The 50,902-nt window shown below is 50.8% G+C and overlaps 1 protein-coding gene and 1 long non-coding RNA gene across 3 annotated transcripts; one reads left to right on the top strand and one right to left on the bottom strand.

The window, feature by feature from the left end:
• On the bottom strand, positions 11,635–17,423 carry LOC110260210. Its single transcript, XR_002343053.1, has 2 exons — positions 17,268–17,423; positions 11,635–14,098 (listed from the first exon to the last, which is right to left on the bottom strand). It is a non-coding gene; the product is annotated as an uncharacterized LOC110260210 (long non-coding RNA).
• CHRAC1 (chromatin accessibility complex 1) lies at positions 35,516–50,153 on the top strand. Of its 2 annotated transcripts, none has more exons than XM_021088860.1 (3): positions 35,516–35,764; positions 37,045–37,171; positions 37,740–50,153. In XM_021088860.1, the coding sequence occupies exons 1-3, from the start codon at positions 35,618–35,620 to the stop codon at positions 37,856–37,858; spliced, it is 393 nt and encodes a 130-aa protein (XP_020944519.1). In that variant the 5' UTR covers positions 35,516–35,617; the 3' UTR covers positions 37,859–50,153. The 2 variants fall into 2 exon arrangements, 1 of the variants encoding a protein (XP_020944519.1); XR_002343052.1 differs by lacking the exon at positions 35,516–35,764 and adding an exon at positions 36,103–36,255.

The following is a 50,902-nucleotide window of genomic DNA, read 5'->3' as shown; positions in this document are numbered from 1 at the left end:
CAGCCAGGGAAAAACCGAGCCATCACTTCTGCTTTACCCCAGCAAGAATTTATTGACCCTCTGTTCTGTGGCCAGGCTGTTTTATGACTTATTATTTACGCTTTCCTTATAAAATCATAACAAGCTATCCCTCATCCCCGCCCAGGGTCAGTGGAAAACTATTGGAGTTTTTATTCTTGTCCAAGGAGTAGGAATGAGTTAGAAACAGAACACATCTTCAGGGCAAAGCAAGTGGGGGAGATTTCCAGCAGGTCAGACAGCCAAGAAGGGTTTTTCAACAGAGTCTCCCAGAGGCCGAGAGAGAATGCTTCCAGGACCCCAAAAAAGCTGCCCAAGGTGGCTTCTCCATGGCACTAAGGGTGCAGGGTGACAGTTATAGAACAAGGAAAACAGACCCTAAGAGAGGCCACCCTTTATGGAGGTCTGTGTGCCAGGAATAGAGCACCATGTTTAGCTCAGGGTGTCTGTGTAAGATCCATGCAAGGTAGCTATTCTTAGCGCTGAGACCCAGAAAGAAGCTGCTCCTTGGCTGAGGTCACTGGGCAAGTGGCTGGTGCTATTTAGGAGGCTGTCTGACTCTGTCGCCTGTGCTCATTCCGTGGTCCTTCTCTGTTCTTATTCTCTCTATAAATGGCTAAGAGAAGCAATTTGGAAAGCAAAATTGAATGCTGGCAAAAGGAAACATTGCTATTTTTAATACAATGTTTCTGTTTATGATGTACTCACATTAATTTATTTGATTGTCCCAGCAAATCTGTGGGGGAGGGAGGCTGCTGCATTTTTACCAAGGAGAAAACTGGAGCTCAGAGAACCTAAGAGCTTGCCACAGCTTCCCCCCGCCCCTGCCACCAGCCATCGAATGGGGTGTCCAGACCGGTGCAGGGGCTATCTCCCTTCTGGGGTTGTGCTCCTTCTGTAGTTTTAGCATGTCCTGAGCATCACCTCTTAATGCTGAGAATTCAAAAATTATACCAAACTTGCTCCCAAGGAGTTTGAGACTCAAAGTTGGAACAGGAGGAATATCTAAAAGCATCAAGTCACAGAGTTCACTGGTGACTTAGTTGGTTAAGGATCCTGTGTGCTCACTACCGTGGCTCGGGTTTGATCCCTGGCCTGGGAATTTCTGTGTGCCTCGTGTGTGGCCAAAAACATAAAATCACCAAGTCCAATCTCACATCCACAGCAGATCCCCTACACAAGTCCTAACTGAGGTGGAACGTTTGATGTTACAACGTTAGGAAGGTCTCGCGTATGGTGGAACCTGCTTCCCTGAACCATCCAACCATGAGGTCTCCAAGATGAAGACCAATCCCCAAAGAGGCTCAATGGAGTGACCACTGAAACATGAGCCGAAAGTGCAGGTCAGAGCACCAGCTCCATCACTCACTACATCACTTCAATGTCCTCACCCATAAAATGGGATATCACTTCATAGGGTCACTCAGGACTAATAAAATGAGAAAGCACGGGGAGACAGTGGGCTAGATCCAAGTTCCATCTGTCATGTGCTACTTGTATGGCGCTGGCACACACGGACCATATATCCCGACTGGCCCAGGACCCTCCCAGTGCATGCCTGTTGTCCTGGTACGAGTGTTCTAGCTGGTGATACCATCACTGCTCAGGATTTCTGATCCCCCAACAGTTATCCTAAAGGGTTCCTACTCCTTTGGGTGCAGGGCTCTCTTTACATGCAGTGCACTCGGCTGCTTGTCCACCATGCCGCCTCACCCAGCTTTCTAGCTCCCAAGCAGAGGGGGAGGAAGCTCATCTATTTAACTACTTAGCACCACTAAGAACCAGCCACTTGAGCAGGGCTTTCACATCCACTCACTCAGAGTAACACAGTCATGGCAGCCACCACTTAACCTGGCCAGAAATGTGCAATGTGCTTGGTACAAATTTCTTGCATATTCTCACAATGACCCTAAAAGGGAGGTTGCTCTACTGTGGGGGACCAAGTATCTAAGACTCTTTTTTTTCTCTGAGTGTAGATCAATTGAGAAATAAGACAAAAGAATCAGATAACGGATATTTGCAAGTCAATTTTGATCTGGACCCAATTTTGGTTTCGGTTTGCTATATCTTTTATTTAGAATTAGTCAGACTTGAGTGTCAGCCAGTGCTGAACAGAAGTCTCCCCACAATGGCCCAGAGCCACACAAGCCAATCAGGGGCAAAGATGGGATTCAACCCCAAGACAAGAAGCAAAGCTCATTTTAAAGCTCACGGCGCCTCCGAAAATAACCATACTCGGCTTTCAGAGGTGAATGGAAAGTGAAGTGACTCAGTAAGTGAACGGCTAACTAGGTCTCCAGACCTTAAAGGGTTCAGCGGCTGCTTTCAGAGACGGAAGCCTTTCAGGGAAGGTCCCTGGAGTAAGAGAGGCCGGGTGTCCCCTCCCTGCGCAAGAACCGTATCACACCAGCCTTGAGAAGAGAAGCGATACGGTTGCACAGGAAGAAAGGAGGGGACACAGCAGAATGTCAACCAAATCGTGGGCTCCCGGAGTCCGACTCATCTCCGAGCCCCCAGCGCCCAGCACAGGCTCGGACTCAGCGTACTCTCGGTGGAGGCTGAGTGAATCAGCCCATTCAGCAGGGAGAGAATGAATGAAACGCCCAAGCGCGCCCCAGGGCTCCAGCGGACTCCGCAGCGAGCTCCAAGCGGCCAATCAACGCCTTCGCTCGCTCGCCCGCCCCGCCCCCAGCGCCCCGCCCCCCCGGTTCCTCCCGGCTGCCCGGAAACCCCGGAACGCTGAATCCCGGAAACCGCCTCGGTGGGAGTGCGCATGCTCCAGCTCGGGGACGCTGCGAGACGTCGCTTTCCCGCGGCGCTCGGGGGGCGCCTTTGAAAGCGAGTGGTTGGGGGTCGGCGGCTAAGCTCCACCTGCCTCTCTCCCAGCTCCTGCCGCGGAACCGAAGACTTGTTTTGGCTCACACAACCACCCCCGGCACCACGCCCCAACTAGAAGGAGGGAGACAGTCCCGATCGGAACCTCTCCGCAGGTTGGCGGGGACTGGCGGCCAGCGGCCGGAAGTGACGCACGAGTGCGAGCGTAGGATCCGGGCCGGGCTCTTGTTGCCCTGGAGACGGAGCACCTCGCCAGCGTCCCGAGTGCGTCAGCATCCCTGAGCGGCGGCTGGGGGCTGGCGGGTGGATGGCGTCGTCGCTGAGCTGACGCTACCGCGCAGAAGGGTTCCGAGGGCCTCCCTCGTGTGCACCGCTTGGTTCAGCCCCGAGCTGTGGATCAGAGCCCAGCCGAGCGCCAGGCACTGTGGACACTTGCGCGGGGGAGGACTCGGCCAGCGCCGACATCCCCCTCCCAGGAAGTCCTAACGCACCTACTCTTCCAGTGAGCTTTCCAGCCCCAGCTTCCCGACCTCGAAGCAGACTCACTGGTCTCTTCTCATTTTCCCCTAAGCCATTCCTTTCCGCACGCTTCCTAGTCTTTTCCATATTGTTCCTTCAGTCCAGAACGCCTTCCACCCGGCACATCCCTGCACCATGACAGCACTCCTTTCGGGCGATCTTCCAGGCAGCCTTGATCTGATAAATGTATGAGTGATTCTTTTTCTCCTTTTTACTTTTCTATTTTTCCCTTTAGAAAGCATAGGTACATAACACCTGAAACTAAAACAACATTGTAAATCAACTCTATTTCAATAAAAAGTTTAAACATACATACATACATTGATCTCAAAACAATCATTTTTAAAGAGATCATCAAAGATCTTGCTACTACTTTTGGAAACACTTTTTGGATTAACATATAAATTCATACACAGAAAACTGGCACGAATTGTAACAACTCATAACCTTTTTTCCGTGTTCACTAATTATTTACATTTTTGCCTCACTTATCATTCTCTAGGTAGATAGATCCCAATTGTGTGCTTCATAGCTGTTTTTCCCCTGTCCAGGATGACAAGTTGCAATTGGTTGGCATAACTTTTTTTAGTTTCCTTTTATCTGGATCAGTTTCTCAGTCTTTGTCTTTTATAACTTTAAGGTGTTGGAAGAATACGGTCCATTTATTTTGTGGAACAGGTTCTTCTGAATTTGTCTAATGCTTTCTAATGATGAGATTCAGGTTATGTTTTTTGGCAAAACAGACCACAGAAGTGATTCAATCCTTGGTGCATCACCTCAGGAGATACATGAGATTGGTTTGTCCTGTCTGTGACCTTAACTTTGATCACTTGGCTAAGGTGCAATCTACCAACTGTAAAGTTACTATTTTTCCCATTGTAATTAATAAGTAACTTGTGGATCTTCTGAAGATACTTTGAGACTACATAAATAAACTAGCCTTCACCAGACTTTCACTTTCATCATCCTCAGATATCTCAAGAATGATTTCCTAAGAGCCTAGTAATGATTGTAATTGACTGCTTACTACATTTCAAACATGCACATGCACTGTGACATATTCTGGGAAGTAACGTATGTGTACCTAGCAGATAACAGGTGATCACTAAATATCATTTATAATATTAGGTTTCCTTCCTTTATAGTTTAACAAAGAGGTTTCCTGTTTTATGGAGTATCATCAGAAGCACTTGGTTAATTTGCCATGGGAATTATTCTTTTTCCTGGTGGCATCTATCTTAGTGCCTGCTATATATTAGCAATAAATTTTAGAATTAACAAAAGTATCCCAAACACACACACACACCAAGAAACTGTATCAAAGTCTGAAAAATTATAAATGTGAGCAGCCGATATTTTAAGAGTTCTTAAAGGCATGGTGACCACCTGTAGAGCCAGAAAACTTGCAAGGATGAGGTATAGTATATCCAACCTAAGAAAACTGGATTTTACATTTCAGAAGAAAAAAAAAAAAAAAAAAAGGAAAAAAAATCCTGAGAAGGGTAACCAATGAGTAGCTGCAATCCCAAGTATGACCACCAGATGGCGGAAGACGCTAAGTAGCTACTGGGGGGGCGGCGTCCGATTAAAATCTAACAGCCTCTCGGATACCTTGCCTCCAAGACTGGGTATTTTGTCACTTTTTCAGGTGAGCCTGGTCAGTCCTGGGCAAATTCAGACTAGACTGAAGTCAGGAAGGAATTCGCAAGAGAAATTTAACTGAATCGGCAGTGACAGTTCTTTAGAATTCAACTTTTTTCATATTACATTATATATCATATATTACATATAAACAATAGTAACCCAATTGGATATGTTATATATAACATACCAAGTTTTCATACTTCGAGTTATGTCATTTTTATGCCTTTTTGTGTGTCAAATGCTACAGCATTAAAGCTGAATTTTTTTTAATGACCGAGACTAAATCACTGCTATCTACCAACTCAACACAGCATTTATCTGAATTGTTCAAACAACACAGATCAAATTATTTAAATAACATTGATTAAGTGGAAGGTTTTTTTTCCACCTGAATTATCCATACTTTGGCCATTCCTTTCCTTCTTTCTCTGAAGCCGGGAGAGGGGATTCAGATCACCCAAAGAAACAAACTAGAATGGTGGTTACCGGGGGCTAGCAGGTGGGAGAAACGCAACCCACAGAATGCCTGATGGAGCTGTGCTTGCTCAGCACAAGGTCTGCCACCTGTTGCCTTTTCTGTCTGGACCCACCACTGTTCCAGCTTCCCCTAAACTTTCTATACCCACACAATCCCCCCAAAGCCCCGGGGAGGTTGCCTTCAGTAGGACCTTACACTGGCTTCCAAAATTGCTCCCTATTCACAGACGTGGCGCGGATCACGTGTTGCTGTGGTGTAGGCTGGCAGCTGTAGCTCCGATTTGACCCCTAGCCTGGGAACTTCCATATGCCTCTGGTGTGGCCCTAAAAAAAACAAAAACAGAAAAAAATTGCTCCCTGTGGTTGCATGCAACTCTGAACTTACTAAAAGCCAATGCGTTGTACTCCTCAAATGTGTAAATTGTGTGCTGTGTGACTTATAGCTCAATAAAGTTGTCTTAAAAAATTATTCCCTTGGCGTTCCTGTCATGGCTCTGTGGAAAAGAATCCGACTGGCATCCATGAGAACGCAGGTACAATCCCTGGCCTCACTCAGTGGGTTAAGGATCCAGCGTTGCCGTGAGCTGTGGTCTGTGGGTCACAGACGCGGTTAGGATGTGGCGTTGCTGTGGCTGTGGTGTAGGCCAGAGGTTACAGCTCTGATTTTGACCCCTAGCCTGGAACCTCCATATGCTGTGGGTGTGGCCCTTAAAAAAAAAAAAAAATTGCTGAAGTTCCCATCATGACTCAGTGGTTAATGAACCCAACTAGCATCCATGAGGACACGGGTTCGATCCCTGGCCTCGCTCAGTGGGTTAAGGGTCCAGCGTTGACGTGAGCTCTGGTGTAGGTCGCAGACGTGGTTCAGATCCCTAGTTGCTGTGGGGTAGACCGGTGGCTACAGCTCTGATTCGACCCCTAGCCTGGGAACCTCCATATGCCACGAGTGCAGCCCCAGAAAAGAAAAAAAAAAATTGCTCCCAGCCCCACTCCCTGCCATGCCACCCTCTTGCCGAGGTTCAGCCTGGCTGAACTGCTACTGTTTCTTTTTTTTTTAAGGGTCGCACCCGTGGCAGACGGCGTTTCCTGGGCTAGGAGTCAAATCAGAGCTACAGCTGCCAGCCTATCCAACGGGCATCTGGCCCCCTCACAGGTCTATGAGCTTCCTCTCCAGCACAGGAACCAGGATGGGGTCGGACGTCAGTGGAAGGCTGTTATGAGTCCAAAGAGAAGTGACCAGGAGCTGCGGGCTCTAGCTCAGGAAAGCAGGCTTAGATCAGATCCCCTGACTCGACTGGGATAAAGAAACATCCCAGGGGCCTCACGCAGCCAAGTAGCTTTGCTACAAAGAGGCAGCTTGAACGTGGCCCTTGCTCCCTTTATTATGTTGCACTAATAATAGCTACCATTTATGGAGCATTTAAAGTATGACAGACATGGAGTTCCCATTGTGGCACAGTGGAAACAAATCCAACTAGGAACCATGAAGTTTCGAGTTCGATCCCTGGCCTCGCTCAGTGGGTTAAGGATCCGGCATTGCTGTGAGTTGTGGTGTAGGTCACAGACACAGCTTGGATCCTGTACCTCTCTGGCTGTGGTGTAGGCTGGCAGATGTAGCTCTGATTAGAACCCCCAACCTGAGAACCTCCATATGCCACAGGTGTGGCCCTAAAAAGTAAAATATATATGTGTGTGTGTCTATGTATATATATGACAGACACTTTTCTAAGAACGAGAGGTGCTGTCTGTTTTAAGGGCTTCAGTTTCCCCCTGAAAATCCCAGTGTCCACATGCGGTCCTTCCTAAAATTGATCCACCTTAGGCTCCACGTGCAGTGAAGCACAGACTCTCCTTTCCCACCTAAGGGAGAGTCTTAAGAGCCAAGAGAGAAAGTGCAGGTAAAACCCAAAGGAAAGCTTATTTCACCCACACAACAAATGTCATGGCAAAGCCCCACGCCTTGGCTGTGCACCTCCGTCCAAATTACGTAAAAGTCCAATTTTCAAAAGGCGGCAAACAAATGTAGGGCGACTCACAGCAGCCAGACTGACCCTCCCACTGGAAACAACTAGAAAACTGGGAGGAAAAAGAGAATGGCTCTCAGACATTGCACAGCAGCCAGCTCAGGCCTGCGCCCCGACAGAAGACCAGCAGGTGAGCTGTGAGCCCCGACCGCCCGCCTTTCTGCCTGGACTCCGGCTGACCCGGGGCACCGAGCGAGGTCCCCGGAGACCAGCACTTGCACCGAGTTGACGAGACAGGCATCGGAAGGGAGAGGGGGTGTGGGCTCTGAAGGTAAGTGTGAGCCTGGGCTCAGCACCCACGTGTGCACATGGGCTGGGGGGCGGGGGGCGTCCTCCTGTCCCCACACTGGGCTCTCCGACTGGAACCCTCTATGCTGGACCAACAAAAGCCAGGGGGACAAGGGCGACACTGCTCCAGGGAATGTCATGGCATAAACGCTTTGCCATGAGGTCTGGAGGTTTCCGCTCCACACGTGCACACAAACCATAGGACCCAGCCCTTCCCCTCGTGGGAAGACGGACAGAAACCTACTCCGCAAGTGTTCACAGCAGTTCATTCGTAATCATCACAAATGGGAAGTGATCCCACGCCCATCAGCGGGGAAATGGGAATTCCACGTAGATAAACAGGAAGCAGCTGCGACACGAGCTACGAGGCGGGGGCTCGCCTGGCTGTGCTGGTGAGAGAAAGTCTGACGCCGGAGAGTAAATGACTTCATGTGTGTGAGAAGCTAGAACAGGCCAGCCTGCTCAAGTGTCGCCTGGGTCCAGATGGGCCCAGCTGGGAAGGGGCAGAGGGACTCTGGGTTGATGGTGGTCGGGGGGGATACTTGGACGGTGGCAGTGGTGGCCCAGGTGTGTACCTTCATCAAACCTCACTGAATCCCGTGCTTACAGTGGGTGCAGGCTATTACGTGCAGCGATGTAGCCAATCCAATCGATAACAAGGATATAATATGAAACGGCACCAACCTGAATTCCTCAATGAAGGAAACAGCAGGCTAAAAAAGCTGTGTCCAAAAAAGGGTATAAGAGAGAGAAGCAAATATATATTCCTTGAAAGAAAGAATACAGGAAGAAGACGGCAAAATGAACACAAAATAAAACTCTTAAGTCTTGGGTTGTAATCTGCTCATTTGCATCTCCATGAGACAATATGTATTTGCTTTGCTATAGCTCAAGAATCTTGCATCATAATCAGTTTTCTAGAATTTAACACCCACCCTTACAGCTTTTTAAAAGCCCCAAATGACACCACCAGATTAACACTGCAAGATATGTAGCAGGATGCTCTCTGCCTCATTTCTAAATTTTGGACCATTTTTCCTTACAATTAGAACTATTGACATGTGCAAAAAGCATGCTGGGAAAGCCAACCTTCCATCAGGCCTTTTCTCAGCAATGAGGAAGTCTCAGTATTTTCACTTTCCTGCAGCTCAGTCTGTAACTCAGTTACATATTTTATATGAATTCAATAAGAAATCAAAAGTACCGTTTTGCGAAAAGAAAAAAAGTTTCATTTTGCTTTTGACAGATTAATGTTCCTCTTTTTTTTTTTGGCTGCACTTGAGGCATGTGGGCTTTTCTGGGCAAGGGATCAAACCCACGCCACAGCAGTGACAACGCCTGATCCTTAGCCTGCTGAGCCACCAGGGAAGTCCAATAAAATTTGTTTTTATTTTTTTGTCTTTTTAGGGCCGCACCACCCGAGGCATATGGAGGTTTCCAGGCTCAGGGTCCAATGGGAGCTACAGCTGCCAGCCTGCACCACAGCCACAGCAACGCCAGATCCGAGCCATGTCTGCAACCCACACCCCAGCTCATGGCAACACTGGATCCCTGGATCCCTAACCCACTGAGCGAGGCCAGGGATTGAACCCACAACCTCATGGTTACTAGTCGGATTCATTTCTGCTGCGCCACGACAGAACCTCCGGAAGCCCAATAAAATTTTAATTTACATAGCTGTGTTCTTTGAAGGGACATATGTCAGGTGCTCAGTAAAAAGATAAAAGGTGGTGGGAGAGGAGGATGGAAACAGTGAAGCAGAACAGGACCCGCCTTTTGTCTAGAATATTCTAAGCTGAAGGGAGCTCCCCTTGTGGCTCAGTGGTTAAGAACCTGACATAGTGTCCATGAGGATGCAGGTTCGATCCCTTGCCTCTCTCAGTGGGTTAAGGATCCAGGGTTGCCGTGGCTGCTGTAGGTCTCAGCAGCAGCTCCAATTCCGTGACTGGCCCAGGAATGTCCGCACGTAGCAAATGTGGCCATAAAACAGGAAGAAAAGAAAAAAAGAGAAAAGTTGAATCAGAGACATGAGAAAATGCAGAAAAAAGGAAAACAGTCCAATGAGACCAAAGGATAATAGTTTAGTCATTAAACAAAAGCAAGGACTTTTAGTTCCTCCTCAAGGGCTACAGATAATACGCTGAGCCACATTCTGTGAGCTGTCCTGCAGACACTAAAATCCCCACCTCAGAACCTAACATGTTGCCCAGACAGCAGCCATGACACAAGCCGGCACAATTCCGAGAACTGGCCTCAGAGGAATGGGAACAACCTGCCCCTGAGCTGAGGATGAATTGTGCTGAAAAGCATCAAGATGACGCTGGTCAGACCCCGCATGACCAATTTTACCACGACTGTCAGCACGGACTGTGCTGTTTCTGCACATAGCCCCTTTCCAGCTACAGAAGATTTTGCCAACCACTGCCCGTGGGGGGAGTGGGCCTGGGGACATAAGTTGGCCCTCCCCCCCCCACTGGGCTTCCTGGAATCCCAACTAAAGCAACTTTCCTTTCCACCGAGACTGCCTCTTCATTGGCTTTAGGAAGAGTGTGTACGCGAAGGTTTTCAAGAGATTAACATGGAATTTAGATTCTGCTTGGACGTATTTTAAGATGAACATTTTTTCTGTTAAAATTTCAGTATTTAGAAGTGCTGGGATTTACATCCTTTTCAACGACTTCGGTTGAAAACATTTTGGTATCAACATAAGATCCATTTGCAGCTATATGTCGTTTTTGAGAATTCTTCAAAAAATGTGTTTGGTTTTTGGCCACAGCATGCAGCAGCTTAACGGGGGATCCGAGTTCCCAGACCAGGGATTGAACATAGGTTCCAGCAGTGAAAGCACCACGTCTTAACCACTAGACCACCAGGGAACTCCCCCCTAAAACACTTCAAGTCACTGGTATAGTAACAGACAGCTCCTCAGGGAATAGAATTCCAGTCTGGGTGGAGGGTGACTCTAAGTTCCCATGTGCTCTCTGTTCCAAATCACAGCGATGGCGGAGAAACTATAAAAGAGGGAAACTTACGGTATATATAATGGTGCACAAAAAGCAAGATAAACAGGAGTTCCCGTCGTAGCTCAGTGGTTAATGAACCCGACTAGGAACCATGAGGTCGTGGGTTCAATCTCTGGCCTTGCTTAGCAGGTTAAAGATCTGGCATTGCCGTGAGCTGTGGTGTAGGTTGCAGATGCGGCTCGGATCCTGCGTTGCTCTGGCTCTGGTGTAGGCCGGCAGCTGCAGCTCCAATTAGACCCCTAATCTGGGAACCTCCATATGCTGCGGGAGCAACCCTAGAAAAGGCAAAAAGACAAAAAAAAAAAAAAAAAGCAAGATAATTCTCTTGACCAGAAACAGAAGGCACAAGGCTGAAGCTGGAAGGAGGACATGGGGTCCTGAACGTCGCAGAGGAGGAGGAGACTTGAACCCAGGAGGGAACAGCATTAGCTGGTCACCATGTCAGGCCTTGGGGACATGGAACCAGGCCATGGGGTTCGGACTCGCAGTAGGACCCTCCCACTTGTAAAAGGGGACAGAGAAAAGGTGCCCCGGCAAATGCACAGACCGCGTGCATCAGGAAACCTGCCAACAACCTTCAAAGCATACATGACCATCCCTGTGGGAGCAACACTGCCCTCAGAGATGCCAGGACGTATTCATGGAGTTGGTGAGCATGTGACCTTACCTGGCCAAGGGAACTCTGCACATGCACTTCAATTAAGGATCTCGGGATGGGAGACGATGCTGGCTTACCCGGCCTGGGCCTGGTGTCATCACAAAGGTCCTTATAAGGGAGCCAGGAGGGCCAGAATCAGAGAAGAAGGTGCGGTGATGAAAGAGAGAGCCGAAAGCCCCAAGTGCTGCCTGTGAACTCGGAGGAAGGGGCCACGAGCTGGGGAATGCAGGCAGCCCTGGACGCTGGAAAAAGCTAGGCGTGTGTCCTCCCTTAGGACTTCCGGGGGGACACAGCCCTGCCAACGCTCTGATTCCAGGACTTCTGTCCCCCAGAACTTCAAGAGAAAAAAAAATAAAGTGTTGTTTAAACAACCAAGTTGGTGACGAGCACAGGTGGGTAGCTGAGGCTCTCTGTCAGGTTAGTGAAAGGAGCGCCAGCATAAGCGGAGGTCGGCCACCTCCAGTCTACGCCTCTGACCCCACCTGCTGCATCTCTGTAAGTGTTGGTGCCAGCCTCGGAGAGGGGACCAGCAGAGCCACCCTCAACAGAACCCAGGCACGGAACTCAGAGACTTGTGGCCACTGGGGAGGCAAGGGCAGTCACCCCTGCCGTAAGCCAGGCTGCTGCTACTTTGTGGCCTGCCAGGATATGCTCAGGATGGCTGGAGTGCCAGGGACCAAATGCCACAAGCATTTCTCTTAGCTGGAGATTCTAACTCAGGGCAAACTCCATCACCAGGCTGATGCAGTTTTTAATAAATGCCAGCTTTTTGCAGAACTTCTGCTCCATTATCAGATTGGCCGCTGGCTCCTGAGAGCTCTCATAAGTACTTTTCCTTCTGACTGAGGTGGGTGATGTCAGCCCTGGGAACAGCATGTACTGGAAATAAATTTCCTTCTAGAGGGACAAGTCTGAGCCGGAGCAGTCTGGGCAAAGTGGGTCAGCACTTGGCTTCTTTTTATTTCATTTATTTATTTATTTGTTTTAGGTCCACACCCACGGTATATGGAAGTTCCCGAGGTGGGAGTCTAATTGGATTGGAGCCGTAGTAGCCAGCTTATACCCCAGTCACAGCCACGCTAGATCTAAGCCGTATCTGCGACCTATACCACGGCTCATGGCAACGCCAGATCCTTAAACCTCTGAGTGAGGCCGGGGATCGAACCCTTGTTCTCATGGATACTAGTCAGGTCTGTCACCAGTGAGCCACAATGGGAACTCCCTTGGCTTCTCTTCAAAACAAGTACACTTACATCCAGAGCTTTATTTGGCCACAAAGCCAAGTGACCCTGGCCTTTGCAGGGCTCCACCGTCCTGCCCGCGTTCCAGCCAGCGGAAAGTGATCCTGCGTGTTGATTCAGGAGAGCAGGGCTGGGAGCCCCACTGGTGGATCCACCCAAGGCTGAGGGGAGGACGGACCCTCATTCCCTGCAGAGGGGGGTTTGAGGAGAGTATCATTTTCTATTGCTGCCATACCAGCTGCCACAATCCTCGAGGCTTAAAACCACACAGACTGATGACCTCTCAGCTCCCAGGAGCTGGAAGTCCAGTAGGTTCCGGAGAAGAATCTGTCTGTTTTCCTGGTTCGTTGAGTCATAGGCTGAATTCAGTTCCTTGTGGTTGCAGGACTGAGGCCCCGTTTCCTCGCTGGCTGTCGGCGGGGACCCAGGCTGCCTTCCTCCGGCCGCAGAGCCAGCAGCGCCTGGTTGAGTCCCCCTGACCCACCCTTCTGCCTCCCGCCTCCGCTCCCCCTGTTAAGGGCTCCGTGCGATTGAGATGAGCCCGCCTGGAGAATCCTGGCGACTCTCCCCGACGCAGGTGACTGTATCCCGGCTGGGCTGCAAAGCCCCTTTTGTCATGTGAAGTAGCACATTCACAGGCTCTGGCATTGGGGACCAGTGTCCTTTGGGGGCCATGGTTCAGCCCACCCCAGAGAAGAGTAGACCCCAGGCCTGAGGGAGGAAAGGGCCCAGGGACAAGCAGAGCGCCATCCGCTGTAGGGAGCGCACTGGGGGCGGTTACCCCCGCACCCTCAGACCGCCCTGTGCACCTTATCACCCCCACTGACCCCCAGGCGACAGCCCTCAGACAGGACACGATGGGCTTACGTTTGGGTCTCAGAGCTGGTTCAAGGCAGAACCCGGGTCAGTGGGATTTCAGAGACCAGAGGGGTCACGTCAGCCGACGGTTAGTTAACAGCGAAGTCAACTCAGGGCACCCCAGAGCCCGCAGTGCGTCCATCACCATCCCAGCTGCCTGGTGACCAGAGCCCCCTCAGGCTCCAAACGTGCCAGGTCCTGAGCTCGAGTCAGGACCCTTCCGGTGCGGAGAGCAGGGATGCTGAAGCCTCCACCAGCCTCTGGGGTGGGGCTCCGTCACCTACCAGCTGGGTGACTTCTGATCCTCTTGAGTCCTCAGTTTCCAGGTCTATACAACAGAGCAGAGAACACCACCATCTTACAGAGCTGCCGGGAGTGTAGACGAGGTGGCCAGTAGCCACGATTCCCTGAATCAGCAAGAACTGCGGCTGAAGCCCAGCCTGCCCACGAGCAGCCTTTGTGACCTTGGGCGCATGAGTTCAAGTTCACCGTCTGAGCCTCCCTGCTTCATCCCTAAAATGGAGACAGTAACGCTTACCTCAGGGCAGCTGTGAAGACTAAATGCTTAGGGCCTGAAAAGAGCCCCTGTGGGGCAAATAGCAGGTGATTCTCACCTGCCAACAAGGCTGATTTTATCTCCTCATGGGCACTTGACCAAGTCCTGCCCACCTCCGTGATCTACTCAATAAGCAATTCCTGGGGACCTACTAAGTGCCAGGGTCTGGGTTGGGCTCTGCAAGGAAGCCTAAAAAATCAGGAAGCAGCTAGAGCGACAGTCAGCTGGCTCCCTGGGGCCAATACTGCAGGAAGGGGCTAAACAGAGGTTCATGGAGAGCCAGAAAGCACAAGCAATGAGGCAGTACTGGCCCCGAGGTGGGTGAGGGGTGCAGCTGGGACAGGAGCCGAGCAAGGAGAGCATGTCGCTTCCCCCTGCCACTGAGAATGAGACCTCTCCTCTGATCCAGAGGTCCCTGGACAGTGTCTGGTGTGCTCAGGATTTTATGGAAGGATGCTCTCGGCTGTAAGGAGCAGAAAAGCCCACTGATGGGCTTCAAGAGTCATGACCTCAGCGACATCACATTACAAGAGTCACGTGTAGGCCAGTTTTTTCAGGGGGCTCCCATCTTTGCATTTGGCTTCCCTCTGGGTGACTAGGGTCCCTCATGGCTGCAAGATGGTTGCCGCAGCTCCAGGCATCACACCCTTATATATCAAACCCAGAGGCAGGGTTTGTTCTGTCTCATATCTGTTTTTATCAGTTGAGCTATAATTCATGAAAATAAAATTGAGCGTTTTAAGGTGTAAAGTTCAGTAGTTGCTGGTATGTGACCCTGTTCTAAATGTACGATTCACAGCATTAAGTCTATTCACATCCTTGTGCAGCCATCACCACTATCCACCTCCAGAACGCCTTTCATCTTGCAAAACGCAAACTCTATACTCATTACACAGTAACTCCCCTTCCCCCTCCCCCTCAGTCCCTGTCGCTGGCATCCTGAAGACAGGTGCGTCTTGTTTTATTGTGCTTCTCCTTATTATGCTTTTCAGATGTTGTGTTTTTTAGAAATTGAAGGTTTGTGGCAACCCTGCATCAAGCAAGAGTCTATCAGCCCCATTTTTCCAACAGCCCTTGTTCAGTTGGTGTTTCTGTGTCCTGCTTTGGTGATTCTCGAAACCCTTCACTTTGTTTTTCCTTTCTACAGCCACACCTGCTGTGTATGGAAATTCCAGGGTCAGGGGCTGAAGCAGAGCTGCCGCTGCTGGCCTACACCACAGCCACGGCAACACCAGATCTGAGCTGCCTCTGTCACCTACGCTGCAGTCTGCGGCAACAGCGGTTCCTTAACCCACTGAGCAAGGCCAGGGATCGAACCCATAACCTCACGGACATTATGTCAGGTTCTTAACCCGCTGAGCCACAATGGGAACTCTGAAATATTTCAGACTTTGCCAGTATTATTATATTCCTTGTGGTTCATCTGTAGTGTTACTATGGTAACTGGGGGCATCGGAGACCACTCCCACAGAAGATGGCCAACTTAACCGGCCATTTGTTGATACGACAACAAACGGAGTTCCCGTTGTGGCTCAGTGGCAACAAATCTGACTAGGAGTCATGAGCACGCGGGTTCGATCCCAGCCTTGCTCAGTGGGCTAAGGATCTGGCATTGCTGCAAGCTGTGGTGTAGGCCGGCAGCTGTAGCTCCGATTTGACCCCTAGCCTGGGAACCTCCACACGCCTAGGGTGCGGCCCTAAAAAAAAAAAACAAAAAAAGGAAGAAAGGACAAGAAAGAATTCAGAATGTGATATAAACAATATTGACAACACAGCAGCAGGTTTTGAGAGGGCCAACTCAATTTTGAAAGTTCTACCGGGGGTAAGATGCGATCAGAGAGCATTGCCCATTAGAAATCATTTGTGAAAGGAAGAGAGTCGATTGATGTGACAAACTTTTTTTTAACTAAAAAACATATTTTTTGGCTGTACCTGCAGATGCCTAGGTTCCCAGGCCAGGGATTGAGTCCTTGCCACAGCAACGACCCGAGCCAGCAGTGACACCGCCAGCTACTTAACAGGCTGAGCTACCAGGGAACTCCAGGTGGTAGTTTTTAAGTCACTGCTAACACTGAATTAGCAAATTCTGGGCCTCTCGTCCTCAGGAACACACACGCCTGGGCTCCTTTGAGCCCCGGTCACAACAGTTTCATCGCCACCATACGTAACGCTGTCTTATGTGTGTTCCTGTTTAAAGACATTTTATTTCATATATACTGTTGATTCCTTGATATTGAACTCATGCAGAAGCTTGGGATACTTATGGGAAACCCTTTCCCCAAAGTTAGTTCTACCTCGAGGGTCCAGTTAGCATGGTTATAATCGGTGTGCGGTCATCACAACCTGCCCTGCGGAACAAAAATCTTTACGTTTTTATCCTGACATAAGACCTCCATTCTCTCCCTGCTCACCCCCCTACAAAGAACAAACAGCCAGACTAATGACAAGAGGTAGTGGGGGGGCAGGCAGCAGATGTGCCTCGTTTTCTGCGTGTGCGTCTCATTTCAGCAGCCACACCTGATCCCCTCAGGGCTCCGCCACAGTGCGCTGAACCACATTCAGCAGGTCAGTGCGGGGTCTGCACCTGCGGTGCGCGTCTGCGAGCCCCTCCCCACCCGCTGCGGCGCGCCCGGCCTCATCAATCAATCGCTTCAAAAGTGGCCCCACGAGACTGGGACCAGCAGGAGCTCCCGCAGGGGGACCACGTGGAGGAGACCGACTCCAGACTGAAGGTGTGTGGCATTTCACGGCATTTGAATCCTCGGCCCTGGGGCTCGAGCCTCCTTCAGCTGGGGAGACCCGATGACACCAGGGCTCCAGACACGGACCGGTGGCCCTCCCGACTCTAAGGGGTGACAGCGCCTTCTCTGCCCCTGGCTGGCTTTTCCCAAATGCACTCAGTGTCGGCGGGAGTTCCCTAAGCGGCTGCCTGTTGCTTGAAATTAAGGCAGAGTCCCAAGAGAGATTTGCTTCCAAAAGAAAGAAAGGAAAAGAAAAATTACTGCTCAAAGGACAAAAGATCTCTTTTAAAACAAAGCAAGACACAAGGCTAACATCTTGTCATATAAGAAGCGTAAACTTGGCTGGTGAGCATTCCAGGCAAACCAGTCTAGCCCTGAGACATACCTGGAATCCATCTCTCCCTTGTGGGATGCGGTTCACTCCCAGTTTTTAAAATGACACAAGAGTTTCCGTTGTGGCGCAGCGGAAATGAATCTGACTAGGAACCATGAGGTTTCGGGTTCAATTCCTGGCTTCCCTCAGTGGGTTAAGGATCTGGTGTTGCCGTGAGCTGTGGTGTAGGTTGCAGACGTGCCTCGGATCCGGCGTTGCTGTGGCTCTGGCTGGCAGCTACAGCTCCGATTAGACCCCTGGCCTGGGAACCTCCATATGCCATGAGTGCGGCCCTAAAAAGACAAAATAAATAAATGAAGTAAAATAAAATGACACAAAACAAATGCTCCCAAGGTTCCTTTCTCCCTCCTGGGTGAGAAAGGATGGAGGTAGTTGGTTTGTGCTGCAGTAACAATAGCATTTGTCACCCTAGTTAGGACACTTTTGAGAGTGAAAAGGGGGTGGTAACTGCTACTCTGGCTCTAAAGACGGAAACCTGGGCCTTCCATGCAAATCAGGACATATGCAAACACTCCGCTGCTTAATCACAGGGCAAAAGGCCCGAAGGGATGGCTCTGTGCCAGGAAGGGGAGCGCCCTTCCTTGACGGCTCACTGGTTCCTCCCACCGGCCGCCACCAGGTGCTGTTCCGTCACGGCTGCCTGCCGAAGCGGGTGGGCAGGGAGCCAAGGCAGTTTGCCTGGTGCCACACAGACCAGCCGCTGCCCCCTCCATCCCTTGTAAATAATGAAGCAGAGTCACCTACGTGAGCAGCAGGACAAAAAGTGCCTGGAGGTCACTGGCGGGGTCAGCGAAGGCAGGGCCGGACAAGGCCTGGTGTGGAGAGGCCTGCAGACCAGGGGCGGGCGGCTGGGTCTGAGGGTGAGGCCCTGGCGGACCCCTCCTCTTGAGCCGAGCCCAGACGGAAGGTTCACCGTGGAGGCGGATCTGTGTGTGGTGTGAAAAATGGGATGTGACTCTCACTGAAGGAGTCACGCCCCGGCTCTCGGCGGGACAGACTCCAGGCCTCCTGCCCCGCAGGGCACACCCACAAAGCGAGCCAGCGGATGCTGGTTAGAATCGCAAAAAGATGAGAGTGACACTGGAGAAAGTTAGCAGCCCCGCGGGAGAGGAATCAGGCCACCTGGCCAACACACACGGGGCCAGGGATTCCGAGCCTGCTTGCTGATGGACGGCTGGAAGAGTTTTGTGGTGTGTGACTCGAGAGCCTGAGGGCGTGGAGCCAGGAGGATAACGGCAAGAGGTTCACAGCAAAGCTGGCCCAGAGCCCCTTCCCTCTCCGCCCCATCCCCGACCATTAGGAAGTTGGGTCTGGCCGCTGATGCTGCTTCAGCTTCGGGAGCCTGATTCCCGGCTGATCCTCTGCCCGGAGTTCGCTGTGCATGCCCGCCCCTCGCGTGGGCTGATCCTCCCGGCCACAGCGCTGTTCCCTCTGCCCGGCTGGACTCCTCCCCACGGGTCCGCCGGGGCCCAGCTCCAGGGCGGCGGCTCTACGCAGGGGGTCTCTCCTCGTCATCCTTCTGCCCCCCTTTTCCTTCTTCAGCCGCTCCTGCGGCATGTTCCTCGGCCAGGATCGAGTTCGAGCCAGAGCCGCGACCCACGCCGCAGCCGCAGGAACTCGGGATCCTCAGCCCACAGCGCCGGGCCGGGGTCAAGGACAAGCCGGATCGTTAATCCACCAGGCCTCGGCTTCCTTTCACGAGGCTGTTTCTGTTATTTTTTTTTTCTTTTTTTTTTTTTTTTTTGCTATTCTTTGGGACGCTCCTGCGGTATATGGAGGTTCCCGGGTTAGGAGTCGAATCGGAGCCACAGCCACTGGCCTACACCAGAGCCACAGCAACTCGGGATCCGAGCCGCGTCTGCAACCTACACCACAGCTCACGGCAGCGCCAGATCGTTAACCCACTGAGCAAGGGCAGGGACCGAACCCGCAACCTCATGGTTCCTAGTCGGATTCGTTAACCACTGCGCCACGACGGGAACTCCCTCTTTTATTTTTTTCTATGCTCAAGAAGGGTTGCTTTGAGTTCCGTCGTGGCAGTGGTTAAAATCGATAGAACATGAGGTTGGGTTGATCCTGCCTTGCTCAGTGGTTGAGGATCCGGTGCGTGAGCTGTGGTGGACAGATGCGGTCGATCCTGCGTTGCTGTGGCCTGGGTAGCGGCGGCTACAGCTCGATTCAACCTAGCTGGAATCATATGCGCGGAGCCCAAAAATAGCAAAAAAAAAAAAAAAAAAAAAAAAAAAAAAAAAAAAAAAAAAAGGTGTTGAAAATGAAAACAATTACTTGTAATGACTGCTGGGGACTCTGCCCCGGATCGTCCGTGTCGGAAAATGAGACATGAGCACGGGGAGGCCTTGGCAAGGCGCTCTCCTTCTGCACGAGGGCGCGGGGGCTCAAAAATCGCGCGCCCCGAACAAAGGACCCTCCCCGTTTCTCCGTAAGGCGGGGATGGGCCCGTCCCCTTCCCACGGGTCGGGTCAGGGCGCACTTTCTTCCCGGGGGGCTCGTTTGAAACAAACTGTTCCTGGGAGAAGAGGGAAAGAGGAAGGGGTCGCAGGAGGGCGTTTCGGCTGAAGCCGGAGCACAACGGAGTCCCCAAGGCTTCCTGTGACAGAGAAGATGCGGTGTCCTCTCCACATGGTGACGCTGAGGACACCGAGTCCTGGGTCGGAGTCATCGCTACTGCGAAGCTCACCTCGTCGTCCCCCCCCCCCCCCACCCCCAGGGCGCCCCGGCCTCGTCTCTCGGGGCTCCATCTGCCAGGGGCCTGCTGAGCCCCTGTGCACTTTCTTCAGGACACTTCATCCTGGTCTGTGGCCCTGCGTGCGGTGCTGCCACTACTGGAATGACAACTCTCACCCCCACTGGCTCCACGAGAGCAAGGACCGTGTCTTTTCTTCTGTAAAACATCCATTTCATCATGAAGTAAATCCATCATGATAAAAAGGCATCCAGTTAAAGTGTCGTTGAATGAGTCTGGGCAGATGCACACACCCTGGAACCCCACCCACCCTCGCAATCAAGATCCAGCATCTCCACCTCGCCCCTGCAGCGACCCCGGTCAGGCACAGTCAACCAAGGCTCTGTTTTCTGCTGCTATACATTCATTTTGCCTGACCCAGAGCTTCACATAAACGAAGCCCTGCAGGATCTGGCTTCTCTTCCTTAGCATAATGCTTTTGGGGTGGATTCTCCAACTGCTGTGTGCTCAGTGGTCCTTTGTTTACTGCCCCTCATACGGAGGTGCCTCCACTGGCAACACTCCATCTGTTCGTGGGCATCTGGGTTGGTTCCATTTTTAGTCACATGAATAAAGCTGACATGGGCATTCAGGGACAATCAGCTGTGTGGGCATAGCCACTTGTTCTGTGGGTAAATACTGGGACTGGACATGCTGGGTCACATATAATAACATGCTTACCTCTTAAGAACTGCCTACCTGTTTTCTAAAGCGTCTGTGCCCTGTAACCTCGGCGGCAGCAGCGCGTGGAGCGGCAGTTGCGGCCTGCTACCCCCACACTGGCTCCCACTTGACTCTGCCTCCTCTGGCAGAGTGCACGCCCTCAGCTCCGGGCGCGGGGCTGCCCACCAAGGAGACCCAACCCATCAGGGAAGGCAGGGAAGGCATTCTTCTGTTATCATTTCCAAACCAATGTTTATTCAACTTCTACTTCTGTGGGTTTTTTAATTACTCAATGAATTTATTACATTTACAGTTGTACAGTGATCATCACAATCCAGTTTGATAGGATCTCCATCCCACCCCCCGACGGCATCCCCCCCCCAAACTGTCTCCTTTGGAAACCATACGTTTTTCAAAGTCTGTGAGTCAGCATCTGTTCTGCAAAGGAGTTCATTGTGTCCTTTTTTCAGGTTCCACATGTCAGTGAAAGCATTCAATGTTGGTGTCTCATTGTCTGACTGACTTCACTTAGCATGGTAATTTCTAGGTCCGTCCATGTTGCTAAAAATCCCGGTATTTCGTTCCTTTGAATGGCTGAGTAATATTCCACTGTGTGCATGTACCATATCTTTATCCACTCTTCTGCTGATGGACATTTAGGTTGTTTCCATGTCTTGGCTCTTGCAGATAGTGCTGCAATGAACATTGGAGTACATGTGTCTTTGCGAGTCATGGTTTTCTCTGGATGGATGCCCAGGAGTGGGATTGCTGGATCAAATGGTAGTTCTATGTTTAGTTTTCTGAGGAATCTCCAGACTGCTTTCCACAGTGGTTGCACCAATTTACAATCCCCCCAGCAGTGTACTAGGGTTCCTTTTCTCCACACCCTCTCCAGCACTTATTGTTTGCAGACTTTTGGATGATGGCCATTCTGGCTGGTGTAAGGTGGTGCCTCATCGTGGTTTTGATTTGCATCTCTCTAATAATGAGTGATGTTGAACATCTTTTCATGTGTTTTTTGGCCATTGTATGACTTCTTTGGAGAATTGCCTGTTTAGATCTTCTGCCCACTTTTTGATGGGGTTGTTTGTTTGTTTTTTTTTTTGGTATTGAGCTGCAGAAGGTGTTTATAAATTTTGGAGATTAATCCCTTGTCACCTCTGCGTGTTGTTTGGTTTGGGTTTTGGTGGTTTTTGTTTGTTTGTTTTTTGGCCACGCCCATGGCATGCAGAAGTTCCTGGGCCAGAGACTGAACCCATATCATAGCAGAGACCCAAGCCACAGTAGTGAAAATGCCAGATTCTTAACCTACCGCATCACCAGGGAACTCCGGTCTTTTTTTACTTTTAATAATCACACAGATAATACATGGCAGGGGTATAGAAATTAGAACATTAATGAAAAAGTAATTTAAACTACCCCTTAATCCATCCAGAGATCCAGGTTCAAGCTCCACATTGGGCGGTAGGGAAACAAAGCCGAGTAAATGCGCTGGCATCTGCAAGGGCTGCCCGGGGCTGGCTGTGGAGGGGGAGGCAACCCGGGGAGGCAGTGGGGAAAGCTTTCGCGGGGAGGGGAGGCATGAAGAAGGGACACGCAAGGGGCCTCGTGGAGAGCGATGGGCTGGAAGTGGGCTGCGCAGGCAGGCGGGCTGTGAGCTCCCAACCAGGAGGCTGAGGAGAGGCTGCCACAGTCCCGCTGCGCTGCCACCTCCCTGCAGCGCTGCTGGCCCGGTGCAGACTCACCGAGGAGCCCGGCTCCTGGGGTTGCCGAGACCCACGCGTGGGCCCAGTCTCCCCAGAGCTTTATGAACCCCTCCTCCGGGTCCCAGGCCCAGAGGAGCCCGGTGGGCTGGCTCCTGGGACCTCCCTCCTCTAGCTACTCTCTTCCTTTAGTCGCCCAGCCAGGGCTGACACCCCCGTCTCCCTCCCCAGCCCTGCAGCCTCCCTGCACCCCACGCCTGGGTGTCCACGGAGTAGCTGCCTTTCTTCCCATCTGGCTTCTCCCCATCTGTGCTGGCGAAGGAGCTCCTGAGAGCCCTGGTCCCCAAACCTGTTCCTTGTCCATTCTGTCCATCCCAGAGAGGGACACCACTGTTTGCTCGAACCCACAACCAAGGAAGCATTCCTGTTTTTCTTTTTTACAACCACACCTGTAGCATGTGGACGTTCCCCCGCCAGGGGCCTATGCCTCAGCTGCGGCCACACTGCATCCGAGCTGCATTTGCAGCCTAGCTGCAGCTTTGGGCAATGACGGATCCTTAACCCACTGAGCAAGGCCAGGGATTGAACTTGTATCCTCGCAGAGATGTCAGGTTCTTAACTTGCTGAGCCACAACGGGAACTCCCAAGGAATCATTCTTGATCTCTTTTTGCCTCCTCACCCACAGCTTATCAATCATTAAATCCTATTGATAGCCCCATCTAACGCATCCCAAATGCCTCCAGTTTTCTGTAGATCCAAAGCTATCCACGCTGTTCAGAAACACCAGCAATTCTTGTCTGAAGTGCCTCTTAAGTGCTTCCATGAGTACCACACCCCTAAGTTAAAAATTAGGTATCAGCCAATGACATTTTTTTTTCAGAAACAGAAAAATTCATCCTACAGTTCACATGGAATCTCAAGCAACTCTGAATAGCTAAAACAATCTTAAAAGAGAACAAAGTTGGAAGCCTCACACATCTTCATTTCAAAACATACAACAAAGCTGTTGTAATCAAAACAGTGTGGCACTGGCATAAAGACAGACATACTGACCAACAGACCAGAATAGAGAGCCCGAGAATAAACCCTGTATATATGGTCAAGTGATTTTCAACAAGAGTAACAAGACCACTCAGTGGTGAAAGAACAGTATTTTCAGCAACGATGTTGGGAAAACTGAACATCCACCTGCAAAGGAGCAAAGCTGGACTCAGCTTCTACTACGCACACAAATTAACTCAAAATGGACCTAAAAATCCAAGCTTAAGCACTAAAACTATAAAACTCTTAGAGGAAACACAGGGAAAATTTCACCCCTGAATACAGATGCAAACGAGTTAAAAGCAGAAAGACAAATACCACATGATATCACTTCTATCTGGAATCTAATACATGGCACAAATGAACTTTTCCACAGAAAAGAAACTCATGGACTTGGAGAACAGACTTGTGGTTGCCAAGGGGAGGGGAAGGGAGTGGGGAGGACAGGGAATCTGGAATAGATGCAGACTAGTGCCCTTGGAATGGATAAGCAATGCGATCCTGCTGTGTAGCACTGGGAACTATATCTAGTCACTTACGATGGAGCATGATAATGTGAGAAAAAAGAATGTATGTGTGACTGGGTCACCTTGCTGTACAGTGGAAAACTGACATAAAACTGTAGACCAGCTATAATGGGGAAAAAAAATCATTAAATTAAAAAAAAAAGTTCAGGAGTTCCCATCATGGCACACTGGAAACAAATCCGACTAGGAACCATGAGGTTGCGCGTTCGATCCCTGGCTTCGCTCAGTGGATTAAGGATCTGGCATTGCCGTGAGCTGTGGTGTAGATTGCAGATGAGGCTCGGATCCTGAGTTGCTGTGGCTCTGGCGTAGGCTGGCAGCTACAGCTCCAATTAGACCCCTAGCCTGGGAACCTCCACATGCTGCAGGTGCGGCCCTGAAAAGACAAAAAGACAAAAAGACAAAAAAGAAAAAAAAAAAAAAGAGTTAAAAGCAGAGCCTGGAGCAGTTATTTGCACACCCTTGTTCATAGCAGCATTATTCACTAGAGTCAAAAGGGAAAAGCAACCCAAGCACTCATGGATGGACAGATGAAGTGTGGTCCACCTACACAATGGAAAATTACTCAGCCTTGAAAAGGAAGTTCTGACACCTGCTACACGGTGAACCTCAGGTCACTGTGCTGAGGGAGATAAGCCAGTCACAGGACAAATGCTATACGATCCCAGGTGTGTGAGGAGCCGGAGTAACAGTCAGAGAGACAGAAAGTAGGATGGTGGGGGCCGGAGGCTCGGGGAGGGGAGTTAGTATTTAACGGGGGCAGAAGTTCAGTTTGGGAAGATGAAAATCTCTGGAAATGGACGGTGCCGATGGTTGCACAACAATGTGAATGTACTTCATGTCCCTGACCTGTACTCTCGAAAGTGGTTTACGAGGTAAATTTCACGTTACATGTGTTCGCCATAATAAAAAAAAATGATCCCCAACAAACATGTATCAGCACTTGTCACTTTCCTGCTGAAAACCCTCCAACGACTTTCCTCTGCTCATCTTGGACCATGGGGCTCCCACCAAACCCTCCCCTTGGCCCGGACTGCTCCCCATCCCTGCTGCCCAGGTGCCAGTCCCTCCCTTCCGCTCCCCACATGTAAGCCGCCTGCCCGCTGGCAGCCACCACCACGATGGGCCCCGGTGGGCCCACATTATCCCTGTACTCACACCATTATCCATAATGACAGCCTGGCATAATTCTACATTTACGATTTGTATAATTACCTTCTACGGAGCTAAATGATCAGTATTATCAGCATTAAATGTTTATTAAGTACTTCTAGCCATACAGCCATACAGGCTAGTAAGATGCAGCCTCAGCTCTTAAAAACAAATCTTCCTTCCTGGGAGTTCCCCTTGTGGCTCAGGGGGTTACAAACACAACTAGTATCCACGAAGATGTGGGTTCCATCCCCGGCCTCGCTCAGTGGTTTAAGGCTATGGCATTGCCGTGAGCTGCGGGGTAGGTCACAGATGAGACTCGGATCCCATGTTGCTGCGGCTGTGGTGCAGGCCGGCAGCTGCAGCTCTGACTCGACCCCTAGCCTGGGAACTTCCATACGCCACGGGTGCATTCTTAAAAAGCAAAAACAAAACCCTCAAATCTTCCTAATTCCACCTAGAATTCACTGTACCTAGGTTCTTCCTCCTTCCCGGAGAAGAAACTGGGGGCTTCTACGCTTTTTGCCTGGGCTGCGTGTGTACATGAGGTCATACAAGCTTCTCCGGGATGCGGGAGAGACGACACCCCCCATCTTACAGATAAGGAATCAGGCTGGGGGCAGGTAGGAAGTAGCCGAGGCCTTTCTGAAGGCAAAGCCCTCATGCCCTCTTATGCGGGGTGACAGCGTGGCTTACTAGGCAGGGGGACTTGTTTTCTATCTTATTTACATCTTGGACGCCACATGCTGTGCCAGCCCCACGGGAGAAACACTTGAGCAAACAGACTGCTCTGAATCAACTACTTCCTAAGTCGGGGTCACAAAACCACAGGCTCATGGGTGAAGCCGGCAGGTGTGCGGTAGAGCGGCAGGGCCTGTGGCAAACACGTGACTCATCTAAAGACCACAGCCGACTTTGCCGGGAGGCAATGTGGGGTTCCCGTCGTCTCACCTCCCCGCTCTTCGAGTTAGATTTCTTTTTTTTTTCCTTTTTAGGTCCGCACCCGCAGCATGTGGGGGTTCCCAGGCTAGGGGTCGAATCGGAGCTACAGCCACCGGCCTTCACTACAGCCACAGCCAACCTACGTTGGGTCTGCGACCTACACCACAGCTCAGGGCAACGCCAGATCCTTAACCCACTGAGCAAGGCCAGGGATCGAACCTGCAACCTCATGGCTCCTAGTCAGATTTGTTAACCACGACGCCACGACGGGAACTCCTTGAGTTGAATTTCTAAGTGCAATCTCTAGATTTGTAAATGTTGGCTACACAGGCAGATACCGGTTCCTGTCTAACCTACAGCCCATCCCTGCCTCAAGCCTCACTTCCGGCCCCCCTCAATTTTTGTCGGTTGGGATCAGAGAGCCCTTGATCTCAGGAAGCGAGCCCCAGAGGATGTGCCTTAATTGCTATCCAGCACCCTTAGCAGTCTCATTTCCTTCAGCTAGTCATTGCTCTCAGGCTGAGCTAGTGACCTACTTCTGACAAATGAGACGTAAGGGAGAGGCTGCTAAGGAGGTCCTCCCTTCCTCGGTACAAAGGCAAAGCCTTGACACCTAACGGGAAAGAGCCTTTGGCCTCTGGCCCCTCCTCCTGTTTCTGTGGATGCAGTGGTGAAGTCTGGAACAGCAGTAGTCGTTTTGGAACCACGAGGCAGGAAGCACAAGGCCTAAAACTGACCTGCCAAAAATGACGGAGCAGAAGGTTGCAAAGACCCAGGGTTTTTGATGACCTCCTTGGTGTCTCAGCTCGAGATGCGGCTGTGGCCGCTGTACCCAGTCCCAGTGGAACAAGCCCTGGGCAGCACCGGAAGGTGGCTGGAGAGAGGCCACCTGACACGTCTAAGGGCGGCTGCGGCCCCTTGTTTAGCAGAGGCCTTTGTTTAGCAGGAGCCCTTCGGCAAGCATCCCACAGGCGCCCCACCCCCCACCCTCTCCCCCTTCTGAGACGTTCATCCACAACCCCCGGCCCGGACCGCTTCCTTCTTACACCTCAAATCTTGTTCTTTCCAAGTTCCTGGACTATCGGTCAGTTTGTTAGCTGCTGCCCCTGAGCAGGTGTAGACCCTGGGCCTCTGGGGGACGCCCCTTCACCTCTACTCTCACACCCTGGGGGCGAAGCCGTTATGTGCAGGGTTCCCCTTCTGCCTGCTGCCAGGGTATTTACAAAGCCATCTATTAACTGGGTCTGCCTTTTCCTGCTTCACTCTCTGCCCAGAGAATCCCCGGAGGCCACTGTTGTGGAGAGTGGGCGAGGAGGGGGTGGAGGAGGTGCCCTGGGAGTCCCAGCCGCCTGTTGGCACGACTTGTGCTCCTGAGACCTGCTCAAGGCTGACATCATCAGACACATCGACTTCCCCTTGGCACCCAGCTCAGGTACCATACTGGGGTCTCATGATCTGGCATTTGGTCCCTACCTGTGACCAGCAGCAAATCTGGAGCTGCTCAAATGGAGAAGAGTTATTTGCAGAAGACGTGTCTTTGCTCCAACCCCGCTGGAGTCTGCGCTACGACTCTGCCATGAGGACCTGCCACAGACGCCTACCCCACCTCTGCAGGGTTATCTGGCGCATAGGTCAGAGCAGCACCTTCAGAGGAGGTTCAAGCTGTCTTTAAAAGTCAGAGCCACCAGCTCAGGACGCTCCGAGCCGCACTCCGCCAGCTTAGCTAAGCAAACTGTTCAGGCCCCCGTTGGCTGTTGGAGTGAACACACATTGCATCTCTGGCGCATCAGCTCTTGATAAATTCCGCCCAACCCTACATCACGCTCTACCCACCTGGACCGACATCCGCAGGATCCCTCCCTCAGGAACTCCGCAGGTCTCTGCTGGTAAGTGCAGAATATCCTGCAATTCCTTCTCTGTGTGAACATCTCCTAGCTTGGGCTTGGCCATTGCTTCCCTGGGGCATGCTGGGCTCTGACTCCAGTTATGGCCTGGAGTTAATGAGGGGCGAGTCTTGAGAAGCCTCAGCACCTGTTGCCAGGTAAGCAGCTCACGCGAGCACACGAATAGGATTTCAAGCAGGCAAAGACTAATCTCAGCCAGGCAGGGGGCTTTTCCACCGACAAAGCGGCTCAGAAGGATGGGGGTGGTTTAAAATGTTTGCTTGCACCCTCCCAACTCTCCTTCTTCTAATTCTCAGGAGCCCACTCTTCCCAATCAACAGCCTAATTTCACCAAAAAGCCCAGGGGATTCAACTTCTGCTGTAATTATGCCTCAGGTGGGCTCAAAGGCAGGTGAGACCATGACAGGAGCTGGTTCTCTGATTCTGCTTTACCCGAGAGCTTCCATTTTCTTTCTGAAATCTCTCTGGGGTCGGAAGCCCAGCCCACAAGGCTCCACTCCCACCGACACAGCCACATGCAGCAGCCTTGCCTCCAGGGAGTCGTCCACTTCAGCAAGAAGGGCTAGACCTGAATGGGAATATGCAGCCAGTGGGGTCACCATGGCACCAGCATCATCCATTCTGGTTTTTTTTTTGTCTTTTTGCCATTTCTTGGGCCGCTCCTGAGGCATATGGAGGTTCCTGGGCTAGGGGTCAAATCGGAGCTGTAGCTGCCAGCCTACGCCAGAGCCATATCAACACAGGATCCGAGCCGCATCTGCGACCTACACCACAGCTCACGGCAACGCCGGAACCTTGACCCACTGAGCAAGGGCAGGGATCGAACCCGCAACCTCATGGTTCCTAGTCGGATTCGTTAACCACTGCGCCACGACGGGAACTCCTGCATCATCCATTCTGATACCAGCCCCAGATCCCCAATTTTGTGGGTCTGTTTCCTGGGACCAAGTACATCTGTTTCAACATTCAATCAGCAAAGCAAAAGCTTCTTTGGATATTTCAAAGGAGAGGAACTTAAGATGAAGGGATGCCATGGGTGAGGAAGAGCTGCCGGAGCAGGGCGCTGCTGCTGGGGTGCTGCTCAGAGACCAGGAAGCTGGCACCACTCCCCACGAGACCCCAGGGGTGCTGCTGCTGAGCGGAACCCACCGATGTGGGTGACTCACCTGCTGCCCGCGCCTTCACACAACTGTAAGCGAGGCCGGCTTCTTCCTTCCTCCGCGCTGCACTCTCACCTGGGCTCTCATTGGCGGAACTGAACCAGAGCCAGCGGGCACAGACACGGCTGGCAGCAAGGCGGGCACAAGTAATGGCACACCTCCTGGGGTGCTGTGAGGGTGAGTGGGCTGATGGACAACATCGGTAACAGAGTGGATTCATCGTGTCCGGCGTTCCCGCGGTAACAAACCCTACCAGCCTCCAAGAGGGCGCAGGTTCCATCCCTGGCCTCGCTCAGTGGGTTCAGGATCTGGCATAGCCGGGAACTGTGGCATGGGTCGCAGACGCAGCTCGGATCTGGCGTGGCTGTGGCTGTGGCGTAGGTCGGCGGCTACAGCGCCTATTGGACCCCTAGCCTGGGAACCTCCATGAAACACACAGGCGGCTCTTAAAAAAAAGTTCTCGGGAGTTCCCGTCCTGGCACAGTGGTTAACGAATCCGACTAGGAACCATGAGGTTGCGGGTTCGATCCCTGCCCTTGCTCAGTGAGCGTTGCCGTGAACTGTGGTGTAGGTCGCAGACACGGCTCGGATCCTGCGTTGCTGTGGCTCTGGCGTAGGCTGGCGGCTACAGGTCCGATTCGACCCCTAGCCTGGGAACCCCCATATGCCGCAGGAGGGGCCCAAGAAATAGCAAAAAGACAAAACAAAAAAAAAAGTTCTCGTGCTTTGTCTAGCGCAGGGAGGTCTGCAAGGGCCGTGGACGCTCGCTCCCCCACTATCTTAGGTTTGAAGCGTGTTTCTTTCCCCAGTGGGGAGTACTTCTCCCCTCTTCTGCATGTTCTCTTTGCCCCTCTCCTTACTTCTCAAAAGGATTCACGATGGCAACACGCCCTGCTGATTCCACAAGCTGAGCTTCTCCGCCGCCTCTTCCCCTGGAATTCTTCGGGCTTTTCACTCTCCAGATGCCTTCCTCTTCCTTCCTCTTCCCTAAATCTGAACCCATCCTGCTCTCAAACATGCCGAAAGAGAATGACAAACCTGATTAAAAAACAAACAAAGGGACAAACAAAAAGCTAATAACCTACGAGGGAAACAAACATCTAAAACCTTAAAAATGTTAGTAAAACAGCTTGCTTCTTGTGTGGACCAAAGGACCCTCTCGTGTAGCTGGTTTCCGGAGGAAAGGAACTCTCTTGCCTGGGAGCTAAGTCCTGAAGGAGCCCCTTCCGTCTCTGCTCTGCCCACAGCCTGGTGCCAGTGTCATCACTGGGCAACTGGAATGAGTTTTTTTGTTTGTTTGATTGTTTTTTTAATTTTTATGGCTGCAACTGTGGTGTATAGAACCTGAGCCACAGTTGTGAACTATGCCACAGCTGCAGCAATGCTGGATCCTTAACCCACTGTGCCAGGATGGCAATTGAACCCATGCCTCCAGAGTGACCCGAGACGCTGCAGAGGCAACTCTTGATCCTTCATGCCACAGCAGGAACTCCTGGGATGAAATTTTAAGTCAGGTCTGTTCCCTACTTCAAGACTTTTGCATTTTCTTTTTTTTTTTTTTCTCCTTTTGCTTTTTAGGGCCACACTTGTGACATATGGAGGTTCCCAGGCTAGGGGTCTAATCCGAGCAACAGCCACTGGCCTACGCCAGAGCCACAGCAACGAGGGATCTGAGCAGCATCTTCGACCTACACCACAGCTCATGGCAACGCCAGATCCTTAACCCACTGAGAGACCAGGGATTGAACCCGCAACCTCATGGTTCCTAGTCGGATTTGTTTCCGCTGCACCATGACAGGAACTCTGCATTTTTTCTTCTTTTTTTTCATGGTTTCCTTTACTGTGCAGAAGCTTTTTAGGTTTAATTGGGTCTCATTTGCTCATTTTAGTTTTTATTTTCATTACTCTAGGAGGTTGATCAAAAAAGATATTGCTCTGATTTATATCAGAGTGGTCTGCCTATGTTTTCCTTTGGGGTTTTATAGTATCCCACCTTGATTTAAGGCTCTAGTCCATTTTGAGTTTATTTTTGTGTATGGTGTGAGAGAATATTCTAACTACATTCTTTTGCATGTGGCTGTCCAGTTTTCCCAGCACCACTTATTGAAGAGGCTTTTTTCTATTGTATATTCTTATCTCCTTTGTCAGGTTAGTTGACCATAAAAAACAAAAACAAAAAGACAACCCACAAAATGGAAGAAAATCTTTGCAAACAAAGCAACCAACAAGGGATCTCCAAAATATATAACGACTCACACAGCTTTATTTTTTATTTTTATTTTTATTTTTTTTGCCATTTCTTGGGCCACTCCCGCAGCATATGGAGGTTCCCAGGTTAGGGGTCTAATCGGAGCTGTAGCTGCCAGCCTTCGCCAGAGCCACAGCAACATGGGACCTGAGCTGTGTCTGCGACCTACACCACAGCTCACGGAAACATTAGATCCTTAACCCACTGAGCGAGGCCAGGGATCAAACCCGCAACCTCATGGTGCCTAGTCGGATTCGTTAACCACTGAGCCACGACGGGAACTCCTCACACAGCTTTAGATCAAAAAACCAAACAACCCATTGAAAAAGTGGTCTGAAGATCTAAATAGACATTTCTCCAAAGACAGACAGATGGCCAAAAAGCACTCGAAAAGATGCTCAACATCACTAATTAGAGAAAATGCACGTCAAACCACAATGAGACATCACCCCACCTCAGTCAGAATGGCCACCATCAGAAAGTCTACAAACAATAAATGCTGGAGAAAACAGGACCCTCCTACACCATGGGTGGGCATGTACACTGGTGCAACCACCATGAAAAACAGCATGGCGTTTCCTTGAAAACCATGAAATTGAAATACAGAGCTACCGCATGACCCAGCAATCCCACTCCTGGGCATACATCCAGAGAAAACCATGAGATACATGCGCCCCAGGGTTCACTGCAGCACTATTTACAACAGCCAAGACATGGAAGCCACCTACATGTCCCCCGACAAAGGGATGGATAAAGAAGATGAAGCGCGCGCGCACACACACACACACACACACACACACACACACACACACACATGGTATCGGCCATAAGAAAGAACAAAACAATGCCATCTGCAATGATGTGGACGGAACCAGAGGTGATAACACTAAGCAAAGTCAGAAAGAGAAAAACAGATACCTATGATATCACTGACGTGTGGAATCTAATAAAAACGATACCAAAGAACCCATCTATAAAAGCAAACAGATTCTCAGACTTCAAAGTCACATTTATGGTTCCCAAAGGGGAGTTATGGGGGGAGGGCTAAACTGGGAGGGCGGGAGTAACACATACACGCTACTATACAACCTCGCTAATTCTGTTTAAGAACCGAGCATGCAGCACAGCGAGGTCTGCTCCAAGTTCTGTGACAACCTGTGCGGGGGGAAAAGAACGGCTCTGGGTACACGTGGAACGGATTCCCGCTGCTGTACACCCGACACTCAGCAGACACTGTAGCGCAATTCAACACCAGTGGGAAAGAAGAGTTCCTGGGTAGCTCAGCAGGTTAAGGACCTGGCACTGTCACTGCAGTGGCACAGGTCTGATCCCTGGCCCGAGAACTTCGGCACGCCGCGGGCACGGGTTCCACTGCCATCAGAATGAAGCCAAGCCGCCTGGCTCCCTGCCTCCCTCCCTCACCAAGCTCCTCTGGGCCCCTCACAGTCGCATGCCACCCTCCCTCCCGCAGGCTCTCCCGTCCAGAGCGCTCCTCTCGCCCCAGCCCCGCTCTTCCCCGCCTTCAGGTCTGACCAGAAAATACCGCTTCTCAGGGAGGCCAGCCCATCGCCCTCACCGGGCTTTGCTTCCTCACAGCACTCACCACAGGCGACCTGATGGCCCCGCTCCCTTGTACCCGGAACCGCCAGGTGACTGAGCCGGAGGCAGACATGAAGACTTCTCTAGCACCCCAAGTGTCGCTAATCCGGAGCATCTGCGACGTGGGGCCTCGGTTCCCCGTCTCAGAAAGACTCAAGAGCAGTGACTTTCAGAAGCCACGAAACCTGCAGTGTTTCTTGGAGGAAACACTGATTACTCTGTGATCATGACTTCATGGTGAGCAGAAGGGAAACCAGAGGGGTTGTTTTCCAGACTCCTTCGAATGACCTGTGAAGTCCAAGCGATATGGGGTGACAGGACCGCGGCGGGAGCACGGCCAGCAGACACAGCGATGCGGGCTCTTGCAAGGTGCGCTAATGCACAAGAGCCACCTGCAAAGGAGGCGGGGCTGGAGGGCGACTTGGATCTTTCTGTGCCAGGAACATTCTTCACACTCTCAGGGCGCCCTGCGAGTGAGTGGTGGGGCCATCTCGCCCAGCTCTCAACAGCATCCAGTCCAGCTGATCAGCTTCTTTCAGAAAGAACTTTCTTTGATCTGCTTTATAGACACCCGAGCCCCTGCTTTTTCTCTTACTCAACTGCCATTTCTTCCAGTTTCCCGGCTTTTCCTTCTGCTTCCATCTCATTACACTAAAGTACCCCAGGTCCTGGTCCTTAGATCTTTTTTTTTTTTTTTTGTCTTTTTGCCATTTCTTGGGCCGCTCCTGCGGCATATGGAGGTTCCCGGGCTAGGGGTCGAATCGGAGCTGTAGCTGCCAGCCTACACCAGAGCCACAGCAACGCAGGATCCGAGCCACGTCTGCGACCTACACCACAGCTCACGGCAACGCCAGAACCTTGACCCACTGAGCAAGGGCAGGGACCGAACCCGCAACCTCATGGTTCCTAGTCGGATTCGTTAACCACTGCGCCACGACGGGAACTCCGTGGTCCTTAGATCTGCTCCATCAACACGCTCCTCCCAGACACGTCCATTCAGTCCACGCTTTTAACCACCACCCAGACAATGGCGGCTTGGAATTCAGTGCTCAAGCCTGAACTCCAGGCTGGAAGAGCCAAGAGTCCACGAGACACCGCCACTGGCGTTCCCCAGGCGACTGAAACCTAACGTGCTCCAAACCACACCTGGGCCAGCTCTGCTCCTCCTGCAGTCTCCATCTCAGCAAACAGCACCACGGTTCTTTCACTCTTACTCCATAACACACTGGCAAGCCCTGCTGGCTCTATCGTCAAATTAGATCCCCTATCACCGCTTCCACTCGGGTCTGACTCACTGTCTCTCTCCATCCCCGGAACCGCTTCCTAACTGTGCTCTCTGCCTGCTTCCGCTCCTGCCCCTGGACGATCTATTCACACACAGCAACTTGAGGATTCCTTGTAAAACTGAAGGGGGACCCCCTTACTCCCCCCAACCCTTTTGGAAGGAATTCTGTGATCTACAAAGCCCTATCTCATCTGGCCCATGGCTACTTCCTATCATCCGTTCCCTAGCTCACTTCACCCCAGCCACACCTGCATCCCATTTCATCACCTGCCATCACCTTCTACTCTGCAATTTCTTTGCTTCCACCCTTTCAACCTCCCCATCCTCACCACTCCCCTCCGGTCTATTCTCCATCAATAGCCAGGGGGATTTTTAATAAAATTTAAGACGGGAGGTCCCGACGCGGCTCAGCTGAAACGAATCTGACTAGCACCCAAAAGGACGCGGGTTCCAGCCCTGGCCTGGCTCAGTGAGTTAAGGATCCCATGTTGCTGTGGTGCAGGCCGGCAGCTACAGCTCCGATTTGACCCCTAGCCTGGGAACTTCCATATGCCCCAGGTGAGGTCCTAAAAAGACAAACAAAAGCCCCCCCCCAACTTAAGAGACATATCCCCTCATCCCTCTGATCTCTTTCAGCACTTCCCATTTTCCTTATTATTATTTTGTTTTTTAGGGCCACACCCGCGGGGCGTATGGAGGTTCCCAAGCTAGGGGTCCAATCGGAACCGTAGCCGCCAGCCTACACCACAGCCACAGCAATGCAGGATCCGAGCCGCGTCTGCGACCTACACCACAGCTCACGGCAACGCCGGGTCCTTAACCGAGTGAGGCCAGGGATTAAACCCTCAACCTCCCGGTTCCTAGTCGGATTTGCTTCCGCTGCGCCACGACGGGAACCCCCATTTTCCTTCTTCTACAATCCAATAGGACCCGGCCCCAGGCCGCCTCTCCGCCTTCATCCCGCACACCCCGGGCGCAGAGCGCGCCTCCCGAGCTTTCCGGAAAGGCTCCTCCCTCCGCGCCGTTGCTGCTGCTCCTCTTCCCAGCAAAGCGCCTTCTCATCAACAGGGCCGTCCGCGCTCCTCACTGCCCAGCCCCCTCCCTTCCCCCCGCGGTTCCCAGTCCTCTCCTGCCTACACGGTATCTGCCTCGACCTTCAGGGAGACGCCTCCCCGGCCCCCGCCCCCGGCCCAGCCGCCCTTCCTTCCGCCTCGTCCGCGCGCGGCATCACGGGGCTTGTAGTCCGCGCCCGGGGCCGCGCCTCCCGACACTACAACTCCCACGGGGCAGCGGGACGCCGCTCCCGCACCAACCGAGCGGGCCGGCCACCTCGCGGCGGGTCGGGGCTGCCGCCGCGGGGGCGGGGCGCAGAGATGGCGGACGGGGTCGCGGGCAAGGACAAGTGCGGGGAGCCTCGGCTGGTGTCGCTGCCCCTGTCCCGCATCCGGGTCATCATGAAGAGCTCCCCCGAGGTGTCCAGCATCAACCAGGAGGCGCTGGTGCTCACGGCCAAGGCCACGGTGAGGCGGACCGCGCGGGGAGGAGTGAGAAGCGGAGGGCGACAGTGGGGGCCGCCCGGGACCGTTGCGTCCCGCCCCGCCCTCCGAGCCCGGCCGAGTCCCGCCGCGCTGCCCAGTACCCCTCGGCCCGCGCGCCGCCCGCTCCCCTGCGCGCGCCCGCGCGCTCTCCTGGGCGCGGCCTCGCTGCCTTCCGCCGCGCGCTCCCCAGCTCCCGCGCGCCCTTCGCCCCGCCCCCGGGCGTCAATCCCGTCTTACCCCGCGCGCCCTCGCCCCGCCCACTCCGTTCCCGGCCTCCCCCGCGCGCCCAGCGCCCCGCCCACCCCCCCTCCTTCGGCGTCTCCTCCTCCCGAGTTGTCGGCCCCCAACCCCAATCCCTCCCCTCTTGTCGCTTCCGGCCGCTTCCGCTTTCGTGGCTTTGGGCTCCACCCCTCGGACGGTTGAGCGAACGGGCCCGCGCCTTCCTCCCAGTCTTCGGGGCCGCACGTCCCCAGGTCAGAATTAGCCTTTCCAGGGCCGTGGTTTTACAGCCGGAGGTGCTAGCCCCTCCCCGGTCTTTTGATTTGGCGCGTGGTGGGCGTTCTTGCCCAGGGCCAGGTTTCAGCTGCACGGTTTCCCTCGCTTTCACGTTCCCTAGAGTGGCTTCCGGCCCCTGCTGGTTGCGCCCAGTGTCCGGTGTCCCTACGGTCAGGGTGAGGGCGGTGGGAGGTCACGTGGTCTTGGGATAGTTGTGCTTTCGGGTCCAGCTTCGTTCTGTAGGTGTTAAGGAATTGAGGAGTTTCGCAAGCACTTCTTCCATCCCTTACTAACGGAACTAGGTGGATTTAAAATAGAAATTCCCAGAGGCTCAGCCCAGGGCTCAGTCTGGGCAGAAAGGGAAGCTGATCGTTTTTTTACCTTTAGGTTGTTGACCGTAACGGTTGTAGGCGGACAGCCTGGAAACACTGTGTTCAAACGGAAGTGTGTTCCTCAGCCACACCGAATTTTTGAATGGTCTCTTGCCCTTTTTAACTCCAGAGGTTCGTCATTAAATATGACTCATTGTTGAATCACTTTTGATTATTTTTCATAAGTTATAAATCTAAAGTAAACTTTAGGGAGACGCCTGCTTCCCTGACAACTTAATTCAGCCTTTGTTTCCTTTCTGACCGCGTAGTCCTTTCTCGCGTGATTTTCTGTAATTTGGGAAACCGAGATAATCTGCAGTCATCGAAATGAGTGTAATTAAAAATGAAGGTCTGTAAGTTTTCAAAGCACACCTTTCGTTTTTCATTTTGTTTTAGGAACTCTTTGTTCAGTATCTAGCCACCTATTCCTACCGACATGGCAGTGGAAGAGAAAAGAAAGCTCTCACTTACAGTGATTTATCAAACACTGCAGAAGAGTCGGAAACTTTTCAGTTTCTTGCAGGTATTTAGACTTTCAAACATTCTGCTTAAAAAAAATGCTTAGCAATTTACGCTTTTTTCTCTGCTCTTTTTTCTTCTTGCGCTGAAATAGACACTTGGCTGTTTTCTCTAGGTGCCAGAGTTTCCCACGACCTGGCATGAGTCTTAGTTTTGGCCGTTTGAGTATGTTTGTAATGTGATTCACCTGGACCAAGAAGCCAGCACTCTCCCTACAGGGTGTTTGTTGGCTGGGGCGTGGCAGCCCTTCCCTGACGCCTCCTTAATTGGTCCAGGAAACAGAAACTCAGAGTTGTTGTGCAGCAGTAGCTGTGGGTCACAGCTAACAAGAGCTCACGGGGATCCTTGGGGCAGCCACCCTGTGCGGGCTGGGTTGAGCCGTGGGCACCAGCACCCAGAAGCACGCGGTTTGCTTCAGTGGAAGGGAGGCAGGTTTGCAGGGCTAGTTTCCTGCTGTTTACCCAGAATTGTCGTCTGAACTTTGTTTTGTCTTGGAACCTGTTTAGAGGTCAAAGCAGGAACTGGGACATTTTGAAATTTACATTACTGATGCTAGCTTTATGTTTTTTAAGACATATTACCAAAGAAGATTTTAGCTAGTAAATATCTGAAAATGCTTAAAGAGAAGAGGGGAGAAGAGGAGGAGAATGACGACGACGACGATGAGAGTGATGATGAAGCGGAATCCTAAGCCAAAAAGAAATGCGTTAGTGACCGGCCGGGGAGCACGGCTCCGGGATGAACACCTTTGCTCTGAGCAAGCGTCTGCTCACTCTCGAGACACCCCAGGGACACCACGTTCCTTCCTGGCTGAGATGGGGCGTGAGGTGCCTCTGCTGTAAATAGCCCAAAGCAGAGCGTCTCTTTCCCAGGCCCACGCTGCAACCGGAGTGGGGGTCCAAACAAGGGGCTTCGAGCTGGGGTCACAGCCAGTCTGCAGCTCTAAGCCGTTGAGGCCAAGGCAGCTTTGCTTAGCTTTGTAGCTTACAGATAGATTTTGAAGAACTTCTAAATATCAGTTGTATAAATTCACATGTGTATATTTTGAAATTAGTTTTTGTAAACAGCCAGATCCGGTTTTAGCTAAAATACGTGGTCTATGGGTAGTATGTTACATCTGAATTTTTGTATTTCAAGAAAATTTGTTTGGCATTGTATTTGTTCAAATATTGCATTTTTTTAAACTGTAAAGAAATAACTTTTTAAATTAAAAGCTAGACTTTTTACAGTAAAGTGTTTTATGGAACTAGTTTTATTAAAACCCTTTATTATTCTAATGCCTTGGTTATTCTGAGACATTTGTGAAATATAAAAATAAGCACTTTCTCTTACATTTATTCCTGAAGAAAAATTTTAAGCGAAATTATTAAGTCAGATACAATAAGAAATAGTACTTCTGCATAGTGTATTTTTCTTTCCTTTTTTTTTTTTTTTTTGTCATTTTAGGGCCACACCTGAAGCATGCGGAAGTTCCCAGGCTAGGGGTCAAATCAGAGCTGCAGCTGCCAGCCTACACCACAGCCACAGCAACTCGGGATCCAGCCTCATCTTCAACCTACACCACAGCTCATGGCAATGCCAGATCCTTAACCCACTGAGCAAGACCAGGGATCGAACCTGCATCCTCATGGACACTAGTCAGGTTTTACTGCTGAGCTACGACGGAAACTCTTTTTTTTTATTTTCCCACTGTACAGCAAGGGGGTCAGGGGAAACTCTCTTAAGTGTACTTTTCTTAAAAAACATTTAAGACATTTTGTATATCAGGGAATCTCTACACTTACTGTTCCTTTCTTTACACTCTCGGGAATCGTTTTTACTGTCCACAAGAGAAGACACTAAGCACTATTTTTTTTTCGCATAGGGTTAAATTTTGTCTCTCTTTTTAAAAAAACTGAGTTCTGATTTCCCCCAGTGAAATCTTTTGGTTTTTTTTTTTTTTTGCTTTTTAGGGCCACACCCGAGGCATATCAGAGTTCCCAGGCTAGGGGTCAAATCAGAGCTACAGCTGCCAGTCTACACCACAGCTCACGGCAACGCCAGATCCTTAACCCACTGAGCAAGGCCGGGGATTGAACCGGCAACCTCATGGTTCCTAGTCAGATTTGTTTCTGATGCGCCATGACGGGAACTCCGGTGAAATCATTTAATGTCCGTTCTCTTGGCTGTGTAAGCAGTCAGTATACAGGACAGTTCCATCACCCCAAATACTCCTCTTTACCCCTTGTTAGTTCCTCCCCTCACCCCAGGCAATCACTAATGTTTTCTGGACGTTTTAAAATTTATTTAAAATATTTTGAAATCCACTTTTTGGGGGAGTTCCTGCTATGGCGCAGAGGATCTGGCGTTGCTGCAGCTGTGGCATAGAACCACTTTTTGGGAGTTCCTTGTGGCTCAGCAGGTTAAGGATCTGGTTGTTAACTGGAGTGGCTTTTGGTTGCTGCTGTGGCATGGTTGGACCCCTGGCTCAGGAACTTCCATATGCTGTGGGTGGGGCAAAAAAAACATGTAATTATCAGAGTTGTGATTAAAAAAATACATCTAACTTGGTTTATCTCAATTATTACATTTTCTGTAAGGAACATATTTTTTCAAAAAATCAGAAAATATGGGAACAAAACTTTGACTTTCTTTAGCAACAATGTATATCCTAGGGATTTTCAGCTATTTTTTGGTTTTCTTAGGCCAACCTACCGTTCCCAACACCAGGTACAGACAGAAATCAGACACAGCCAGAGCAGGCAGCCTGGCAGAAGGTGTTCAGTGACCCACCAGGCCTGCACCCCAGGTGTGGGCAGCACCGATTCCCACGACACGGAGCTTAGGGCTCTGCACTTGCTTGGGGTTTAGCTGAATGGCTTTTGACTCCCTTCCTCAAGGCTGCCAGAGAAGGAAGACCCAGCTCATGCCAGACACATCTGTTCTACCCAGTGCCCTCCCGGAGTGTGTGTGCCCAGCCCCCACATCCTCGGGGTAATGCCTGGCTCTGCTGAGTCCACTGTTGAAGGAACAGGCCTGTACAGAATAAGGCTTTAGACTTCAGTCACCGAAGGCAGGTTTCCATCTCAGAAGCCTGGAATCTGAGCCTGTGCTGAAGGAAGTGCCCAAATAAATGAGTAATAGAAGCGCTTTTGGAGAGGCAGCTGTAAATACGAGGAATTTTATTTTATTTTTTGCTGACATACTATGAGGCAAAACAAAATTGACACCATACAAAATAACTTTATAAAATATCATTCACATCATATTTTATCAGATTTACAGCATTCTGTGCATGTTAAGGGTTATGTAAGGAGGTGAAAAAACACTATGCCAAACTTTTAGTATTAGTTTATATACACACAATAAGAAACAAAACAAGTAACTGTTAGGTTTTCCATGAATTTATTGCAAAAATAGTGCAAACTACTTAACCTAGTAAGCTGTAAAACAAACTCGAAAGGACCCAGCTAAGCTTAAACACGACAATAGATGCTCAGTGTCTCAGCCTGTAGCTTTCTTCACCAGTTTGTCTTTGTCAGTCAAGACCACTCCCCATCTGTTCAGTTGAGGGCGAGTGCTGGGGAACAGAGATGTGTGAAGACTGGCTCTTCAGAGGCCAGATCGATGCGGCTGCCTGGTGCCAGCAATACCTTTAGGGTCATGCTACTTACTTACTCAATGGCAATTTGGTGAGGTCTGTGTGGAAAATTGGAAGATGCCATGATATTTAAATCTGACTTTAGAAACAAGTTGTCCAACCTCTTGATGAAATGGAGAAAAGAATTAAGAAAGCAGCATGAACAGAAAGGACTGGGAACATTATTGTCTGCTTATAAACATGGTATCCTTTTCTCAGGTGTATCTGGGTAAAGTATTCATCTACGGGTGGGCAACCTTTGAACCAGAGAGTTAAAAAAAAAAAAAAAAAGTTACTGTATCCCTACAAGAGTAACTTTAAAATCTCTTTCAACAGTCTATTGGGGTCCAAAAAGCATATATCTAAACAAAATAATACAAGCAGAACATAACGCTACGTCTAAAAGCTAAAGAAACAAGATGCAGCATATTCAGGCTCTTTTTCTTGAGGTACCTACATAAATTTCATTACCTGCCCCAAAGTACTCATGTTAGGTAAAAAACAAAATGCTTACTGGTGAGCCAATTGTAGGGCATCTATTATTATTGAGAAAGTGCAACAACGCTGATCTTTATATGCAGCATACTAAAGGATGATTTACTCTTTACAAAATATAGCTTAAGTATCGACCTGATGGAAGTTTAAAAATTAAAAACATTTAACTAGAATCATCCCATTTTTGTTTGAGATCCTGCAGCAAAAAGCCTCCCCAGAATCAACTTTCAAAGTTTTGCCACTAAGGAATGTTGGTTCTCTTGTAAAATTCAGAGATCTCTTTAAAATAGTAAAACTATACACTACAGGAAAGATCCCTAATTTTTATTTCTTATTGGTATAAAATCAAATTCTTAAGACTCCAAAATATTGTGTTACCTCCAAAGAATTACATTAAAAAAGACTGCCACAGTAGGAAAAGTCTAGACTTGTAAACTGCCAAATATAAAAGCATGGAAAGTCATCGATCTCCTATCTTATTTTCTCACCTGCCAGAAAGCTTTCGTAACTTACAGAACCCCGGGGCGAGGGGGGGGTTCTCACAGCACCCCCCGCCCCCCAGACGGCCAAGGGTTCTCCCCTCCTCTGTCAAGTTCACCAACACCCCCACCAGGAGGTAGGAAAAGATGAAACCGACAACCATCCATCCGCTGCTTATGAAATCAACTCATAAAGGCTGCCAGAGGGACGGGGGCACTGGAGGTGAGAAAAAGCAATGACGGGTATTTGTGAGTGTTTTGGCCGCCCCTCCACTGGCACAGAAAATGAAGTGAGAGCTACAAATATATGCATAGAAGAGTTTGGAATTTGCCTGTAAAATGTCGAGTTTGCTCTTGGACATAATTCTTTTTTTTTCCTTTCACAAAAGGGCAGTTGGGATTCCAATATATGTTAGCAGTTGGCTGGGGTGTTCTATCAAATTCCATGGCCAATTGGGCTTTTTCTCCCCACATACAATATAAAACATTTAAATTCCATACTGATTTTTTCAATGCATTAGGATTCAACACAAAAGGCACAAAATAAATAAAAGTATTATTAAATAAACAGAAATTATGATTTCAAGCTTTGTTTGGAGTTACAGCTCACTGTTTCGTTACTTTTTCCGATTTAATTTGACAGACTTAGTAAATAGCACCCAACTGTTTAACTGAGGTAGATCCACATTGTAAAGAAAGCTGGGTCCCCTCCATTTTATGTCTAAATTGAAGATGCTTTTACAAAAACAAAAATCCATTTAATCATGTGCAGAAGCAATGACAGGTGGTACTACCTGAAGAAAACTGAGAACAGGAGCAGGTCTGCAAAGAAGATTTATGCCCAAATGATACTCTCCATCGGCTATAAATAAACCTCAGAAGGAGGGAAAAAAAAAAAAACATCAAACATTAAACAGAACCCTGAAAAAGTCTCAAGACTTTTAGAATGGTCTTTTTGACTGACTGCCACAGAAATGCACAATGGTCCATTTTCATCAAGCAATGGCAACAGCCAAGCCAGACCAGAAATTGGGGGTGCGGGGGTGGGGGTCAGAGAGAGAAAGAGGGAGGGGGAGAGCGAGAGGTCTGTATCACTGAAAGTTTCCCTTTGTAACTCTGGAGAAAAGACTTGTTGAATTATGATATAGCATCTCGAATCCGAACAGGTTAAATTCATTCTGCCTAATATTTTTGCATACTCTGAAACTTATACAAGTTTAACATCTGATTAAGGCTTAATTTAAAGTGGCATCACCACCTAGCATCATGCAAGCATTGGGCATCCTCAAAACACACAGAATGGCATTTAACTAAAGACAAGGACAGGAAGCCTCAGAATCGTATTTAGCAGGTATTGTAATTTTATGTTTAATTTTACAATTCATGTAGCAAATGAAAAGTTATACAGCGAGGCCAATGTTTATAAATACTAGTTTATATAGGAACTGTCAATTTACACAACAGCACTGCACGGTTTCTATACCGCAAGCACAAGACATGGTCACACAGACCCACCATACAGGTAAACACGTCCGCAGACAGCAGGCGGAGCACCACCCGAAATGGGGCCCTTGTAGCTGCTTAGCTTCTTAGAAAAGAGTAAACTTTAAACGACCATAATACATTTTGATTCAAAATGTCTTCTAATTTTTTTTGGGGGGGTGGGGGAAAATTAAGAAGAACAAGGTCTACCTATAGAACGTTTGAATTCATTTTTGGTTTTTTCAATTATTTTATAAAAATAAAATAAAACTAGAAAAGTTGATAAAACTCAGGGTTAAAGCCCCTCAATACATATTAGGTAAGTCATCTGAAATGTACCAGAGGTAAGAAAAAATCTGGATTTAGACACTACATTCTTTTCTTGTATTTAATGAGTAATTAGCCACTTTGCTGCACAGAAACTTACAATTATTCCCTTAAAACTTCTTAAAAAGTAAAAACTCACTTGCCTGTACAGTTACAAAACATGAATTTATACCTTCAACAACTACATTTAAAATTCACACTAGCAAACTCAGGAGTCAAATCTCACTTTCGGGCTAAACTACAGACTTGCGGGAATTCAGTCATGGGTGTATTTGGCTTTGAAGAGGAACCCAGTCGGTCCTGCACAGCCTCTGCTGCCGCCGGCACCTCTGCAAGGAAAGGGCTGCTGCCCTTCAGAGTGGGGGCCCGGGGAGCAGCCACCACGAAGGCTTTGCTAGACATTCTAAAACAAGTAACACTGGATTATCTCCCCCACTCAACAAAACCAATAAGATCATTCCTCGATGGGGAAGGGTGGTTTTTAATTAGACCATCAGCCAAGAAAAACTGCTCAACACCTGCCTTGGAAACGTCAGAGCTAAGACCTGCATTTTCGAGACGTCAAAACCGGAGTCCCGCGTGCACGGCTCCAGGTGACAGCACCCCCGAGGAGGAAGCAGTTTCCCCGCACACGGGGAACGGCCGAGAGAAGCCCTCCAAAGGACGGGAATGGAAATAGCACCTCACAACCGAGGACTCCACGCTCGTTTTACAAAGACACAATGCCGATTCCAGCACCTTCCTTCTAAAAGCTTGGTTCCATCACACTCGCTACTCTTGCTGAGTGACCACGAGAACAAACCCCCCGGGTGCCGATGGTCAGTCGGTGCCTGCCTAAGAGGTGGGTCCTGCTCCCTTTCCTGGAAGCACAGCAGCCGTGGACTTGCTCAGGGCCCGGGGAAAGCCTGCAACTAGAACCCAGCAGCTTCCGAGAGGAGGCAGTGCATCCGGAGTCGAGGAGCAGGAGCAGCTGCCAAGGCAGAGGGTCAGTGACCGACGGTGACACAGGACAGCAGCCCCAGCATGGCTCCAGGAGGACGCTGAGGACCGGGCCTGAAAGGCACAGAGGCTGAGGCTGTGTCTCTCTCCAGAACACACTCGGCCGGGCACCGGCAGGCACCAGAGGACGCCTGGGTGCCCCCTGCTTCTTGGGTCAGAGGGGCCTGCCCTCGGCCACTCCCCAGGACTGTTCCCACAGCTCCAGAGTTCAAAGGCGCCCCGGGCCCGACACAAGCACCCAGTTCTGTCAAGTGGTGCCAGGCAGCCAGTGTGCACCGCATGCCCTGGCCCGGCGGGGCAGGTGTTCTGGGATCAAGCCACGGTTCTAAGGACCTCGCAGGCTCAGAAAGACCGAATGAGGTTGGCCTCACCATCGAGTTCCTGGAGACATGGGGGGTGGGGGTGGGGGGGTGTCAATATTTGGTGTTTTAGCTTTAACTCTGAACTGCTTCAGTCGGAGGAAGATGTAAACAGGAGATACCTTGGCTGCTCTACCCGCCTGCCTGAGGAGGGGATGGGGCGGGGGCCGGACTCCACCCTTCGGTCACACCTCCAAGGGCTTTCCGAGATGCGACACGGGACATTCTCACACCAACACGAAGATAGAAGAGGGTTAACAAAAGCGCAGGTAACCCTCAGCTCCCTCATCTTACTGATCTTTCTTGAATGCAAAGACGGCCCCACCCCAGGGCTCCGGAGTCAGGCGTGCAAAAAGCACGGGTCCATCCGGGTCCAAAAGTTTGCATCACTAACACGAGGAAGGGCCATTGGGTAGCGGCCCCCGAACAACCCTGTGAGACTCTGGCTGAAGACGAGGCCGCCTCAGAGGGGACTCCAGCAGCCCTGGAAGCAGACTGGCACACGTGGTGGGCAACCCCCCCAGCGTCCATGCTGCTTGGGGTGCGTGCCTGTGTCTACACCACAGCGTGACTGCGGGAAGGCCTCGAAGGACACTTAAAGCGCACCGGGTGGCCTGCAGACAGCAGCACCCAAGGCAAGGACCGCCGCGGAGGCCGCACCTGGCACCTCCCCGGCCCGCGGCGAGGTCTGCCCAGCGTCCAGGGCAGCGGAGCCGGCTCCACCCACCTGGGCGTTTGTGACGCGTCATGCCCACCTGTCCACGCAGGAGCGCACTGCGCAGGCGCCCTGGAGCAGAGGCTCGCCTTCCGAAGATGAGAGCGGTGAGGAAGCCAGAGGGAAGACACGGAGGAGGCAGAGGGTGACAGTGACCAGCCCACCGCAGCGCGTGGGCGGAGGACATTTCTGGCAGCAAGTGGTTAATCACACGTGAAGACACGCCCTCCCAGGACGGCCTCCGACAGCGCGAACTCCCGCTGCCAGGTGCCGCCCTGGACCCTGTGTCCCTTTCAAACAAAGGGCCTTGGATTTGAAGAGAACATTTTGCTTTCAAACCTTGGATCACTGTAAAGTTTGGAGTGACAGTAACTCAAGGTTCCCACGCCAAAGGTCAATGACGTCGGCATTGCGTTTTGAAACCATGCAGTCCACGCAGCATGCGCACGAGCGTCAGTGTGTGAGCACCTTTGCGGTTTCCGAGCGTACAAAGAGGGGACAGCGAGGAAGGGCCATTTGCAACCCAGTCGTAAGGAAAGCGGGAGCAAAAAGGGCATTCTTCGGGCAAAGAGGAAAGTGAAAAGCCAGGAAGGCAGCTCGTCTCCAGGTCCGGCCGCCCCACGGCCCCGCCGCGGACAGTGCAGAGGCCCTCTCGTTTCACGCCTGCTGCTGGCCACTCAGAGGGCTAGACGCGCGGAGCTGGGCGGCCCTGACAGCAGGGGATGGAGGGGACTGCCCGTGGGTCACAGTATGGCACACGGTTTTCAAGCCAGAACCGGACAGAGAGATAGATGTTCACAATTCAGTTTATTCAGGCAACGTTTTGGCTATTTTCAGTGTGGATAGCTCCGCTGAAAAGCAAACGTGAAACTATTGAGAATTCAGAGGTAGCCTTTATCTGCATTTATTTTTAATCTAAAAGGTATTTAGAAACCAGCTTCTGTAGTGATATGGCTGAGCCAATACATTCACTTTAGACACTAAAATGGCAAAACATCCAAAAAAGCATTAAGGGAGGGCACGGAGATGGCACCAACGTGACAGTCACACACACTCGGGTGAACGGTTTGGGTGTAAAGGCCCCTTTGTGTGTCTGATGCTGGGCTGCCTGACCACAAACAGAGCGACACCCTGTGGGCTGGAGACACACTTCAAATCTGGCAAATGGCAAGGCCGAGAGGAACAGCACTGGACTTGAGGTCTGCCCAGCATCTATGGGCTAAGCCACAAAGGATGGGTCTGACCCCACAGCGACCTCATGGCTTTAGTATGACGGCTGACCCAAGAGAAGCCAGGGAGGCCCCAGCTCTCTAGGAACATGGGCCATTCAGACGCTTCCTGCCCACGCTGTCAAATGCTGGACGGAGCTCGAAGCAAAACGCTTTAGGGAGTCACGGCAAATGACAAGGAAGCCAACAGACCAAAAGTGTTCCACGGAGTGACAGTGACTCCTCTTAGCATGAACCCTTCGGACGGCAGGGAGCGCACGCTCTCTCCTTCCAGAAGACGGCAACTTGCTTTCAGGGAAAGACAGCAAGGACGAGGAGGCTCGACTGTCCTTCGTGCCTGGTCAGCAGACACGGCTGGAGAGGGGAAGGGCGGCGCCGGTCCACGAGCTCCGGCGCAAAATGCTGAGCAGACGCGGCGGTCTCGCGAAACAAAGCAACGCGCTGCGGTCACGTCATTTCTGCTATCCTACCTCTATTTACAATCGTGTCAAACGGGTACAGCAGAGGCCAGGTTGGACGTGATAAAAAAGCAAGCTGTCACAAAATCAGTGCAATTATTTTGAGTTGAGAGTTTTCCTTACCAAAAGTTTCAGTGTGTGTGTAACACGGACACAGCCCTATCACAAAGTCACACGTGCACTTGCCTACACTGAACAACGTCACAGCAGCCAAAACTGCTGGCACGGCAGCCAGAGAGAGATTCATGGTTGCTTCGGGGGGAGGGCTGAAGATACAAACACCATATTCGCATCTGCAAGTGAGGGGCACGAACACTGAGGAAGTTTCTACCTACTGTACATTCCTTTTCTCAGGAGCGTGAGAGATGAGTGAGCGGAGGTCACAGGAAAATGTCTATGGCTTGTCTGGGCCACTGGGATTGTCCACTGTCTGGATTACGTCAACGTCTAAAGCTCCCAACGGAACTTCCTTAAGAGGTGTAGGAAAATGCCCATGAAAAATCTTCCTAACTGCCCAAGAGATCAAAGTCCCACTGAAGAAGCCCATCTGGATGCTGACAGACGGCTCGGTGGGACAAGCCCCGTGCGTCCACAACGCGGAGCGACCGAGAGAAGCCAGCCCAGCCTCCCAAGGCCTCCTGGAGACAGTCTGGTGTCCCAACTGCACGGCGCTTGGCTGGTCTGCCCTTAACATATTGTATCAAATATATAATCTGACTGAAAAACTGCCTTGTAAAAATAAAATTTAAATCACCCTGCAGATCAATGTAAAATTACACTGCTGCATTTATAAGAAAAACAATTCATCCAGAAAAACTACATTTGTGGCTTTTTCAAAAATAAATCATCCAGCAAACTCGAGGGTAAACATCGGGTAATTTATAAAAGTTGGGGAAAATAATTTCTGTCATATCCGTCAGGTACCATGTGCACTGGACTGTCCACACTAGCCAAATCAAACCAGAGCAAAAAGGGAAAATAAATAGTAACATCTGCCTTGAACAACAATAAAATAACATATAACACTGAGACCTGCCCCCCCCCACGCCCCACCTGCTATAGGAACTGAACTGAATTTGTCTTTTCTGATGAGCACTTGATAGGGTATAAACAGCAGTCACAGAGCTGGATCCGGCCAACCTCAAACGCACGGAATTTGCCGTTTCCAGCAGCTCCCTCGTGGGGAGCCCATGGTTCTCGGTGCAGACACTGATCGCGGAGTGTGAGAACACGCCAACGAGCCACACGATCTTGAGAAGAAAAAGCAGACCCTAAAATGCAGTGTCAAGTGTGTATGCGAAGACGTCTTCAGACGGGAAACCAAACCCAAATACAAAACAGTCCCTTTCTAAAAGTACAAGTATGCCCAGTTTCACAACATTTATCTGAGCTTATAATAAGTCCACAAACAGCAGGATGGAACCTCAGCAGGGCCAAAGAGTTCTCCTACAAAGGGGCCGCGTGAGGCAGCTCCCTGGCCTCTTCCGTCACTTAGCTAGTAGGGCGAGAGCTCTAGTGGTGAGAGGATGGGAACACGTTAGTTTTGCTCACAGTGAGTATTTTAAAACACACTAGGAAGAGTTCCAGCATAACAGCTACTTGGGAGACCTCTTTTTCTGTCTGCTTTTTTTTTTGTTTTTTGTTTTTTTTGTTTTTTTTGCTTTTTAGGGCCACACCCGTGGCACATGGAGGTTCCCAGGCTAGGGGTCGACATGGAGCCACAGCTGCCGGCCTACGCCAGAGCCACGGCAACACTGGTTCCGAGCCACGTCTGCGACCTACACCACAGCTCACGGCAACGCCGGATCTGTGAACCACCGAGCAAGGCCAGGGATCGAACCTGCCACCTCATGGTTCCGAGTCGGATTCGTTTCCTCTGCGCCACGACGGGAACTCCTGGGAGACCTCTTTTAAAGAGAGAAATCCCAGTTTTTCTTTGAAAGGAATCCAGATTTCCACGCCACAATTTTCACATTTTCACATTCAGTACGCTTAAAGCAAGGCTCACCTTCCTTAACAGTGGGGCGGGACAAAGCCGGCGAGCGGACGCCTCTGACTTCCGCACCCGGGCCTCGGGAAAGCCGGCCAGGGCAGGCGGAGGCCGGAGGTCCCCCTTCGGCTTCCACATGAACGGAGCTTGGACCTACTTTACTGCACTTTGAGGTTTCACAACGCCTCAAAATTGATCCTAATAAGGGGGACTGATAGAAATTCGGGAAAACAGTTATTTACCTGAGAAACTGTAACTACAGCCATTTGAACTCTGAACCAGGAGACATGTACAAAGGTATGCAGCTCACCGAGCTGGAGAGGTTTGGTTTGTTAATGCTTTTAAGTAGTCAAGTTTTATAAAACAATCACAGGGCTAGAAAAAGTACTTCTTCTCAAAGTACTCTGGCCCTCTGGAAAGAAAACCCTTCTTTCAAAATGACTTTTAAAAAGATGAAGTCTAATTTTTCCGCCAGCCTGCGAGAACCCGGCCCCGAGGGCCACGGCCAGCGCAGGAATCTGCATTTTCACTGCCACCGCCCAACCACCGAGACCCTGCTGCAGGTGCTACAAACATACCTCTGAGACACACGGTTCTAGACGATCCTAGAAATGGCTGAAAACTAACCTAATCTCAGATGGAAAAGTGTGTACTAGTGAAGAGAGTCCCTCTGCAGCTTGAATGCTTCTGCTAATTTAAGCCAAGAGTGTACGGGTATCCTTCTGAATAGGACAAAGTGCCACTTGCTAATAAAACAACAGGGAATTGCAACATTTCTTAGAGCAGAGGCTTCTGTCATTTAAAAAGACCAAAAAAAAAAAAAAAAAAAAAAAAGATACAGCAAGAAGAGACTAATGCCATCAATAAGACAACTACATGCACACGCGCGCACACGCCACTCTGAGCATATATCTTCACAACTACTACTCATCCCTTTGTCGCTGCCGCCAAAACCCAGGCTGTTTCCACGCCGCCTCACGTCCCCGCCGCTCCCACCCCCTTGGAGCCCCACATAGGACCAGGCGCCCCCGTGGGGACCCGAGGTCAATGTCCGGCTGGAATGGGGAGGCCTCGGCAGGGACAGAGGAAACCAACAGAGCACAAAGCAGCACGAGGGAAAGGTCGTGGCCTTCCTTGAAGCTGTGTTGAATGTGGATTCGATTCTCACCACACTGCCTACAAGGACGAAAGGCCCACCGAGCACAAACGGAGCTCTCCGCAGTCACCCCGCTGGGCTGTCCACGGCAACACTCTCAGTGCAATGGTCTCTGGACCGGCCCAGCACCGGGCTTGCCGCCCGCCGGCGTGGCCATCGCCATCCTCCCAGGGGCAGGGCTCCGTCGGCAGAGGGCCACCACCGACAGCCTTCCGTGTTTCAGTGCATAGATCCTATGATGCTTGTCTAACAGACCATAGGCAGAGAGACGGTGCGCCGATACGCAGACTTGAACCCGGAAGGGAAGAATACAATACATTCCACTTGTGCTTAACTGGCTGAGCGAGGCAGGGCAGGGAGGGCGGCGTGAGCACACTCGGTCCTTCCGAGGGTCCGGGGGCGCAGCCTACGGGGGGGGGGGCACAGT

The sequence above is a fragment of the Sus scrofa genome, chromosome 4 (assembly GCF_000003025.6).
Source record: "Sus scrofa isolate TJ Tabasco breed Duroc chromosome 4, Sscrofa11.1, whole genome shotgun sequence".
Lineage (NCBI taxonomy): Eukaryota > Metazoa > Chordata > Mammalia > Artiodactyla > Suidae > Sus > Sus scrofa.
Note: the sequence above shows the minus strand (reverse complement) of the source record. Positions and strands in the feature narration are given on the sequence as shown.

Coding starts and splice junctions, on each gene's coding strand:
- CHRAC1 (XM_021088860.1), top strand. CDS start 35,618: ATGGCGGACGGGGTCGCGGGCAAGGACAAGTGCGGGGAGCCTCGGCTG. Junction 35,765..37,044: donor TGCTCACGGCCAAGGCCACG/GTGAGGCGGACC, acceptor ATTTTGTTTTAG/GAACTCTTTGTTCAGTATCT. Junction 37,172..37,739: donor AACTTTTCAGTTTCTTGCAG/GTATTTAGACTT, acceptor ATGTTTTTTAAG/ACATATTACCAAAGAAGATT.